The 72,089-nt window shown below is 46.5% G+C and overlaps 3 protein-coding genes across 3 annotated transcripts in view; all 3 read right to left on the bottom strand.

Moving 5' to 3' along the window:
• Positions 1-1,054, bottom strand: part of LOC306926487 (serine/threonine-protein kinase STK11-like) — a gene marked incomplete at its 3' end in the record, with an annotated part of 40,057 nt that extends 39,003 nt beyond the window's left edge. The window contains exon 1 of the mRNA XM_079505797.1: positions 850-1,054. The remainder of the gene's footprint in view (positions 1-849) is intronic.
• Positions 1,055-19,277: 18,223 nt separating this feature from the next.
• On the bottom strand, positions 19,278-45,423 carry LOC306926478 (hydroxysteroid 11-beta-dehydrogenase 1-like protein; the record flags this gene model as incomplete). The annotated part of the gene is made up of 9 exons (XM_079505787.1): positions 19,278-19,397; positions 20,578-20,728; positions 30,355-30,520; positions 31,477-31,570; positions 32,181-32,272; positions 33,799-33,910; positions 35,530-35,660; positions 38,832-38,971; positions 45,410-45,423. The coding sequence occupies 9 exons, from the start codon at positions 45,421-45,423 to the stop codon at positions 19,278-19,280; spliced, it is 1,020 nt and encodes a 339-aa protein (XP_079361913.1).
• Positions 45,424-58,917: 13,494 nt separating this feature from the next.
• The window catches only part of LOC306922062 (spindlin-1-like), a 22,526-nt gene continuing 9,354 nt past the window's right edge, over positions 58,918-72,089 (bottom strand). The window contains exons 4-6 of the mRNA XM_079499449.1: positions 63,733-63,868; positions 61,794-62,027; positions 58,918-60,403 (exon numbers count right to left, since the gene is read on the bottom strand). Coding sequence (XP_079355575.1) covers positions 60,198-60,403; positions 61,794-62,027; positions 63,733-63,868 — 576 coding nt within the window. The 3' untranslated portion in view covers positions 58,918-60,197. The remainder of the gene's footprint in view (positions 60,404-61,793; positions 62,028-63,732; positions 63,869-72,089) is intronic.

The raw sequence follows: 72,089 nt of genomic DNA, 5'->3' as shown, positions 1-72,089 counted from the left end.
CTCTCTGTGTATCTCTCTCTCTCTCTGTATGTCTCTCTCTCTGTGTGTATGTCTCTCTCTCTCTGTGTATCTCTCTCTCTCTCTCTCTGTATGTCTCTCTCTCTCTGTGTATCTCTCTCTCTCTCTCTCTCTCTCTCTCTCTGTATGTCTCTCTCTCTCTGTGTATCTCTCTCTCTCTCTCTCTCTCTCTCTCTCTCTCTCTCTGTATGTCTCTCTCTGTGTATCTCTCTCTCTCTCTCTGTATGTCTCTCTCTCTCTGTGTATCTCTCTCTCTCTCTCTCTCTCTCTCTCTGTATGTCTCTCTCTCTCTCTGTATCTCTCTCTCTGTATGTCTCTCTCTCTCTCTCTCTGTGTATCTCTCTCTCTGTGTATATCTCTCTGTGTGTGTGTGTGTGTGTGTGTGTGTGTGTGTGTGTGTGTGTGTGTGTGTGTCTCTCTCTCTCTCTCTCTCTCTCTGTGTCTCTCTCTCTCTGTATCTCTCTCTCTCTCAATTTCAAAGGGCTTTATTGGCATGATAAATATGTTCTACATTGCCAAAGCATTCTCTCTCTCTCTGCTAGCATGTGTTAGCTGTGATGCTAACACACACACACACACACACACACACACACACACACACACACACACACACACACTTCTGTTTGAATGAAGTGAAACAGTCAGTTTAAAAACCTTTATGGACACATTCATCAATTCATCATAACACTGTCCAGTAACACCTAGACCTATCATTATCTAATTATGAACGTTTTCCGTTGTGTGTGTGTGTGTGTGTGTGTGTGTGTGTGTGTGTGTGTGTGTGTGTGTGTGTGTGTGTGCCATTAGTGTAGATGTATAAATCGTCCTCACCACTCTGCAGCATCACAGCAGACGTCCCATGTGTTTTGTAGATCAGATGTGTGATCCAGCCAGTGTCCGTTAGATCCGTGTCTGTTTCAGATCTTAATGTTTAATCATTTAATGTGAGTTTTGTTCATATTTCTCTACATGCTCCTGTGTGTGTGTGTGAGTGTGTGTGTTTCCTTCACACGGCCGCCATCTTGTTTACCTCCCTCCCTTCGGGGTTGCCACGTCGCGTGACAGAAACAAGCCAACCCGGTTCTATGAAAACAATATTGATCACACTATCTATGGGCCATGATTTGGAAATAGCAGATCTACAAGCTCACAAGATATATAAATGGAAGATCTACAAGCTCACAAGATATATAAATGGCAGATCTACAAGCTCAGAAGATATATAAATGGCAGATCTACAAGCTCACAACGAGAGAATACTTGATTGATTGATTGATTGATTGATTGATTGATTGATTGATTGATTAAGTATTTATTAACAGTTTGCAGAATTACAGTAGGCCTACATTTCAAGCACAACTAAGACTGTTAACTGTGAGTGGACGACACCATAATAAAGCCTTACACTTGTTTACAAGAGGGTCCACCTTGTTCAATTCATCAAAACATGTAGAGACGTACAAATAGACACTTCTATATAGTCAAAGAACAGAACAGGAATTCATCATAAAGGAGGTAAAAAGGGAAAATAAACATATACAGTGAGGGGGAAAGGGGTGGGGGGATTCAGATTTTACGGGGGCCAGTTTGGAATTGCAGCCGTCCGTAGATGCCCTTTGAGAGCGGCTTTGAAGGAGTCAAGGGATTCACATGTCTTAAAGACTGTTGGTAGGGCGTTCCACATTTTGGTGGCATATGAGCGAAAAGGAAAGCGAAAAGACAAACAATAATCTTGGGGGGAAAAGTGACAAAATGTAATATGTGGATATTTGTTTTAAATGTATTAACATGGTGTTATAATGGGGGTCCTCTATGTATTAACATGGTGTTATAATGGGGGTCCCTCTATGTATTAACATGGTGTTATAATGGGGGTCCCTCTATGTATTAACATGGTGTTATAATGGGGGTCCCTCTATGTATTAACATGGTGTTATAATGGGGGTCCCTCTATGTATTAACATGGTGTTATAATGGGGGTCCCTCTATGTATTAACATGGTGTTATAATGGGGGTCCCTCTATGTATTAACATGGTGTTATAATGGGGGTCCCTCTATGTATTAACATGGTGTTATAATGGGGGTCCCTCTATGTATTAACATGGTGTTATAATGGGGGTCCCTCTATGTAATAACATGGTGTTATAATGGGGGTCCCTCTATGTATTAACATGGTGTTATAATGGGGGTCCCTCTATGTATTAACATGGTGTTATAATGGGGGTCCCTCTATGTATTAACATGGTGTTATAATGGGGGTCCCTCTATGTATTAACATGGTGTTATAATGGGGGTCCCTCTATGTATTAACATGGTGTTATAATGGGGGTCCCTCTATGTATTAACATGGTGTTATAATGGGGGTCCCTCTATGTATTAACATGGTGTTATAATGGGGGTCCCTCTATGTATTAACATGGTGTTATAATGGGGGTCCCTCTATGTATTAACATGGTGTTATAATGGGGGTCCCTCTATGTATTAACATGGTGTTATAATGGGGGTCCCTCTATGTATTAACATGGTGTTATAATGGGGGTCCCTCTATGTATTAACATGGTGTTATAATGGGGGTCCCTCTATGTAATAACATGGTGTTATAATGGGGGTCCCTCTATGTATTAACATGGTGTTATAATGGGGGTCCCTCTATGTATTAACATGGTGTTATAATGGGGGTCCCTCTATGTATTAACATGGTGTTATAATGGGGGTCCCTCTATGTATTAACATGGTGTTATAATGGGGGTCCCTCTATGTATTAACATGGTGTTATAATGGGGGTCCCTCTATGTATTAACATGGTGTTATAATGGGGGTCCCTCTATGTATTAACATGGTGTTATAATGGGGGTCCCTCTATGTAATAACATGGTGTTATAATGGGGGTCCCTCTATGTATTAACATGGTGTTATAATGGGGGTCCCTCTATGTATTAACATGGTGTTATAATGGGGGTCCCTCTATGTATTAACATGGTGTTATAATGGGGGTCCCTCTATGTATTAACATGGTGTTATAATGGGGGTCCCTCTATGTATTAACATGGTGTTATAATGGGGGTCCCTCTATGTATTAACATGGTGTTATAATGGGGGTCCCTCTATGTATTAACATGGTGTTATAATGGGGGTCCCTCTATGTATTAACATGGTGTTATAATGGGGGTCCCTCTGTGTATTAACATGGTGTTATAATGGGGGTCCCTCTATGTATTAACATGGTGTTATAATGGGGGTCCCTCTATGTATTAACATGGTGTTATAATGGGGGTCCCTCTGTGTATTAACATGGTGTTATAATGGGGGTCCCTCTATGTATTAACATGGTGTTATAATGGGGGTCCCTCTATGTATTAACATGGTGTTATAATGGGGGTCCCTCTATGTATTAACATGGTGTTATAATGGGGGTCCCTCTATGTATTAACATGGTGTTATAATGGGGGTCCCTCTATGTATTAACATGGTGTTATAATGGGGGTCCCTCTATGTATTAACATGGTGTTATAATGGGGGTCCCTCTATGTATTAACATGGTGTTATAATGGGGGTCCTCTATGTATTAACATGGTGTTATAATGGGGGTCCCTCTATGTATTAACATGGTGTTATAATGGGGGTCCCTCTATGTATTAACATGGTGTTATAATGGGGGTCCCTCTATGTATTAACATGGTGTTATAATGGGGGTCCCTCTATGTATTAACATGGTGTTATAATGGGGGCCCCTCTATGTATTAACATGGTGTTATAATGGGGGTCCCTCTATGTATTAACATGGTGTTATAATGGGGGTCCCTCTATGTATTAACATGGTGTTATAATGGGGGTCCCTCTGTGTATTAACATGGTGTTATAATGGGGGTCCCTCTATGTATTAACATGGTGTTATAATGGGGGTCCTCTATGTATTAACATGGTGTTATAATGGGGGTCCCTCTATGTAATAACATGGTGTTATAATGGGGGTCCCTCTATGTATTAACATGGTGTTATAATGGGGGTCCCTCTATGTATTAGAGCTAGTTTTAGGGGTCCTTGTTGAGATACATACATCATTTAAACACTTTAGAAACAAGTAAGAAATAATTTGATTTTGTCATAAGATTTTAGTCGACTAAATCTACAGTTGATTTAGTCGACTAAAATGTCTTTCCGTCGTAATGACTGATTTTTTCCATTTTCTTTCCCCAAAATAGCAGATCTACAAGCCCACAACGCTGTGGGCTTGTAGAACGGCTATTTTCAGCATGCAACTAATTGTAAAATGACTTCCCTATAACATTTTAGTCTAGTTTTTTTATTTCTTTTCGGTACATTTAGTCTTAGTTTTAGTCACCATAGCTTAGTTTTTATTTAGTTTCCGTTTAGTTTTCCTCAGTGAATAAAGTTCAACACTGGGTCCATCTGGGGGTCCCTGGTTTAATCTGGGGGTCCCTGGTTTAAACAGCATTAATCTGGGGGTCCCTGGTTTAAACAGCATTAATCTGGGGGTCCCTGGTTTAAACAGCATTAATCTGGGGGTCCCTGGTTTAAACAGTATTCATCTGGGGGTCCCTGGTTTAAACAGTATTAATCTGGGGGTCCCTGGTTTAAACAGCATTAATCTGGGGGTCCCTGGTTTAAACAGTATTAATCTGGGGGTCCCTGGTTTAAACAGCATTAATCTGGGGGTCCCTGGTTTAAACAGTATTAATCTGGGGGTCCCTGGTTTAAACAGTATTAATCTGGGGGTCCCTGGTTTAAACAGTATTAATCTGGGGGTCCCTGGTTTAAACAGTATTAATCTGGGGGTCCCTGGTTTAAACAGCATTAATCTGGGGGTCCCTGGTTTAAACAGTATTAATCTGGGGGTCCCTGGTTTAAACAGCATTAATCTGGGGGTCCCTGGTTTAAACAGCATTAATCTGGGGGTCCCTGGTTTAAACAGTATTAATCTGGGGGTCCCTGGTTTAAACAGTATTAATCTGGGGGTCCCTGGTTTAAACAGCATTAATCTGGGGGTCCCTGGTTTAAACAGCATTAATCTGGGGGTCCCTGGTTTAAACAGCATTAATCTGGGGGTCCCTGGTTTAAACAGTATTAATCTGGGGGTCCCTGGTTTAAACAGCATTAATCTGGGGGTCCCTGGTTTAAACAGCATTAATCTGGGGGTCCCTGGTTTAAACAGTATTAATCTGGGGGTCCCTGGTTTAAACAGTATTAATCTGGGGGTCCCTGGTTTAAACAGCATTAATCTGGGGGTCCCTGGTTTAAACAGCATTAATCTGGGGGTCCCTGGTTTAAACAGCATTAATCTGGGGGTCCCTGGTTTAAACAGCATTAATCTGGGGGTCCCTGGTTTAAACAGTATTAATCTGGGGGTCCCTGGTTTAAACAGTATTAATCTGGGGGTCCCTGGTTTAAACAGTATTAATCTGGGGGTCCCTGGTTTAAACAGCATTAATCTGGGGGTCCCTGGTTTAAACAGCATTAATCTGGGGGTCCCTGGTTTAAACAGTATTAATCTGGGGGTCCCTGGTTTAAACAGTATTAATCTGGGGGTCCCTGGTTTAAACAGTATTAATCTGGGGGTCCCTGGTTTAAACAGCATTAATCTGGGGGTCCCTGGTTTAAACAGCATTAATCTGGGGGTCCCTGGTTTAAACAGTATTAATCTGGGGGTCCCTGGTTTAAACAGCATTAATCTGGGGGTCCCTGGTTTAAACAGCATTAATCTGGGGGTCCCTGGTTTAAAACAGGAAACAACAAGCACAAATAAGCAACTACACTTTAGAAACAAGTAAGAAATAAGACAAAAAAAACCCACAACTACAAGCAATTTTATAGAATAAATAAACCTAACGTCGCTTATAAAAGGCAGACATGGCAACACTTCTCTCCCCCCTTAGCCCCTCCCCCCACCCACTCACATTGACTGCCCGGCAGCCCCCCCCCCCCCCCACGCCCCGCCCCCCCGTTAGTCATCATCAACATCCATGTCACACACACACACACGCACGCACGCACGCACGCACGCACGCACGCACGCACACACACACACACACACACACACACACACACACACACACACACACACACACACACACACACACACACACACACACACACACACACACACACACACACACACACAGCAAAATAATAATGTATGCAGTAATTCAGTGGTTGTCCACATTTTTCATATCCAAGTCGATTATTTATTTATTCAGCATTTGAGCCACAGACCCAAAAGTAAAGAATATTGAATCAGATTTAGTCTAATTCCATCCATGCTGTAGGGCTACTGATTAGGGAGAGATAACATGATGTTGGCAGAGATGGGCAAAATACATTGAAAATGTGTTTTGATACAAAATACAGATACTGGGTCAAAAAATGTATCTAAATACAAAATATAAATACTGGTCTGAGAAATGTATTTGAGATACAAATACATATTTGTATTTTGAAAATACATGAAAATAAATAAATAAGTAAATTCACAATTATTCATAAATATTAAATGAATGACCTGTCAGAATGTCTAATACATTGAAGGTTATTAAGAATGATAGGAGGGTAGTGCTGTCGCCTCACAGCTAGAAGGTCCTGGGTTCGATTCCCACAGTCGGTAGTGCTGTCGCCTCACAGCTAGAAGGGTCCTGGGGTTCCATTCCCACAGTCGGTAGTGCTGTCGCCTCACAGCTAGAAGGTCCTGGGTTCCATTCCACAGTCGGTAGTGCTGTCGCCTCACAGCTAGAAGGTCCTGGGTTCGATGGTCGCTGGGCACTGGGGGCGTGTTCTCTCCTCCGTGTCATCAGTGCCCATACCTGAGGGTTGGCGAATGGGCCTTTCTGTGTGGAGTTTGCATGTTCTCCCCGTGTCCCCTATAGGGTAGGTACTGGTGGTCCCCGGACCACCAGCTGGAACCCCCTCGAGGACCACTGGTGGTCCCCGGACCACCTGGAACCACCTCGAGGACGGTGGTCCCTGAACATTCTTCTGGAACCCAGGGAGAAACATCAAATATCACCATGTTTATTTAGACCACGCACGCACGCACACACGCACACGCACGCACGCACGCACACTAACAGTCCTACAACACCGTCGCTCCCCGACATGCGTGGCAGATTCAAACAAACCTGTGGCAGGTTTTGGCGTTAGGTTGTCTGACTCATGACTTCAGGACTGTGAGTACGTCGACCAAACACATGCCCTCCTACGTCGGACCCCCCCTCCTAAACATATGCCCCCCACCCCACCCCGCCTCCTAAACATATGCCCCCCCACCCCACCCCCCTCCTAAACACATGCCCCCCAACCTCTTCTCTCCTCTCCGGGTCAGAAGGGTCAGCGTACCCCCGCCCCCCCCACCGACCCCCGTCACCCCCCCCACAACCCCCTACCCCACCAGAGCTGACAGAGAACACCTACACCCCCTGGGTTTCTGGGTTATATTTAACCTACGTTAACACCCCCCCCTACCCCCTGGAAGCTCTCGTTTCATCTGTTACTTTCACTCAGGGACTCTCCTCTCCCCTCCCTCCCCTCCCCTCCCCTCCCCTCCCCTCCCCTCCCCTCCCCTCTCCCTCCTCCTCTCCTCTCCTCTCCCTCCCCTCCCCTCCCCTCCCTCCCCTCCTCTCCTCTCCTCTCCTCTCCTCTCCCCTCCCCTCCCCTCCTCCTCCTCTCCTCTCCTCTCCTCTCCCTCTCCCCTCCCTCCCCTCCCTCCTTCCTCCCCTCCCCTCCCTCCTCTCCTCCCCTCCCTCCTCTCCTCTCCTCTCCTCTCCTCTCCTCTCCTCTGCCCTATGCACACAGGGGCCAACATGGCCGCCGTGTGCACAGGGGCCAACATGGCCAACACACGGCGGCCATGTTGGCCCTGTGCACACGGCCCTGTGCACACGGCCCTGTGCACACGGCGGCCATGTTGGCCCTGTTGCACACGGCGGCCATGTTGGCTCTGTGCACACGGCGGCTCCAACATGGCCGCCGTGTGCACAGGGCCAACATGGCCGCCGTGTGCACACGGCCCTGTGCACACCTTCACGCGCGTTACCAACGACGCTAATTAAGGAATATGTTCCATTTAGTTGGACTGCATACGTTGGTTAGACATCCTAACAGACACACAGGCATTAGTCCCAAAACACTGTGGCAGGTTAAAACTAGCATGTGGCAGGTTAAAACTAAACTAGTCCGTGGCAGGTTAAAACTAAACTAGCCTGTGGCAGGTTAAAACTAGACTAGCCTGTGGCAGGTTAAAACTAAACTAGCCTGTGGCAGGTTAAAACTAAACTAGCCTGTGGCAGGTTAAAACTAAACTAGCCTGTGGCAGGTTAAAACTAAACTAGCCTGTGGCAGGTTAAAACTAAACTAGCCCGTGGCAGGTTAAAACTAAACTAGCCTGTGGCAGGTTAAAACTAAACTAGCCTGTGGCAGGTTAAAACTAAACTAGTCCGTGGCAGGTTAAAACTAAACTAGCCTGTGGCAGGTTAAAACTAGACTAGCCTGTGGCAGGTTAAAACTAAACTAGCCTGTGGCAGGTTAAAACTAAACTAGCCCGTGGCAGGTTAAAACTAAACTAGCCCGTGGCAGGTTAAAACTAAACTAGCCTGTGGCAGGTTAAAACTAAACTAGCCTGTGGCAGGTTAAAACTAAACTAGTCCGTGGCAGGTTAAAACTAAACTAGCCCGTGGCAGGTTAAAACTAAACTAGCCTGTGGCAGGTTAAAACTAAACTAGCCTGTGGCAGGTTAAAACTAAACTAGCCTGTGGCAGGTTAAAACTAAACTAGCCTGTGGCAGGTTAAAACTAAACTAGTCCGTGGCAGGTTAAAACTAAACTAGTCCGTGGCAGGTTAAAACTAAACTAGCCCGTGGCAGGTTAAAACTAAACTAGCCTGTGGCAGGTTAAAACTAAACTAGCCTGTGGCAGGTTAAAACTAAACTAGCCTGTGGCAGGTTAAAACTAAACTAGCCTGTGGCAGGTTAAAACTAAACTAACCTGTGGCAGGTTAAAACTAAACTAGCCTGTGGCAGGTTAAAACTAAACTAGCCTGTGGCAGGTTAAAACTAAACTAGCCTGTGGCAGGTTAAAACTAAACTAGTCCGTGGCAGGTTAAAACTAAACTAGCCCGTGGCAGGTTAAAACTAAACTAACCTGTGGCAGGTTAAAACTAGACTAGCCTGTGGCAGGTTAAAACTAAACTAGCCTGTGGCAGGTTAAAACTAAACTAGCCTGTGGCAGGTCAAAACTAAACTAGCCCGTGGCAGGTTAAAACTAAACTAACCCGTGGCAGGTTAAAACTAGACTAGCCTGTGGCAGGTTAAAACTAAACTAGCCTGTGGCAGGTTAAAACTAAACTAGCCCGTGGCAGGTTAAAACTAAACTAGCCCGTGGCAGGTTAAAACTAAACTAGCCTGTGGCAGGTTAAAACTAAACTAGCCTGTGGCAGGTTAAAACTAAACTAGCCTGTGGCAGGTCAAAACTAGACTAGCCTGTGGCAGGTTAAAACTAAACTAGCCTGTGGCAGGTTAAAACTAAACTAGCCTGTGGCAGGTTAAAACTAAACTAGCCTGTGGCAGGTTAAAACTAGACTAGCCTGTGGCAGGTTAAAACTAAACTAGCCTGTGGCAGGTTAAAACTAAACTAGCCTGTGGCAGGTTAAAACTAAACTAGCCCGTGGCAGGTTAAAACTAAACTAGCCTGTGGCAGGTTAAAACTAGACTAGCCTGTGGCAGGTTAAAACTAAACTAGCCTGTGGCAGGTTAAAACTAAACTAGCCTGTGGCAGGTTAAAACTAAACTAGCCTGTGGCAGGTTAAAACTAAACTAGCCCGTGGCAGGTTAAAACTAAACTAGCCTGTGGCAGGTTAAAACTAAACTAGCCCGTGGCAGGTTAAAACTAAACTAGCCCGTGGCAGGTTAAAACTAAACTAACCCGTGGCAGGTTAAAACTAGACTAGCCTGTGGCAGGTTAAAACTAAACTAGCCTGTGGCAGGTTAAAACTAAACTAGTCCGTGGCAGGTTAAAACTAAACTAGCCTGTGGCAGGTTAAAACTAAACTAGCCTGTGGCAGGTTAAAACTAAACTAGCCTGTGGCAGGTTAAAACTAAACTAGTCCGTGGCAGGTTAAAACTAAACTAGCCTGTGGCAGGTTAAAACTAAACTAGCCTGTGGCAGGTTAAAACTAAACTAGTCCGTGGCAGGTTAAAACTAAACTAGCCTGTGGCAGGTTAAAACTAAACTAGCCTGTGGCAGGTTAAAACTAAACTAGCCTGTGGCAGGTTAAAACTAAACTAGCCTGTGGCAGGTTAAAACTAAACTAGCCTGTGGCAGGTTAAAACTAAACTAGCCCGTGGCAGGTTAAAACTAAACTAGCCTGTGGCAGGTTAAAACTAAACTAGCCTGTGGCAGGTTAAAACTAAACTAGCCTGTGGCAGGTTAAAACTAAACTAGCCTGTGGCAGGTTAAAACTAAACTAGCCCGTGGCAGATCATTTTGGGTGTATATAGTATCATTTTGGATGTATATAGTATCATTTTGGGTGTATATAGTATCATTTTGTGTGTATATAGGATCATTTTGGGTGTATATAGGATCATTTTGGATGTATATAGTATCATTTTGGGTGTATATAGGATCATTTTGGGTGTATATAGGATCATTTTGGGTGTATATAGGATCATTTTGGGTGTATATAGGATCATTTTGGGTGTATATAGGATCATTGTGGGTGTATATAGGATCATTTTGGGTGTATATAGGATCATTTTGGGTGTATATAGTATCATTTTGGGTGTATATAGGATCATTTTGGGTGTATATAGGATCATTTTGGGTGTATATAGGATCATTTAACACGTGCATGTGAAGGAAGTAATGATTGTAAACAACTGAGGTTTTAATCTTACATGGCAGCACATCCACTAACGTCCACAAGGTGGCACTGTTGGCCACGTATAGAGAGGTGCAAACACCATGTGGACTTGAGAGCTACTTTCAAAAAAACAAGATCTACAAGATCTACAAGATGTACCACCGGAAGAAAAAATAACGTTATTGCATGGTTTCGGCCGACATCGGTGTGTGAATGGGTGAATGTAATGCGGTGTGTGTGTGTGTGTGTGTGTGTGTGTGTGTGTGTGTGTGTGTGTGTGTGTGTGTGTGTGTGTGTGTGTAAAATGGTAAATTTATATAGCGCCTTTATCCAAGGCGCGTTACATAGATTGTGCATTACATTCACCCATTCACACACACATTCATACACCGATTGCGGCGGAAGCCATGCAAGGTACCAACCAGCACATCGGGAGCAATTTGGGGTTCAGTGTCTTGCCCAAGGACACTTCGACATGTAGCCAGGAGGAGCCGGGATTCGAACCGCCGACCCATGGATCATTGGACGACCTGCTCTACCTCCTGAGCCACAGTCGCCCTGTGTGTGTGTGTGTGTGTGTGTGTGTGTGTGTGTGTGTGTGTGTGTGTGTGTGTGTGTGTGTGTGTGTGTGTGTGTGTGTGTGTGTGTGTGTGTGTAACACATGGAACCAAATGGACCCTTTTGAATTTCGAATTTAATACCCTATTAAATTTCGAATTTAATAGGGTAATAGGCTATTTAATAGCCTATTTAATAGCCTATTAATAGGCTATTAAATTCGAAATTTAATAGGCTATTAAATTCGAAATATCTGTTAAAGATGGAGTTCCACCCTAAAACATGATCATCAGGTCTTATTGTTATATAAGGAGGTGTCGTATCTGGTAGACACGAGACACTAGTTCTACTTAACCAAAATACTGGAGAGCATGAGAGAATTGAGACGGCACGACAGCAGACAGAGTGATGTTCCTTGATGATGTTGGTTTATTTCCGCAACACAACATACAGCATACACCTCCTCAGCCTGACGGCCTCGGATCGACTGAACAAATGACATAGAAATCTAATGGTTTAAGTACATTTACAATACACATAGCACCAGACTGGCATTTGACCACTCCCTGGAACTTTGGAAGGTAGATCACTGTAGCCTTTTGATCCACTGTTTAGCATGTAATTGCCCTAGGTGTGACTCAGGAACTCAACTCAAACCATCGACACCCCTGTCCCCAGGTGGTCCCTGGTGGTCCCTGGTGGTCCCAGGTGGTCCCAGGTGGTCCCTGTCCCCAGGTGGTCCTTGAATATCAAAGACAGACCTTGCAGACGAATTGGCTAGTGGCTTGCATAATTAAGTCAGCCAACTATGGTCTGTCCTACTAAGCAACAGGATCAGCATATGCCCAAGATATTGTAAGGATTATTGGTTCCAGATTCCACAGAGGTATCATTTTTTGTGTGCTGGGTGTTGGGTGGAAGACTAGTGATTGTGTTGTGTGCAACGATCAGAGAACAACAACAAGTCTCAGTCTGCCTCTCAACGCCATGCTGAGGTCTTCAGTCGGCCTCTCAACGCCATGCTGAGGTCTTCAGTCTGCCTCTCAACACCATGCTGAGGTCTTCAGTCTACCTCTCAACACCATGCTGAGGTCTTCAGTCTACCTCTCAACACCATGCTGAGGTCTTCAGTCTGCCTCTCAACACCATGCTGAGGTCTTCAGTCTGCCTCTCAACGCCATGCTGAGGTCTTCAGTCTGCCTCTCAACACCATGCTGAGGTCTTCAGTCTCTCAACACCATGCTGAGGTCTTCAGTCTGCCTCTCAACACCATGCTGAGGTCTTCAGTCTACCTCTCAACGCCATGCTGAGGTCTTCAGTCTCTCAACACCATGCTGAGGTCTTCAGTCTACCTCTCAACACCATGCTGAGGTCTTCAGTCTCTCAACACCATGCTGAGGTCTTCAGTCTGCCTCTCAACGCCATGCTGAGGTCTTCAGTCTACCTCTCAACACCATGCTGAGGTCTTCAGCCTCTCAACGCCATGCTGAGGTCTTCAGTCTACCTCTCAACACCATGCTGAGGTCTTCAGTCTACCTCTCAACGCCATGCTGAGGTCTTCAGTCTACCTCTCAACACCATGCTGAGGTCTTCAGTCTACCTCTCAACGCCATGCTGAGGTCTTCAGTCTACCTCTCAACACCATGCTGAGGTCTTCAGTCTACCTCTCAACACCATGCTGAGGTCTTCAGTCTACCTCTCAACACCATGCTGAGGTCTTCAGTCTGCCTCTCAACACCATGCTGAGGTCTTCAGCCTCTCAACGCCATGCTGAGGTCTTCAGTCTGCCTCTCAACACCATGCTGAGGTCTTCAGTCTGCCTCTCAACACCATGCTGAGGTCTTCAGTCTGCCTCTCAACACCATGCTGAGGTCTTCAGTCTACCTCTCAACACCATGCTGAGGTCTTCAGTCTACCTCTCAACACCATGCTGAGGTCTTCAGTCTACCTCTCAACACCATGCTGAGGTCTTCAGTCTCTCAACGCCATGCTGAGGTCTTCAGTCTGCCTCTCAACACCATGCTGAGGTCTTCAGTCTACCTCTCAACACCATGCTGAGGTCTTCAGTCTCTCAACACCATGCTGAGGTCTTCAGTCTGCCTCTCAACACCATGCTGAGGTCTTCAGTCTGCCTCTCCTCTCAAGGCCATGCTGAGGTCTTCAGTCTGCCTCTCAACGCCATGCTGAGGTCTTCAGTCTACCTCTCAACACCATGCTGAGGTCTTCAGTCTGCCTCTCCTCTCAAGGCCATGCTGAGGTCTTCAGTCTGCCTCTCAACGCCATGCTGAGGTCTTCAGTCTACCTCTCAACACCATGCTGAGGTCTTCAGTCTGCCTCTCAACACCATGCTGAGGTCTTCAGTCTGCCTCTCAACACCATGCTGAGGTCTTCAGTCTGCGTCTCAACACCATGCTGAGGTCTTCAGTCTACCTCTCAACACCATGCTGAGGTCTTCAGTCTACCTCTCAACACCATGCTGAGGTCTTCAGTCTGCGTCTCAACACCATGCTGAGGTCTTCAGTCTGCCTCTACCATGCTGAGGTCTTCAGTCTGCCTCTCAACACCATGCTGAGGTCTTCAGTCTGCTGAGGTCTTCAGACGGAACTACAATGTATACTCCTGCTCCTTGGCTTCGGGCGGAGTGGTTGTGCGTGTGCGCGTGACAATTTAAATCACAACTTGAATCGTGATGAAAGCAGCAGAGATGAAAATACAGGATGTTTATTTAAATGAGAATTGATTAAATATAGTTTTCAGTCATTTAATACAGCATTGAAAAGAGTTTAAGAGAAGACAATTAAAAGAGAAAGAACTTATGTGAGATGAGAGAAATAATTAAAACAAAATATACTGTATATTTAGTCTGGAAAATAATTCATATAAATGGTTAAAATGTGTTCCGTGAACCAAGGATTATATGGTGAGTTGAGTGAATATGTACATGTGTACTCCATAGTGCCGGGGGTCCACGGAGGGGGTCCGCGGAGGGGGTCCGCGGAGGGGGTCCGCGGACCCCCGGCCCTACTCCTACTGGACCTCTATTACTTGAAGTACCCTCACTAAAAACGCCGGGCCAACGCTCCACACGTCCCAAACTCTTCTCCCTTCTGGCCCCAAAACTGTGGAATGCACTCCCCGTTGCAGTCAGAACTGCGGCATCACTCCCAATCTTCCGCCGTAGTCTGAAGACCCACCTTTTCAGACTCCATCATGGACCATAGCACTTATCCTACCCCCTTAGATAGCACTTTTTAGACTTAGATAGCATTTGAAACAGACTTATAGCATGTCATGTAGACAGCACAATAATTGCATTGTATATAGTCATAGCACATCATAGTAGCCTACATAATGTATAGCATAGTATAGTATATATGTATAGTTAATATGTATAGTGTCATTATATAGATATGTTCTAGTTACGTTCTTAGCTTACGCATGTTTCTTGATAAATGCATTTTATATATGTGATGTATTCCCATACTTTTGTTCCTGCCTAATGTAAGTCGCTCTGGATTAAGAGCGTCTGCTAAATGCCTAAATTGTAAATTGTAAATTGGAATCAATGCAAGTATTTGATTTAATACTTTATTAACAGTTTGCAGTACAATTATAACAGAGGTACAATTATAACAGAGGTACAATTATAACAGAGGTACAATTACACAACACTGCCGCTGCATGCGTGGCCCACGGGCCAAATGCGACCCTGTTTTCACTGTTTAGTCGGAGCGGCAGTGGATCAGGGGACGGGGAAACGTGAGGTTCCCCGGGTTCGATCCCTGTGCCCCCCCCCCCCCCCCCCACACACACACACAGTTAGTGTGGAAGTGTCCTCTCTGAACCCATTTCCCCCCTCCCCCTCCCCCTCCCCCCTCCTAGCACGTGTCAAGATAAGACAGAACCCTATAGCCCCCCCTCCCCCCCCCCCCCCCTCCTAAAGATAAGCTACAACCACAGATAAGACAGCGGATCATAAAGGTACCAAATAACAACCTTTGAAAGCAATAATGTTGAATTATTTAACGTAAAACTTCTCTTCTGGGGTGTGTGTGTGTGTGTGTGTGTGTGTGTGTGTGTGTGTGTGTGGAGGGCCCACAAACCCACATTTAAAGACGGAGGGGGGGGGGGGGGGGGGGACCAGGAGAACCATGGGATTTAGCAGACGAACGGGTCTTAACCCATTTAGGCCTGACGTCGACATTTTAAAAAATGTCTTCTAAATCCTGACAATTTTCTGAAATACCTCATGTTTCTATATCAGTGGTGCTCAATATTTCATGTCAAGGATCCCAAAAATTACATACGTATTACGTAATATGCCTATATCCTATATCTACAAGCTCTCGTAGCGCAGCACTCGGTGCTGCGCTACGAGCTTGTAGATCTGCTATTTTTCAACAGCTAAAGTATAACATAATGCTTAGTTAAAACACCAAAAGGAGTTTCCGTCCAGAATGGGTCTTAAGGGTTAAATGTCTTATCGATGTCAGCGTGGCCGATAGTGAGCAGAGATACAGCAGTTTTAAGGGTTAATAATAGATTACGTGCTGTACACCAACGGTGCTTCAGAGCTACCTTCAGAATGCCAAACGTTTTCTTTAATGCTAATAACGATTATTAACAACGTTAACGCTGCTAAACGAGGTCTATACCCACCAAAATAAAAAAAATGTTATGCGCTGAAAATGTTTTGCTATTTGTTTTTCTTTTGGAATAGTGGCGCTGATGTTACATAATTATAATAGAAGGGTGAAAATGGAATTGGTTGTTTATTCGGTATAACATATTTATAATATATTTATTTGGTATATATAACTTTGTAATGCTACTGACGTTTGTGCGCGACACTCTTTGAAAACAAAGAAGACATTGCATTTTGGGTTTGAGCCGACAGGAACCTTTTGAATGTCAATCAATCAAGTCAAGTCGCCTTAATTCAATCGCAGAGTATCATTGAGGCATCATGTGGTCTCCCTGCACAGCCTTTGTGATCATGAGGCATCATGTGGTCTCCCTGCACAGCCTTTGTGGTCATGAGGCATCATGTGGTCTCCCTGCACAGCCTTTGTGATCATGAGGCATCATGTGGTCTCCCTGCACAGCCTTTGTGATCATGAGGCATCATGTGGTCTCCCTGCACAGCCTTTGTGATCATGAGGCATCATGTGGTCTCCCTGCACAGCCTGTGTGATCATGAGGCATCATGTGGTCTCCCTGCGCAGCCTTTGTGATCATGAGGCATCATGTGGTCTCCCTGCACAGCCTTTGTGATCATGAGGCATCATGTGGTCTCCCTGCACAGCCTGTGTGATCATTGAGGCATCATGTGGTCTCCCTGAGCAGCCTTTGTGATCAGGAGGCATCATGTGGTCTCCCTGCACAGCCTTTGTGATCAGGAGGCATCATGTGGTCTCCCTGCACAGCCTTTGTGATCATGAGGCATCATGTGGTCTCCCTGCACAGCCTGTGTGATCATGAGGCATCATGTGGTCTCCCTGCACAGCCTGTGTGATCATGAGGCATCATGTGGTCTCCCTGCACAGCCTGTGTGATCATGAGGCATCATGTGGTCTCCCTGCACAGCCTTTGTGATCTGCTGGTAGATCACGATCTACCTTTTGGGCACCGCTGATGTACGCACTTTGTATCTAGTGCTGCACAATTAATCTAATCTAGATTCACAACACCTTCATTTACTAAAGAAAGTGTCAGAAGAGGCTGAAAACAGCCACACACATAAAGGGGATAGTTCAGATTTCTTAACCCATTTTTACCTGACATCAGACTCTAGTCGTTCTTCGATTTTTCAAAAAAAGCAGACCTACAAGCTCGTAGCGCGCCACTCGGTGCCGCGCTATGAGCTTGTAGATCTGCTATTTTTCAATAGCAAAAGGGGTTCCCGCCCAGAATGGGTTAAGCTGTATGAAGCTGTCAAAAATTAACGAAAGTTAATTGCAGTAATAATTTAAAAAACAATACAAATTATGTTAGTTTTGTGGATTAATTTACTTTTAATGCATGGCCCCGCCTGTGCCCTCCCACAAAATGACCGGAACTACTTAATATTTCACCAAAACCAGAGCAGAACTCCCAATACGGGCTCAGGCAATCAATTAATACAGTTGCAACCACTATATTAATTGCAAGTATTTCATACAGCTTAACTTAAAAAATCTGAACTATCCCTTTAAGAGTATAAAGATATATCGATGTGCGGACTCTAATACATTATACATATAGATATAGAATAATTAGACTCTTATAATGCTGGAATTTACAAAAAAATAAACTCAAAAAAAGTTAAATGATGGACATAAGAGTTTTCTGATATCTATCTCTCTGATTGGCCAGGTCTCTGTAGAAGACAGATGATTGGCCAGGTCTCTGTAGAAGACAGATGATTGGCCAGGTCTCTGTAGAAGACAGATCTATCTCTGATTGGCCAGGTCTCTGAAGAAGACAGATCTATCTCTGAATGGCCAGGTCTCTGTAGAAGACAGATGATTGGCCAGGTCTCTGTAGAAGACAGATCTATCTCTGATTGGCCAGGTCTCTGTAGAAGACAGATCTATCTCTGATTGGCCAGGTCTCTGTAGAAGACAGATCTATCTCTGATTGGCCAGGTCTGTGTAGATATATGATATATCTCTATGTTCACTCATTATGTGTAGGAGGAGTTATGAATGACCAGGTCCGAATGACCAGGTCAGTGTAGGAGGAGTTCTGGATGACCAGGTGGTCAGTAGGAGTTCTGGATGACCAGGTGGTCAGTAGGAGTTCTGGATGACCAGGTGGTCAGTAGTTCTGGATGACCAGGTGGTCAGTAGGAGTTCTGGATGACCATGCAGGTCAGTATGTGTAGGAGTTCTGGATGACCAGGTCAGTACGTGTAGGAGTTCTGGATGACCAGGTCAGTATGTGTAGGAGTTCTGGATGACCAGGTGGTCAGTAGGAGTTCTGGATGACCAGGTGGTCAGTAGGAGTTCTGGATGACCAGGTGGTCAGTAGTTCTGGATGACCAGGTGGTCAGTAGGAGTTCTGGATGACCAGGTCAGTATGTGTAGGAGTTCTGGATGACCAGGTCTCTGAAGAAAGGGAACCAGTCTCTGAACAGACAGGCCCAGTAGGTGTAGTGAGGATAGTAGGACTCTTTCTGACGCGTGGCTCCGGCCTTGAGGAGGTGGAGAGCTGCGTCGCTGGCAGGGTAGGCTGTCATGGAGGTGAAGCCCCTGGAATGAGACAATACACCTTTATTAACCTAACAGGGTAGGCTGTCATGGAGGTGAAGCCCCTGGAATGAGACAATACACCTTTATTAACCTAACAGGGTAGGCTGTCATGGAGGTGAAGCCCCTGGAATGAGACAATACACCTTTATTAACCTAACAGGGTAGGCTGTCATGGAGGTGAAGCCCCTGGAATGAGACAATACACCTTTATTAACCTAACAGGGTAGGCTGTCATGGAGGTGAAGCCCCTGGAATGAGACAATACACCTTTATTAACCTAACAGGGTAGGCTGTCATGGAGGTGAAGCCCCTGGAAGAGACAATACACCTTTATTAACCTAACAGGGTAGGCTGTCATGGAGGTGAAGCCCCTGGAATGAGACAATACACCTTTATTAACCTAACAGGGTAGGCTGTCATGGAGGTGAAGCCCCTGGAATGAGACAATACACCTTTATTAACCTAACAGGGTAGGCTGTCATGGAGGTGAAGCCCCTGGAATGAGACAATACACCTTTATTAACCTAACAGGGTAGGCTGTCATGGAGGTGAAGCCCCTGGAATGAGACAATACACCTTTATTAACCTAACAGGGTAGGCTGTCAGTATGTGTAGGAGTTCTGGATGACCAGGTCTCTGAAGAAAGGGAACCAGTCTCTGAACAGACAGGCCCAGTAGGTGTAGTGAGGATAGTAGGACTCTTTCTGACGCGTGGCTCCGGCCTTGAGGAGGTGGAGAGCTGCGTCGCTGGCAGGGTAGGCTGTCATGGAGGTGAAGCCCCTGGAATGAGACAATACACCTTTATTAACCTAACAGGGTAGGCTGTCATGGAGGTGAAGCCCCTGGAATGAGACAATACACCTTTATTAACCTAACAGGGTAGGCTGTCATGGAGGTGAAGCCCCTGGAATGAGACAATACACCTTTATTAACCTAACAGGGTAGGCTGTCATGGAGGTGAAGCCCCTGGAATGAGACAATACACCTTTATTAACCTAACAGGGTAGGCTGTCATGGAGGTGAAGCCCCTGGAATGAGACAATACACCTTTATTAACCTAACAGGGTAGGCTGTCATGGAGGTGAAGCCCCTGGAAGAGACAATACACCTTTATTAACCTAACAGGGTAGGCTGTCATGGAGGTGAAGCCCCTGGAATGAGACAATACACCTTTATTAACCTAACAGGGTAGGCTGTCATGGAGGTGAAGCCCCTGGAATGAGACAATACACCTTTATTAACCTAACAGGGTAGGCTGTCATGGAGGTGAAGCCCCTGGAATGAGACAATACACCTTTATTAACCTAACAGGGTAGGCTGTCATGGAGGTGAAGCCCCTGGAATGAGACAATACACCTTTATTAACCTAACAGGGTAGGCTGTCATGGAGGTGAAGCCCCTGGAATGAGACAATACACCTTTATTAACCTAACAGGGTAGGTTGTCATGGAGGTGAAGCCCCTGGAAGAGACAATACACCTTTATTAACCTAACAGGGTAGGCTGTCATGGAGGTGAAGCCCCTGGAAGAGACAATACACCTTTATTAACCTAACAGGGTAGGTTGTCATGGAGGTGAAGCCCCTGGAAGAGACAATACACATTTATTAACCTAACAGGGTAGGTTGTCATGGAGGTGAAGCCCCTGGAATGAGACAATACACCTTTATTAACCTAACAGGGTAGGTTGTCATGGAGGTGAAGCCCCTGGAATGAGACAATACACCTTTATTAACCTAACAGGGTAGGTTGTCATGGAGGTGAAGCCCCTGGAATGAGACAATACACCTTTATTAACCTAACAGGGTAGGTTGTCATGGAGGTGAAGCCCCTGGAATGAGACAATACACCTTTATTAACCTAACAGGGTAGGCTGTCAGTATGTGTAGGAGTTCTGGATGACCAGGTCTCTGAAGAAAGGGAACCAGTCTCTGAACAGACAGGCCCAGTAGGTGTAGTGAGGATAGTAGGACTCTTTCTGACGCGTGGCTCCGGCCTTGAGGAGGTGGAGAGCTGCGTCGCTGGCAGGGTAGGCTGTCATGGAGGTGAAGCCCCTGGAATGAGACAATACACCTTTATTAACCTAACAGGGTAGGCTGTCATGGAGGTGAAGCCCCTGGAATGAGACAATACACCTTTATTAACCTAACAGGGTAGGCTGTCATGGAGGTGAAGCCCCTGGAATGAGACAATACACCTTTATTAACCTAACAGGGTAGGCTGTCATGGAGGTGAAGCCCCTGGAATGAGACAATACACCTTTATTAACCTAACAGGGTAGGCTGTCATGGAGGTGAAGCCCCTGGAATGAGACAATACACCTTTATTAACCTAACAGGGTAGGTTGTCATGGAGGTGAAGCCCCTGGAAGAGACAATACACCTTTATTAACCTAACAGGGTAGGCTGTCATGGAGGTGAAGCCCCTGGAAGAGACAATACACCTTTATTAACCTAACAGGGTAGGCTGTCATGGAGGTGAAGCCCCTGGAAGAGACAATACACCTTTATTAACCTAACAGGGTAGGCTGTCATGGAGGTGAAGCCCCTGGAATGAGACAATACACCTTTATTAACCTAACAGGGTAGGCTGTCATGGAGGTGAAGCCCCTGGAATGAGACAATACACCTTTATTAACCTAACAGGGTAGGCTGTCATGGAGGTGAAGCCCCTGGAATGAGACAATACACCTTTATTAACCTAACAGGGTAGGCTGTCATGGAGGTGAAGCCCCTGGAATGAGACAATACACCTTTATTAACCTAACAGGGTAGGCTGTCATGGAGGTGAAGCCCCTGGAATGAGACAATACACCTTTATTAACCTAACAGGGTAGGTTGTCATGGAGGTGAAGCCCCTGGAAGAGACAATACACCTTTATTAACCTAACAGGGTAGGCTGTCATGGAGGTGAAGCCCCTGGAAGAGACAATACACCTTTATTAACCTAACAGGGTAGGTTGTCATGGAGGTGAAGCCCCTGGAAGAGACAATACACATTTATTAACCTAACAGGGTAGGTTGTCATGGAGGTGAAGCCCCTGGAATGAGACAATACACCTTTATTAACCTAACAGGGTAGGTTGTCATGGAGGTGAAGCCCCTGGAATGAGACAATACACCTTTATTAACCTAACAGGGTAGGTTGTCATGGAGGTGAAGCCCCTGGAATGAGACAATACACCTTTATTAACCTAACAGGGTAGGTTGTCATGGAGGTGAAGCCCCTGGAAGAGACAATACACCTTTATTAACCTAACAGGGTAGGTTGTCATGGAGGTGAAGCCCCTGGAATGAGACAATACACCTTTATTAACCTAACAGGGTAGGTTGTCATGGAGGTGAAGCCCCTGGAATGAGACAATACACCTTTATTAACCTAACAGGGTAGGCTGTCATGGAGGTGAAGCCCCTGGAATGAGACAATACACCTTTATTAACCTAACAGGGTAGGCTGTCATGGAGGTGAAGCCCCTGGAATGAGACAATACACCTTTATTAACCTAACAGGGTAGGCTGTCATGGAGGTGAAGCCCCTGGAATGAGACAATACACCTTTATTAACCTAACAGGGTAGGCTGTCATGGAGGTGAAGCCCCTGGAAGAGACAATACACCTTTATAAACCTAACAGGGTAGGTTGTCATGGAGGTGAAGCCCCTGGAATGAGACAATACACCTTTATTAACCTAACAGGGTAGGTTGTCATGGAGGTGAAGCCCCTGGAATGAGACAATACACCTTTATTAACCTAACAGGGTAGGTTGTCATGGAGGTGAAGCCCCTGGAATGAGACAATACACCTTTATTAACCTAACACGGTAGGCTGTCATGGAGGTGAAGCCCCTGGAATGAGACAATACACCTTTATTAACCTAACAGGGTAGGTTGTCATGGAGGTGAAGCCCCTGGAAGAGACAATACACCTTTATTAACCTAACAGGGTAGGTTGTCATGGAGGTGAAGCCCCTGGAAGAGACAATACACCTTTATTAACCTAACAGGGTAGGTTGTCATGGAGGTGAAGCCCCTGGAAGAGACAATACACCTTTATTAACCTAACAGGGTAGGTTGTCATGGAGGTGAAGCCCCTGGAAGAGACAATACACCTTTATTAACCTAACAGGGTAGGTTGTCATGGTGGTGAAGCCCCTGGAAGAGACAATACACCTTTATTAACCTAACAGGGTAGGTTGTCATGGTGGTGAAGCCACTGGAAGAGACAATACACCTTTATTAACCTAACAGGGTAGGTTGTCATGGAGGTGAAGCCCCTGGAAGAGACAATACACCTTTATTAACCTAACAGGGTAGGTTGTCATGGAGGTGAAGCCCCTGGAAGAGACAATACACCTTTATTAACCTAACAGGGTAGGTTGTCATGGTGGTGAAGCCCCTGGAAGAGACAATACACCTTTATTAACCTAACAGGGTAGGTTGTCATGGTGGTGAAGCCCCTGGAAGAGACAATACACCTTTATTAACCTAACAGGGTAGGTTGTCATGGAGGTGAAGCCCCTGGAAGAGACAATACACCTTTATTAACCTAACAGGGTATAGGTTGTCATGGAGGTGAAGCCCCTGGAAGAGACAATACACCTTTATTAACCTAACAGGGTAGGTTGTCATGGTGGTGAAGCCCCTGGAAGAGACAATACACCTTTATTAACCTAACAGGGTAGGTTGTCATGGAGGTGAAGCCCCTGGAAGAGACAATACACCTTTATTAACCTAACAGGGTAGGTTGTCATGGTGGTGAAGCCCCTGGAAGAGACAATACACCTTTATTAACCTAACAGGGTAGGTTGTCATGGTGGTGAAGCCCCTGGAAGAGACAATACACCTTTATTAACCTAACAGGGTAGGTTGTCATGGAGGTGAAGCCCCTGGAATGAGACAATACACCTTTATTAACCTAACAGGGTAGGCTGTCATGGAGGTGAAGCCCCTGGAAGAGACAATACACCTTTATTAACCTAACAGGGCAGGTTGTCATGGTGGTGAAGCCCCTGGAAGAGACAATACACCTTTATTAACCTAACAGGGTAGGTTGTCATGGTGGTGAAGCCCCTGGAAGAGACAATACACCTTTATTAACCTAACAGGGTAGGTTGTCATGGAGGTGAAGCCCCTGGAATGAGACAATACACCTTTATTAACCTAACAGGGTAGGTTGTCATGGAGGTGAAGCCCCTGGAAGAGACAATACACCTTTATTAACCTAACAGGGTAGGCTGTCATGGTGGTGAAGCCCCTGGAAGAGACAATACACCTTTACTAACCTAACAGGGTAGGCTGTCATGGTGGTGAAGCCCCTGGAAGAGACAATACACCTTTATTAACCTAACAGGGTAGGCTGTCATGGTGGTGAAGCCCCTGGAAGAGACAATACACCTTTATTAACCTAACAGGGTAGGCTGTCATGGTGGTGAAGCCCCTGGAAGAGACAATACACCTTTATTAACCTAACAGGGTAGGTTGTCATGGTGGTGAAGCCCCTGGAAGAGACAATACACCTTTATTAACCTAACAGGGTAGGTTGTCATGGTGGTGAAGCCCCTGGAAGAGACAATACACCTTTATTAACCTAACAGGGTAGGTTGTCATGGAGGTGAAGCCCCTGGAAGAGACAATACACCTTTATTAACCTAACAGGGTAGGTTGTCATGGAGGTGAAGCCCCTGGAAGAGACAATACACCTTTATTAACCTAACAGGGTAGGCTGTCATGGAGGTGAAGCCCCTGGAATGAGACAATACACCTTTATTAACCTAACAGGGTAGGCTGTCATGGAGGTGAAGCCCCTGGATGAGACAATACACCTTTATTAACCTAACAGGGTAGGTTGTCATGGAGGTGAAGCCCCTGGAAGAGACAATACACCTTTATTAACCTAACAGGGTAGGTTGTCATGGAGGTGAAGCCCCTGGAAGAGACAATACACCTTTATTAACCTAACAGGGTAGGCTGTCATGGTGGTGAAGCCCCTGGAAGAGACAATACACCTTTATTAACCTAACAGGGTAGGTTGTCATGGAGGTGAAGCCCCTGGAAGAGACAATACACCTTTATTAACCTAACAGGGTAGGTTGTCATGGAGGTGAAGCCCCTGGAAGAGACAATACACCTTTATTAACCTAACAGGGTAGGTTGTCATGGAGGTGAAGCCCCTGGAAGAGACAATACACCTTTATTAACCTAACAGGGTAGGTTGTCATGGTGGTGAAGCCCCTGGAAGAGACAATACACCTTTATTAACCTAACAGGGTAGGCTGTCATGGAGGTGAAGCCCCTGGAATGAGACAATACACCTTTATTAACCTAACAGGGTAGGTTGTCATGGAGGTGAAGCCCCTGGAAGAGACAATACACCTTTATTAACCTAACAGGGTAGGTTGTCATGGTGGTGAAGCCCCTGGAAGAGACAATACACCTTTATTAACCTAACAGGGTAGGTTGTCATGGTGGTGAAGCCCCTGGAAGAGACAATACACCTTTATTAACCTAACAGGGTAGGTTGTCATGGTGGTGAAGCCCCTGGAAGAGACAATACACCTTTATTAACCTAACAGGGTAGGTTGTCATGGAGGTGAAGCCCCTGGAATGAGACAATACACCTTTATTAACCTAACAGGGTAGGTTGTCATGGTGGTGAAGCCCCTGGAATGAGACAATACACCTTTATTAACCTAACAGGGTAGGTTGTCATGGAGGTGAAGCCCCTGGAAGAGACAATACACCTTTATTAACCTAACAGGGTAGGCTGTCATGGAGGTGAAGCCCCTGGAATGAGACAATACACCTTTATTAACCTAACAGGGTAGGTTGTCATGGTGGTGAAGCCCCTGGAATGAGACAATACACCTTTATTAACCTAACAGGGTAGGTTGTCATGGTGGTGAAGCCCCTGGAAGAGACAATACACCTTTATTAACCTAACAGGGTAGGTTGTCATGGTGGTGAAGCCCCTGGAAGAGACAATACACCTTTATTAACCTAACAGGGTAGGTTGTCATGGTGGTGAAGCCCCTGGAAGAGACAATACACCTTTATTAACCTAACAGGGTAGGTTGTCATGGAGGTGAAGCCCCTGGAAGAGACAATACACCTTTATTAACCTAACAGGGTAGGTTGTCATGGAGGTGAAGCCCCTGGAAGAGACAATACACCTTTATTAACCTAACAGGGTAGGTTGTCATGGTGGTGAAGCCCCTGGAAGAGACAATACACCTTTATTAACCTAACAGGGTAGGTTGTCATGGAGGTGAAGCCCCTGGAAGAGACAATACACCTTTATTAACCTAACAGGGTAGGTTGTCATGGAGGTGAAGCCCCTGGAAGAGACAATACACCTTTATTAACCTAACAGGGTAGGTTGTCATGGAGGTGAAGCCCCTGGAAGAGACAATACACCTTTATTAACCTAACAGGGTAGGTTGTCATGGTGGTGAAGCCCCTGGAAGAGACAATACACCTTTATTAACCTAACAGGGTAGGTTGTCATGGAGGTGAAGCCCCTGGAAGAGACAATACACCTTTATTAACCTAACAGGGTAGGTTGTCATGGAGGTGAAGCCCCTGGAAGAGACAATACACCTTTATTAACCTAACAGGGTAGGTTGTCATGGAGGTGAAGCCCCTGGAAGAGACAATACACCTTTATTAACCTAACAGGGTAGGTTGTCATGGTGGTGAAGCCCCTGGAAGAGACAATACACCTTTATTAACCTAACAGGGTAGGTTGTCATGGAGGTGAAGCCCCTGGAAGAGACAATACACCTTTATTAACCTAACAGGGTAGGTTGTCATGGAGGTGAAGCCCCTGGAAGAGACAATACACCTTTATTAACCTAACAGGGTAGGTTGTCATGGTGGTGAAGCCCCTGGAAGAGACAATACACCTTTATTAACCTAACAGGGTAGGCTGTCATGGAGGTGAAGCCCCTGGAAGAGACAATACACCTTTATTAACCTAACAGGGTAGGTTGTCATGGAGGTGAAGCCCCTGGAAGAGACAATACACCTTTATTAACCTAACAGGGTAGGTTGTCATGGAGGTGAAGCCCCTGGAAGAGACAATACACCTTTATTAACCTAACAGGGTAGGTTGTCATGGTGGTGAAGCCCCTGGAAGAGACAATACACCTTTATTAACCTAACAGGGTAGGTTGTCATGGTGGTGAAGCCCCTGGAAGAGACAATACACCTTTATTAACCTAACAGGGTAGGTTGTCATGGAGGTGAAGCCCCTGGAAGAGACAATACACCTTTATTAACCTAACAGGGTAGGTTGTCATGGTGGTGAAGCCCCTGGAAGAGACAATACACCTTTATTAACCTAACAGGGTAGGTTGTCATGGTGGTGAAGCCCCTGGAAGAGACAATACACCTTTATTAACCTAACAGGGTAGGTTGTCATGGAGGTGAAGCCCCTGGAAGAGACAATACACCTTTATTAACCTAACAGGGTAGGTTGTCATGGTGGTGAAGCCCCTGGAAGAGACAATACACCTTTATTAACCTAACAGGGTAGGTTGTCATGGTGGTGAAGCCCCTGGAAGAGACAATACACCTTTATTAACCTAACAGGGTAGGTTGTCATGGAGGTGAAGCCCCTGGAAGAGACAATACACCTTTATTAACCTAACAGGGTAGGTTGTCATGGAGGTGAAGCCCCTGGAATGAGACAATACACCTTTATTAACCTAACAGGGTAGGTTGTCATGGAGGTGAAGCCCCTGGAAGAGACAATACACCTTTATTAACCTAACAGGGTAGGTTGTCATGGTGGTGAAGCCCCTGGAAGAGACAATACACCTTTATTAACCTAACAGGGTAGGTTGTCATGGTGGTGAAGCCCCTGGAAGAGACAATACACCTTTATTAACCTAACAGGGTAGGTTGTCATGGTGGTGAAGCCCCTGGAAGAGACAATACACCTTTATTAACCTAACAGGGTAGGTTGTCATGGAGGTGAAGCCCCTGGAAGAGACAATACACCTTTATTAACCTAACAGGGTAGGTTGTCATGGAGGTGAAGCCCCTGGAAGAGACAATACACCTTTATTAACCTAACAGGGTAGGTTGTCATGGTGGTGAAGCCCCTGGAAGAGACAATACACCTTTATTAACCTAACAGGGTAGGTTGTCATGGTGGTGAAGCCCCTGGAAGAGACAATACACCTTTATTAACCTAACAGGGTAGGTTGTCATGGAGGTGAAGCCCCTGGAAGAGACAATACACATTTATTAACCTAACAGGGTAGGTTGTCATGGTGGTGAAGCCCCTGGAAGAGACAATACACCTTTATTAACCTAACAGGGTAGGTTGTCATGGAGGTGAAGCCCCTGGAATGAGACAATACACCTTTATTAACCTAACAGGGTAGGTTGTCATGGAGGTGAAGCCCCTGGAAGAGACAATACACCTTTATTAACCTAACAGGGTAGGTTGTCATGGAGGTGAAGCCCCTGGAAGAGACAATACACCTTTATTAACCTAACAGGGTAGGCTGTCATGGAGGTGAAGCCCCTGGAAGAGACAATACACCTTTATTAACCTAACAGGGTAGGCTGTCATGGAGGTGAAGCCCCTGGAAGAGACAATACACCTTTATTAACCTAACAGGGTAGGTTGTCATGGAGGTGAAGCCCCTGGAAGAGACAATACACCTTTATTAACCTAACAGGGTAGGTTGTCATGGAGGTGAAGCCCCTGGAATGAGACAATACACCTTTATTAACCTAACAGGGTAGGCTGTCATGGTGGTGAAGCCCCTGGAAGAGACAATACACCTTTATTAACCTAACAGGGTAGGTTGTCATGCCTCTGGAAGAGATGGAGAGAAAACAAACATTAATTTAGTCCTGTTTAATAACCCTAAGCCCGGAAGAGATGGGAGAGAAATCACACCTTTAAAAAAAAAGGAAATTTCACTCAGTTTGTTTACACTGGCAGCCAAACCCAGATTGGAATCTGATTTCTTTAAATGAGTCTAAACACAAATAAGTCACATGTGGAATCAGATTTTTACAAATGATTATGATGAGGCCACATTCAGAGGTGGTTTCAAATCTGATCCAAGTCTGATTTCAGGAGATCCCGTCTCAGTCTGAACACAGTAACCTGATCCAAATCCTAACAAATTTAACCCATTTAGGGTTAAACTGACAGAATGTTTGTTCTATCCTAAAAGTTTTCTGGAGAAAAAAAACGGTTTCTATGTCAGTGGTTCTCAAACTATTTCATGTCCAGGACCCCCAGAATTATCTGTATTTGGCCGCCGACCCCCATCTGAAAATATGTTGTTCCAGGGACCCCCCCAGAAGCAAAGATAGGAGTTAAAAACGTTTGCTCTGAAAGAATATATAATTCAAAGATTTGTGCCACATTTTCATGATTTTTCAAAAATAGCAGATCTACAAGCTCGTGAGCTTGTAGATCTGCTATTTTTCAATAGCTAAAGTATAACATAATGCTTAAAACACCAAAAGGGGTTCCCGTCCAGAATGGCAAGAGACACGGCAAAGCTGTCTTTTCCAGCTACGTACCGAGGATGTGGAACTCTCTTCCCTGACAGATCAGACCTGGCAACCTCAGTCGATGAGTAAAAACCCATTTCCATGACCTTGCTTTTAACTGACTTTATTGTAACCGTATCTTAAATTATTTTTTCAATTTTAACAAATTCTACTGACCAGATTTGAACCCATTACGTTTGTCTCTTGTTCAATTCTTTGCATTTATGTGGATGTTTTTACTTTGAACTGCACTTAATTGTGTCTGGAAGGTGCTCTATAATAAAGATTATTATTATTATTATTATTATTATTAGAGTATATATACACGTAAACCTGACTTTCTCCATAGCAGACTGTGGGCAGTATTATGCGTGTCTTAAGTACCAGGTCTTATTACTTAAAGGTGATGTAGACAAGTTTTCAGTGTTTGTACACAGAATTCAAATAGCTCCACCGCGGCGGTGACAAACCGCGACTAATAGGTCTACTCACTTCCACCATTTCAACAAATAAGCACATACAACCCACTCCACATGAACCATCATATTGATGTAACCAGGAGGTTTTATGGGGGGGTCGGGGTCCGACGTTCTGTGACTTCTAGGATCCTCAGAGTTCTGAGGGGTGCTTGCTGCTGGTGTTGTTCACTAGTTCCACACCACCCAACCATGCACTATACATAGCGATTCTCATCATTTCAATAGGCTTACATATTACATCATAAACATACTATTTCACATGAACAATGTTGATGAAACTAAGATATGGGGATAATATTATACATTGCAATGAAATCCCCTCCGACGTCCCGTCTAGTAAACTGTAGTGGATATAAACAGTGCATTCAGCCAGAGGGGGCCAAAGGGGGAGTGTGCTGTTGCAGGAGAACACCTCAGCATCATAATATAGGGAAAGATAGAGGGAAAAAAGGCCCAAAAAATACATTTATATATATTTTAAATTGTGGCTGAAAACTTGTCTATATCACCTTTAACTTAAGACCTGGAGGCGTGGTCAATGCTGTTTGGCCACTCAGAATAGCCAAATGGCATTGATCACGCCTCCAGGTCTTAAGTTAAGTAATAAGACCTGGTACTTAAGACACACATAATACTGCCCTGTGTGTCTATAGACAATAGTAGATCTATAAATGAGTCTGACCTGACTTTCTCCATGGCGGACTGCGTGTCGATCAGTCCCAGGGTGGTGATGGTCAGAGACACGTTGCTCCGCTGCATGGCCAGCTCGTGCTGCAACGTGCCGAAGAACCCGTTCACCGCGAACTTGGTGGCCGAGTACGGCCCTGTGAACGGAGTGGTCATCTTACCTGAGAAACACAGTTATTAGTATTATTATTATTATTATTATTATTAACTTGGTGGCCGAGTACGGCCCTGTGAACGGAGTGGTCATCTTACCTGAGAAACACAGTTATTAGTATTATTATTATTAACTTGGTGGCCGAGTACGGCCCTGTGAACGGAGTGGTCATCTTACCTGAGAAACACAGTTATTAGTATTATTATTATTAACTTGGTGGCCGAGTACGGCCCTGTGAACGGAGTGGTCATCTTACCTGAGAAACACACTTATTATTATTATTATTATTAGGCCATGAGTTCAGACATGAGAAATGATGCGCTGCGACACGTTGTGAGCTTGTAGATCTGCTATTTTCAGCATGCAACCAAGTGTAAAATGACTCATACTGGATCTCTGGTCCACTAGTCCCTTCCTGACATTTTGGTTTAGTTTTTATTTGTTGACAAAATCGACAGTATATTTAGACATTCATTTAGTTTTTATGTCGTGTTCGTTAGTGACAAAAGTTAGTCGACGAACACAACACTGCAACTTACTCAGCCAGCAGAGAGGTCAGAGGTCAACTCACCCAGCAGAGAGGTCAGAGGTCAACTCACCCAGCAGAGAGGTCAGAGGTCAACTCACCCAGCAGAGAGGTCAGAGGTCAACTCACCCAGCAGAGAGGTCAGAGGTCAACTCACCCAGCAGAGAGGTCAGAGGTCAACTCACCCAGCAGAGAGGTCAGAGGTCAACTCACCCAGCAGAGAGGTCAGAGGTCAACTCACCCAGCAGAGAGGTCAGAGGTCAACTCACCCAGCAGAGAGGTCAGAGGTCAACTCACCCAGCAGAGAGGTCAGAGGTCAACTCACCCAGCAGAGAGGTCAGAGGTCAACTCACCCAGCAGAGAGGTCAGAGGTCAACTCACCCAGCAGAGAGGTCAGAGGTCAACTCACCCAGCAGAGAGGTCAGAGGTCAACTCACCCAGCAGAGAGGAGACGACCACGATGCTTCCGGAACTCTCCTCCAATCGCGGCAAGGCAGCCGACACCATGTTCACATAGCTGAGGAAATTGACCTATGAGAGAGCAGCGTGTTCACATAGCTGAGGAAATTGACCTATGAGAGAGCAGCGTGTTCACATAGCTGAGGAAATTGACCTATGAGAGAGCAGCATGTTGACATTATATCTCAGCATACTGTACTGATTTGATCTGATCTCATACTGTACTGAGTTGATCTCATACTGTACTGAGTTGATCTCATACTGTACTGATCTCATACTGTACTGAGTTGATCTGATCTCATACTGTACTGATCTCATACTGTACTGAGTTGATCTCATACTGTACTGAGTTGATCTCATACTGTACTGAGTTGATATCATACTGTACTGATCTGATCTCATACTGTACTGAGTTGATCTCATACTGTACTGAGTTGATATCATACTGTACTGATCTGATCTCATACTGTACTGAGTTGATCTCATACTGTACTGATCTGATCTCATACTGTACTGAGTTGATCTCATACTGTACTGATCTGATCTCATACTGTACTGATCTGATCTCATACTGTACTGAGTTGATCTCATACTGTACTGATCTGATCTCATACTGTACTGATCTGATCTCATACTGTACTGATCTGATCTCATACTGTACTGATCTGATCTCATACTGTACCTGCATCAGTGATCTGACGTGATCTCCATCTCCGTCCCACATGGCGAACGGAGTGGGTCCGATGTGGTTCAGAACCAGGTAGTCCAGCCCACCTGAAGAGAACACGCACGCACGCACGCACGCACGCCACGCACGCACGCACGCACGCACGCACGCACGCACGCACGCACGCACGCACGCACGCACGCACGCACGCACGCACGCACGCACGCAACGCACGCACGCCACGCACGCCACGCACGCACGCACGCACGCCACGCACGCACGCACGCACGCACGCACGCAACGCACGCCACGCACGCCACGCACGCACGCACGCCACGCACGCCACGCACGCACGCACGCCACGCACGCCACGCACGCCACGCACGCACGCACGCCACGCACGCCACGCACGCACGCACGCACGCACGCACGCACGCACGCACGCCACGCACGCACGCACGCACGCAGTCATGAGCCAAAACCAAAACAACAGATTCTTAGATTTAATAAAAACTACATTACAATGTTTTATATATTGTCGCCGTTGAGCTGAAACCTTGCATCTCCTTTCCAAATGAAATCATATTGTGGTTTTATCAGAGCTCTTTTTTAAATCGATATTTTCGGGGTGTTTCCTGACTGTATCAGTACAGTACAGTACAGTACAGTACAGTACAGTACAGTACAGTACAGTACAGTACAGTACAGTACAGTACAGAAGGGGTTCTCAACCTTTTTGGCTGGGGACCCCCGGAAATGCTTTGGCCATGTCTCGCGACCCCCGCCCCGCCCCCCTCCCCACCCCCAATACAAATTGACTGCTACAATAACCTTAATAATAGAGACAATATAGTAAGTTTATGCATGCACTGTGTACTATGTAAACTCTCAATTTACATTTTCCAGCCATTCAGTTGCAAAAAAACCCTGTGGGTCGCGACCGGTTGAGAACCCCTGCAGTACAGTACCGGACCGCAGTGCCAGGTCTGAGAACAACCCCCCCCCCCCCCCCCCGCTGCTCTACAGATTGGCGGCTCCGTTTAGTAGAGCCAGGAATGGGTCTTGTTGCTAAGCAACAGAAAACAAACGTCAGGCGGGCCGTGCTGCTGACGAGCTCTGAAACATTTGACTTGATTATTATTTTTGTCGGTACCGAGAAAACAGCCATGTCCACTGTGTCCATGCATGGAACCAAATGGACCCGGGAATCTGAAAACAGCCATGTCCACTGTGTCCATGCATGGAACCAAATGGACCCGGGAATCTGAGTGTAAGGAAGCTGCCATTTCCATTCACGAATTTTAAATAGGCCTATATTTAAAATTTGTTTTTTTTAGTATGAGATTTTATTTCCATTTCTGCTAAACAGCAAGCTATATATGCTTAGAAGATTTATATTTATATTAGGATACATTTGCGTCTGTAAAGAAGAAACCAAATGGACCCTTACGGGTCTGTGACTCTGAGAGTTTAACACATGGAACCAAATGGACCCTTACAGGTCTGTAACCAAATGGACCCGTACAGGTCTGTAACCAAACGGACCCGTACGGGTCTGTAACCAAATGGACCCGTACGGGTCTGTAACCAAACGGACCCGTACGGGTCTGTAACCAAATGGACCCTAACGTACCCAGGTGGTCCACGGCCAGACGCAGCACTCTCTCGGGGTCAGAGGTCACAGACATGTCTCCTGTCACGTGCACTATCTTCTGAGCCCCCAACGTCTGGCACCTCTCTGCCACCTGCAGGACACAGGCAGAACTGCACATGAATGACATTCAGTACATACATAGTGCGTGTGTGCGTGCGTGCGTAGTCGACTAAATATCATAAGATTTTAGTCGACTAAATCTACAGGTGATTTAGACGAACAAAATGAATTGTGATGCCTGTTTTTACATTTACCACATACCATGTTTTTACACTTGGACATGTGTAAAAACTGTAAAAACATCCACGTGTAAAATGACTGGATCTCTTGTCCACTAGTCCCTTCCTAGTGGATCTCTTGTCCACTAGTCCCTTCCTAGTGGATCTCTTGTCCACTAGTCCCTTCCTAGTGGATCTCTTGTCCACTAGTCCCTTCCTAGTGGATCTCTTGTCCACTAGTCCCTTCCTAACATTTTAGTCTAGTTTTTATTTGTTGACGGAATTGTCAGTATATTTAGTCTTAGTTTTAGTCTTAGTTTTAGTCTTAGTTTTAGTCTTAGTTTTAGTCATCGTGGCTTCGTTTTTATTTAGTTTTTATGTATAGTTTTTGTCAGTGAAAAAAAAGGTAGTCGACGGACATTGTTCGTCTTAGTTTTAGTCGACGAAAACAACACTGGAGCAGGAAGCTTGAAAAAGAGAAGCAGAATAATTGAGATAAATATATATACGTATATAATATTTGATGAAGACTGGGCTGTGAAACTAGAACTAGAACTCATACGATTTAGACCAGAGTACAAAATGTCTTCTAAATCACGGAAAAAAAACATGTTTCTAAGTGGTTCTCAAACTATTTCACGTCCAGGACCCCCAGCATTATCTGTATTCATGGTGTTCCAGGGACCCCCCGCCCCAGAAGGACCCCCAGCATTATCTGTATTCATGGTGTTCCAGGGACCCCCCCCCCCCCGCCCCAGAAGGACCCCCAGCATTATCTGTATTCATGTTGTCCCAGGGACCCCGCCCCAGAAGGACCCCCAGCATTATCTGTATTCATGTTGTTCCAGGGACCCCCCCCCCCCCGCCCCAGAAGGACCCCCAGCATTATCTGTATTCATGTTGTTCCAGGGACCCCCCGCCCCAGAAGGACCCCCAGCATTATCTGTATTCATGTTGTTCCAGGGACCCCCCGCCCCAGAAGGACCCCCAGCATTATCTGTATTCATGTTGTTCCAGGGACCCCCCCCCGCCCCAGAAGGACCCCCAGCATTATCTGTATTCATGTTGTTCCAGGGACCCCCCCCCCCCGCCCCAGAAGGACCCCCAGCATTATCTGTATTCATGTTGTTCCAGGGACCCCCCCCCCCCGCCCCAGAAGGACCCCCAGCATTATCTGTATTCATGTTGTTCCAGGGACCCCCCGCCCCAGAAGCATTATCTGTATTCATGTTGTTCCAGGGACCCCCCGCCCGCCCCAGAAGCAAAGATATGAGTTAAAAACGTTTGCTGTGAAAGAATATAATTATGTTCAAAGATTTCACGATTTTTCTAAAACAGCGCTATCTACGAGCTAAGCTTGTAGATCTGCGATTCTTCAAAAGGTTTAAAAGTAACGGTTTAAAAAAAGTGGTTAAAAGCTACGATGAGACTGATGCAGACAGACAGACAGACAGACAGACAGACAGACAGACAGACAGACAGACAGACAGACCTCCTGCAGTGCCTCCTCCCTCCGTGCTGTGATGACGATCTGGGCACCCAGCCTGGCGTAGTGGTACGCCAGCTGCTCACCGATGCCCGTGCTGGCGCCCGTCACCAGCACCCTGGCACCGCCCACACTGTCTGGGGGGGGGGGGGGGGGGGAGAGGTGGTCAACTGTCAAATCACAAATCATCCTGCCCACCCACCCACACACATAGCTCCGTAAGGGAGTGGGGGGGGGGGGGGCAGCTACCCAGCCACCCACCCACACACATAGCTCCGTAAGGGAGTGGGGGGGGGGGGGGGGGGGCAGCTACCCAGCCACCCACCCACACACATAGCTCCGTAAGGGAGTGGGGGGGGGGGGGCAGCTACCCAGCCACCCACCCACACACATAGCTCCGTAAGGGAGTGGGGGGGGGGGGGGGGGGCAGCTACCCAGCCACCCACCCACACACATAGCTCCGTAAGGGAGTGGGGGGGGGGGGCAGCTACCCAGCCACCCACCCACACACATAGCTCCGTAAGGGAGTGGGGGGGGGGGGCAGCTACCCAGCCACCCACCCACACACATAGCTCCGTAAGGGAGTGGGGGGGGGGGGGGGGGGGGCAGCTACCCAGCCACCCACCCACACACATAGCTCCGTAAGGGAGGGGGGGGGGGGGGGCAGCTAACCAGCCACCCACCCACACACATAGCTCCGTAAGGGAGGGGGGGGGGGGGGGGGGGCAGCTAACCAGCCACCCACCCACACACATAGCTCCGTAAGGGAGTGGGGGGGGGGGGGGGGGGCAGCTACCCAGCCACCCACCCACACACATAGCTCCGTAAGGGAGGGGGGGGGGGGGCAGCTACCCAGCCACCCACCCACACACATAGCTCCGTAAGGGAGGGGGGGGGGGGGGGGCAGCTAACCAGCCACCCACCCACACACATAGCTCCGTAAGGGAGGGGGGGGGGGGGGGGGGGGGCAGCTAACCAGCCACCCACCCACACACATAGCTCCGTAAGGGAGGGGGGGGGGGGGGGGGGGCAGCTAACCAGCCACCCACCCACACACATAGCTCCGTAAGGGAGGGGGGGGGGGGGGGGCAGCTAACCAGCCACCCACCCACACACATAGCTCCGTAAGGGAGTGGGGGGGGGGGGGGGGGGCAGCTACCCAGCCACCCACCCACACACATAGCTCCGTAAGGGAGGGGGGGGGGGGGGGGCAGCTAACCAGCCACCCACCCACACACATAGCTCCGTAAGGGAGTGGGGGGGGGGGGGGGGGGCAGCTAACCAGCCACCCACCCACACACATAGCTCCGTAAGGGAGTGGGGGGGGGGGGGGGGGCAGCTAACCAGCCACCCACCCACACACATAGCTCCGTAAGGGAGTGGGGGGGGGGGGGGGGGGCAGCTAACCAGCCACCCACCCACACACATAGCTCCGTAAGGGAGTGGGGGGGGGGGGGGGGGGCAGCTACCCAGCCACCCACCCACACACATAGCTCCGTAAGGGAGTGGGGGGGGGGGGGGGGGGCAGCTAACCAGCCACCCACCCACACACATAGCTCCGTAAGGGAGTGGGGGGGGGGGGGGGGGGCAGCTAACCAGCCACCCACCCACACACATAGCTCCGTAAGGGAGTGGGGGGGGGGGGGGGGGCAGCTACCCAGCCACCCACCCACACACATAGCTCCGTAAGGGAGTGGGGGGGGGGGGGGGGGCAGCTAACCAGCCACCCACCCACACACATAGCTCCGTAAGGGAGGGGGGGGGGGGGGGGCAGCTAACCAGCCACCCACCCACACACATAGCTCCGTAAGGGAGGGGGGGGGGGGGGGCAGCTAACCAGCCACCCACCCACACACATAGCTCCGTAAGGGAGGGGGGGGGGGGGGGCAGCTAACCAGCCACCCACCCACACACATAGCTCCGTAAGGGAGTGGTTGCACCACTCAAAAATGACTAAAGTGAAAGCCCTATGCTGGATTAGTCTTGATGTCATATTCCACCTTAGGCCTATTATTATTATTATTATTATTATTATGCCTATTATTATTATTATTATTATTATGCCTATTATTATTATTATTATTATGCCTATTATTATTATTATTATGCCTATTATTATTATTATTATTATGCCTATTATTTCCTATAATTTTGTTATTAAACTCGTCTGGTGTCTCACACTTGTAACTAATGTTATTTTAACAGGCTTAAAAATGCATCTTGCAGGAAAAGAGACAATGAGGGAGATTTACAACAGAAATCAAACTAATAGGGCATGTGAACACTGATGCCTGTCGGTCACAATGTGGGACAGACAGGGTCTCAATGTGAACACTGATGCCTGTCGGTCACAATGTGGGACAGACAGGGTCTCAATGTGAACACTGATGCCTGTCGGTCACAATGTGGGACAGACAGGGTCTCAATGTGAACACTGATGCCTGTCGGTCACAATGTGAGACAGACAGGCTCTCAATTTGAACACTGATGCCTGTCGGTCACAATGTGGGACAGACAGGGTCTCAATGTGAACACTGATGCCTGTCGGTCACAATGTGGGACAGACAGGGTCTCAGTTTGAACACTGATGCCTGTCAGTCACAATGTGGGACAGGGTCTCAATGTGAACACTGATGCCTGTCAGTCACAATGTGGGACAGGGTCTCAATGTGAACACTGATGCCTGTCGGTCACAATGTGGGACAGACAGGGTCTCAATTTGAACACTGATGCCTGTCAGTCACAATGTGGGACAGACAGGGTCTCAATGTGAACACTGATGCCTGTCAGTCACAATGTGGGACAGACAGGGTCTCAATGTGAACACTGATGCCTGTCGGTCACAATGTAGGACAGACAGGGTCTCAATGTGAACACTGATGCCTGTCAGTCACAATGTGGGACAGACAGGGTCTCAATGTGAACACTGATGCCTGTCAGTCACAATGTGGGACAGACAGGGTCTCAACGTGAACACTGATGCCTGTCGGTCACAATGTGGGACAGGGTCTCAATGTGAACACTGATGCCTGTCGGTCACAATGTGGGACAGGGTCTCAATGTGAACACTGATGCCTGTCGGGCACAATGTGGGACAGGGTCTCAATGTGAACACTGATGCCTGTCAGTTACAATGTGGGACAGACAGGGTCTCAATGTGAACACTGATGCCTGTCAGTCACAATGTGGGACAGACAGGGTCTCAATGTGAACACTGATGCCTGTCGGTCACAATGTGGGACAGACAGGGTCTCAATATGAACACTGATGCCTGTCAGTCACAATGTGGGACAGGGTAACCTTCTCACCTGGGTCGAAGGTGTCCCGCCAACAGTACGCCCACAAAACCACGGCAGGAACCATGAGCATCTTTCGACCCCCTGGAACCTTCATGACCGCTGTCTGGAGGACCCCCTCTCTGCGGTCTGCCTGGGAGGGACCACCTCTCCTATTCAACAAGACAAGAACAAGGTCACAATCATGACCGCTGTCTGCCTGGGACCACCTCTCCTATTCACCAGACTAGCATCTTATGGACCCCCCAGGACCTTCATGACTGCTGGGACCACCTCTCCTATTCACCAGACTAGCATCTTATGGACCCCCCAGGACCTTCATGACTGCTGGGACCACCTCTCCTATTCACCAGACTAGCATCTTATGGACCCCCCGGGACCTTCATGACTGCTGGGACCACCTCTCCTATTCACCAGACTAGCATCTTATGGACCCCCCGGGACCTTCATGACTGCTGGGACCACCTCTCCTATTCACCAGACTAGCATCTTATGGACCCCCCGGGACCTTCATGACTGCTGGGACCACCTCTCCTATTCAAAAACAACAAGTCACAGTGGTGGAAAATGTACTCAAATGTTGTACTTGTTTTTAGGATTGATTTTAAAATAATTTTACTTCAAATCAACTCAAAACACGGTGAAGCAGCTTTCTGCTTCTAGGGGCCGACGGCATGGAACAAACTCCCACTGTACCTTCCACAGGCAGCCTCTGTAGTTTAATAAACTACCTTCCACAGGCAGCCTCTGTAGTTTAATAAACTACCTTCCACAGGCAGCCTCTGTAGTTTAATAAACTACCTTCCACAGGCAGCCTCTGTAGTTTAATAAACTACCTTCCACAGGCAGCCTCTGTAGTTTAATAAACTACCTTCCACAGGCAGCCTCTGTAGTTTAATAAACTACCTTCCACAGGCAGCCTCTGTAGTTTAATAAACTACCTTCCACAGGCAGCCTCTGTAGTTTAATAAACTACCTTCCACAGACAGCCTCTGTAGTTTAATAAACTACCTTCCACAGGCAGCCTCTGTAGTTTAATAAACTACCTTCCACAGGCAGCCTCTGTAGTTTAATAAACTACCTTCGACACACACACACACACACACACACACACACACACACACACACACACACACACACACACACACACACACACACACACACACACACACACACACACACACACACACACACACACACACACACACACACACACACAACTACCTACTACCCATACCTCCAAAATTGTACTTAGGTTGCTTTCCCCGACTGCCAGAAGGGTCTCCTCAGGATTCTGGTCCGAAGCAGAGCTGTAGAGGGTCCTACGGGTCGATGGTCCAGCTGTAGAGGGTCCTACGGGTCGATGGTCCAGCTGTAGAGGGTCCTACAGGTCGATGGTCCAGCTGTAGAGGGTCCTACGGGTCGATGGTCCAGGTCCAGACGTAGTCGTGTTATCTTGAAGCCACAACGTGTCGTATGATCTTCACACTCGTATTATCCCAGACTTTGCGTCGACGTACAGCTGTAGATAGATAGTAGATAGATCGTAGATAGTAGCTATACTCCTTTATTCATTTCTTTTTGTTATTGCTTAATGTAAGTCACTCTGGATTAAGAGCGTCTGCTAAATGCCTAAATTGTAATTGATCCTCTTCTGAAGCACAATGCTCCGTTTATGAAGGACAACACCGCTGCAGAACTGTCTGTCTGTCTCTGTGAATGCACTATACACCTGCCCTGCCTCGACTCTGTGGGCGGAGCCTATGACTCTATGGGCGGAGCCTATGACTCTATAGGCCCAGAGCCACAGAGTGAGACAGAGTTAGGACATTGAGGGGTCAGGAAACTGAGCGCTGTCCATGCAGCCTGGATGGAGAGAGACAAGCTGTCCATGAAGCCTGGATGGAAAGAGACAAGCTGTTCATGCAGCCTGGATGGAGAGAGACAAGCTGTCCATGCAGCCTGGATGGAGAGAGACAAGCTGTCCATGCACCCTGGATGGAGAGAGACAAGCTGTCCATGCAGCCTGGATGGAGAGAGACAAGCTGTCCATGCACCCTGGATGGAGAGGGACAAGCTGTTCATGCAGCCTGGATGGAGAGGGACAAGCTGTCCATGCACCCTGGATGGAGAGGGACAAGCTGTTCATGCAGCCTGAATGGAGAGGGCAAATAATAATAATAAATAATAGCGCAAATAAGAGCAATTTTAGTCATGTGTGCAACATGACAACTGTTTTAAAGTATTGCTCACAACGCGTTGCGCTGCGACGCGTTGTGAGCTTGTAGATCTGCTATTTTCAGCAGGTGTAACATCAACCATTAGGACGGCATCAAGGCCCGCCGGAATACATTTTAGTCGACTAAATCAACCGTATTTAGTCGACTAAAATCTTATGACATTCGGTCGACTAAAACTAAAACATTTTGGGTGACTAAAATGTGACTAAAACTAAACGAAGACTATTCAAGAGACTGACTGAAACTAAATGAAGACTATTCAACACACTATGACTGAAACTAAATGAAGACTATTCAACAGACTATGACTGAAACTAAATGAAGACTATTCAACAGACTGACTGAAACTAAATGAAGACTATTCAACAGACTATGACTGAAACTAAACGAAGACTATTCAACAGACTGACTGAAACTAAATGAAGACTATTCAACAGACTATGACTGAAACTAAATGAAGACTATTCAACAGACTGACTGAAACTAAATGAAGACTATTCAACAGACTGACTGAAACTAAATGAAGACTATTCAACAGACTATGACTGAAACTAAATGAAGACTATTCAACAGACTGACTGAAACTAAATGAAGACTATTCAACAGACTGACTGAAACTAAACGAAGACTATTCAACAGACTATGACTGAAACTAAATGAAGACTATTCAACAGACTATTCAACAGACTATGACTGAAACTAAATGAAGACTATTCAACAGACTATTCAACAGACTATGACTGAAACTAAACGAAGACTATTCAACAGACTATGACTGAAACTAAATGAAGACTATTCAACAGACTATTCAACAGACTATGACTGAAACTAAATGAAGACTATTCAACAGACTATTCAACAGACTATTCAACAGACTATTCAACAGACTATGACTGAAACTAAACGAAAAACTACACTGTGTGCCATAAATAGAGAGAGCACATAAATTATAATACTATCGCTAGTAGTGAGATTAGAGCGCGCACACACACACACACACACACACACACACACACACACACACACACACACACACACACACACACACACACACACACACACACACACACACACACACACACACACACACACACACACACACACACACACACACACACACACCTTATCTAAATGACATTGTATAGATAGCAGAGAGAGGATATATTACGACCCAAAGGTCGTCCTGATCATTGTGTCATCAGTGACGAGAGAAAACAGAAACGGTTCTTACAATTCATGCCATAATTAATGTTCATTCATGTCTGTTTCATCCATTTAACGACAACACCAAATCTACGTCATCAGATAATAATCTGCTCGGCAACAAACAGGCTTGTATAAATAATGTTCTGCACTGTTTTTTTTTTTACTACACAAACAATTAACCCTGTAAAACCCTGGCAATGCTTTTTGGCAACATTTTTATTTTAATTAATTACTTAATTATTATATATTTTTTTCTGTTCTTTTTTCACCATCATTGATGTTCATTGTTTAGTCCTGCAATGCCATTGGTCATGATGATTGCATATAAATACCCCTCCCCCTCCCCACAGAGGCACAAGTTCACACAACTTCAAAATATCTGGACTCTGTCTGTGCAATTTTATTGAATTTTAACCTTTGACCTTTAACCCTGATAAAAGTAAGTAACATGCCTGTAATATATATATTTTTGTGATCATTAGAATGTCTAGAACACGGATAGTTCTGTCTCAATGTAAGGATGGTGGTCAGTTGGACTGACCAGCCTATTGTCTCAATGTAAGGATGGTGGTCAGTTGGGCTGACCAGTCTATTGTCTCAATGTAAGGATGGTGGTCAGTTGGACTGACCAGTCTATTGTCTCAATGTAAGGATGGTGGTCAGTTGGACTGACCAGTCTATTGTCTCAATGTAAGGATGGTGGTCAGTTGGGCTGACCAGCCTATTGTCTCAATGTAAGGATGGTGGTCAGTTGGACTGACCAGCCTATTGTCTCAATGTAAGGATGGTGGTCAGTTGGACTGACCAGCCTATATATTGAGTCTCAATGTAAGTGGTCAGCCATCCAGTGGTCAGCCATCCAGCCATCCAGTGGTCAGCCATCCAGTGGTCAGCCATCCAGCCATCCAGTGGTCAGCCATCCAGCCATCCAGTGGTCAGCCATCCAGCCATCCAGTGGTCAGCCATCCAGTGGTCAGCCATCCAGCCATCCAGTGGTCAGCCATCCAGCCATCCAGTGGTCAGCCATCCAGTGGTCAGCCATCCAGCCATCCAGTGGTCAGCCATCCAGTGGTCAGCCATCCAGCCATCCAGTGGTCAGCCATCCAGCCATCCAGTGGTCAGCCATCCAGCCATCCAGTGGTCAGCCATCCAGTGGTCAGCCATCCAGCCATCCAGTGGTCAGCCATCCAGTGGTCAGCCATCCAGCCATCCAGTGGTCAGCCATCCAGTGGTCAGCCATCCAGTGGTCAGCCATCCAGCCATCCAGTGGTCAGCCATCTTGTCTTCTGCTGTATTCTGCAAATAAAACCCAACTCAGAAACATCTCTCTGCCTTCATCGGTCTGCCTCAGAACTTATTAGTCTTAAGTATTTTCAAGTCTTTATGTGGTGGAGAGAATGCACTCTCTTTAGACAATATACCACATTATGTTACAGCAGGGGGGCAGCGGTGGCCGAACGGTTTGAGGAGCGGTCTTGTTATCGGAAGGTCGCCAGTTCGAATCCCCGGACCGGCACGTTAAAATTACCACTGCTGAAGTGCCCTTGAGCAAGGCATTGAACCCCTACCATGAAATGTTCTATGAGCAGGGCGTGGCTGTAAACAAGCATCTCGAGCTTAGTCCACTTCCCTGGGTAAACAAAGAACTTTGCTTTGCTTTAGCCTGCCAGGACTATATTCAATGGCATTATGTTACAGCCTATATTCAATGGCATTATGTTACAGCCTATATACAACGGCATTATGTTACAGCCTATATTCAATGGCATTATGTTACAGCCTATATTCAATGGCATTATGTTACAGCCTATATTCAATGGCATTATGTTACAGCCTATATTCAATGGCATTTTGTTACAGCTTGTCAGCTTTATTTCGTCATTGGCTTTGTAAGCTTTGCGTGACATCTGTTCCACTGAAGTAATATAAGCGATAATGTACACATTAGGACTACAGATTACAATAATAATAATAATACAGACTTCTTGTAAATTAACTGATGCAGATGTTTAACAATAATGTAACTCTTGAGACCCGCAAGGGTCCATTTGGTTTCATTTCACGTCTCAAGACTTAAAGGTCCTTAAAGGTCCATGTGCTTCATTTAGAGGTCCATGTGCTTAAAGGTCCATGTGCTTCATTTAGAGGTCCATGTGCTTAAAGGTCCATGTGCTTAAAGGTCCATGAGCTTACCAACTGTCCATTTAGACTTAAAGGTCCATGAGCTTACCAACTGTCCATCATTTAGACTTAAAGGTCCATGAGCTTACCAACTGTCCATCATTTAGACTTAAAGGTCCATGTGCTTACCAACTGTCCATCATTTAGACTTAAAGGTCCATGAGCTTACCAACTGTCCATCATTTAGACTTAAAGGTCCATGTGCTTACCAACTGTCCATTTAGACTTAAAGGTCCATGTGCTTACCAACTGTCCATCATTTAGACTTAAAGGTCCATGTGCTTACCAACTGTCCATCATTTAGACTTAAAGGTCCATGTGCTTACCAACTGTCCATCATTTAGACTTAAAGGTCCATGTGCTTACCAACTGTCCATCATTTAGACTTAAAGGTCCATGTGCTTACCAACTGTCCATCATTTAGACTTAAAGGTCCATGTGCTTACCAACTGTCCATCATTTAGACTTAAAGGTCCATGTGCTTACCAACTGTCCATCATTTAGACTTAAAGGTCCATGTGCTTACCAACTGTCCATCATTTAGACTTAAAGGTCCATGAGCTTACCAACTGTCCATCATTTAGACTTAAAGGTCCATGAGCTTACCAACTGTCCATCATTTAGACTTAAAGGTCCATGAGCTTACCAACTGTCCATCATTTAGACTTAAAGGTCCATGTGCTTACCAACTGTCCATCATTTAGACTTAAAGGTCCATGAGCTTACCAACTGTCCATCATTTAGACTTAAAGGTCCATGTGCTTACCAACTGTCCATTTAGACTTAAAGGTCCATGTGCTTACCAACTGTCCATCATTTAGACTTAAAGGTCCATGTGCTTACCAACTGTCCATCATTTAGACTTAAAGGTCCATGTGCTTACCAACTGTCCATCATTTAGACTTAAAGGTCCATGTGCTTACCAACTGTCCATCATTTAGACTTAAAGGTCCATGTGCTTACCAACTGTCCATCATTTAGCCTTAAAGGTCCATGTGCTTACCAACTGTCCATCATTTAGACTTAAAGGTCCATGTGCTTACCTACTGTCCATCATTTAGCCTTAAAGGTCCATGTGTTTACCAACTGTCCATCATTTAGCCTTAAAGGTCCATGTGCTTACCAACTGTCCATCATTTAGCCTGGGGCGCTTGGTTGGCTGGAAGCAGGAGTGGGAGGAGTCAGCCTGGCCCTCCCTCCCCATCCATCACTACATCTTGGGAGCCAGGAGAGGGAGGAGTCAGCCTGGCCCTCACTCCCCATCCATCACTACATCTTGGGAGCCAGGAGAGGAGCCAGGAGAGGGCGCCACAGGAGAGGAGCCAGGAGAGGGCGCCACAGGAGAGGAGCCAGGAGAGGGCGCCACAGGAGAGGAGCCAGGAGAGGGCGCCACAGGAGAGGAGCCAGGAGAGGGCGCCACAGGAGAGGAGCCAGGAGAGGAGCCAGGAGAGGGCGCCACAGGAGGAAACGACGCCGCTCAACGGGCGTTATGCATTAGGGTTATACTTTAGCCATTGAAAACGAGCAGATCTACAAGCTGGTAGCGCGGGGGGGGGGGGGGGGGGGGTCCCTGGAACAACATATTTTCAGATGGGGGCCGGCGGCCAATTACATATAATTCTGGGGCTCCTTGACGTGAAATAGTTTGAGAACCACTGATAAACATTTTAAACGTTTTTTTCAGAAAACTGTCAGGATTTAGAAGCCATTTTGGAGAATCGACCTCAGGTCAAAATGGGTTAAAACAATCAATGGCTGGGGACCCCCTGGAATCCCCTCATTTAGCTATAAAAAAAATACAAAATTGTGGGATAAAAATGATTAAAAAAATAGAATAAGGACTACAAACTATATTTTGGCGGGCCTTGATGACGTCGTCATGACAGATTTTACACGTGGTTGCACGCTGAAAATAGACCATCTAAAATAAAGGGTTATTAAAACACCCAAACAGAGGTAATTACGCCCAGAACGGAGATTCATCAAAAGACTGAACATTACATTTAGACCTGAGCTCGATTCTCCAAAATGTCTAAATCATGACAATTTTCATGTTTTAGAAGAAAACCCCTGTTTCTATGTCAGTGGTGCTCAACCTTTTTCATGTCAAGGACCCCCAGAATTATATGTAATTGGCCGCCGACCCCCATCTGAAAATATGTAGTTCCAGGGGACCCCCCCTCCCTCCTCCAGAAGCAAAGATTTGAGTTAAAAACGTTTGCTCTGAAAGAATATATATATTCAAAGATTTGTGCCACATTTTCACGATTTAAAAAAAATAGCAGACCTACAAGCTTGTAGAGTGCCGCGCTACAAGCTTGTAGATCTGCTATTTTTCAATAGCTAAAGTATAAAATAATGCTTAAAACACCAAAAGGGGTTCCCGCCCAGAATGGATTAACAACACAGCGCACCAGGCTACAGCCTGGGAGCATCTATTGGGCACCAGGCTACAGCCTGGGAGCATCTATTGGGCACCAGGCTACAGCCTGGGAGCATCTGTTGAGCACCAGGCTACAGCCTGGGAGCATCTATTGAGCACCAGGCTACAGCCTGGGAGCATCTATTGAGCACCAGGCTACAGCCTGGGAGCATCTATTGGGCACCAGGCTACAGCCTGGGAGCATCTATTGGGCACCAGGCTACAGCCTGGGAGCATCTATTGAGCACCAGGCTACAGCCTGGGAGCATCTATTGGGCACCAGGCTACAGCCTGGGAGCATCTATTGGGCACCAGGCTACAGCCTGGGAGCATCTATTGGGCACCAGGCTACAGCCTGGGAGCATCTATTGGGCACCAGGCTACAGCCTGGGAGCATCTATTGGGCACCAGGCTACAGCCTGGGAGCATCTATTGAGCACCAGGCTACAGCCTGGGAGCATCTATTGGGCTAATTCCATGTACATTCCGGTTGGGACGTCATCCAAAGTGTTCCCTCTCCATTTTAATGGATGGGATCAAAAATCTTAAAATGTGAATAACTTTTAATCTAAATCAATGATTCCAATTCTAAGCAAAGATTGTGTTTGACGGCCCATCGCGGTCCCGCCGCTAGTCGCGTTAGAAGTAATCATACCTCCTGTTGGTTGTCGATACCCTCAGGGGTGTTTTGGCTACATGCTATGCTATCTAGCACAAACCCGAGTGGAATAGAAAGAGAGTGGCGACACCAACATTAGGAAAGAAGTCGGCCGACGTGCTTTCAAATACAAAGCTCCGGATGACTGGAACAATCTCCCCAGTTCTCTTAGATCAATCAACTCCTTCAATATCTTTAAAGTCTCTATCCTCACCTCCCTGCTCCTGCTCCTGATATGCCTTAGTTTGTTTCTAACATACTAATCTGCAAATATACTGTAATTTGACATCTATGCATCTATGCATGTGTTTGTAATTATATATCTATCTCGTTAAAGCATTTTACTGCATGTGCATACAGTATCTGTAACGGTTTGTTTTAGATTTTTCATTTCTGATTCTTGATCCACTATATGAGTACCATGATGATCTATGTCCACTATATGAGTACCATGATGATCTATGTCCACTATATGAGTACCATGATGATCTATGTCCACTATATGAGGACCATGATGATCTATGTCCACTATATGAGGACCATGATGCATTAAGTGATCTATGTCCACTATATGAGTACCATGATGCATTAAGTGATCTATGTCCACTATATGAGTACCATGATGCATTAAGTGTCCACTATATGAGTACCATGATGCATTAAGTGATCTATGTCCACTATATGAGTACCATGATGCATTAAGTGTCCACTATATGAGTACCATGATGCATTAAGTGATCTATGTCCACTATATGAGTACCATGATGCATTGATCTATGTCCACTATATGAGGACCATGATGCATTAAGTGTCCACTATATGAGTACCATGATGCATTAAGTGATCTATGTCCACTATATGAGGACCATGATGCATTAAGTGTCCACTATATGAGTACCATGATGCATTAAGTGATCTATGTCCACTATATGAGGACCATGATGCATTAAGTGTCCACTATATGAGTACCATGATGCATTAAGTGATCTATGTCCACTATATGAGGACCATGATGCATTAAGTGTCCACTATATGAGTACCATGATGCATTAAGTGATCTATGTCCACTATATGAGTACCATGATGCATTAAGTGTCCACTATATGAGTACCATGATGCATTAAGTGATCTATGTCCACTATATGAGTACCATGATGCATTAAGTGATCTATGTCCACTATATGAGTACCATGATGCATTAATCTATGTCCACTATATGAGTACCATGATGCATTAAGTGATCTATGTCCACTATATGAGTACCATGATGCATTAAGTGTCCACTATATGAGTACCATGATGCATTAAGTGTCCACTATATGAGTACCATGATGCATTAAGTGATCTATGTCCACTATATGAGTACCATGATGCATTAAGTGATCTATGTCCACTATATGAGTACCATGATGCATTAAGTGATCTATGTCCACTATAGGAGTACCATGATGCATTAAGTGCTTTATTTTCAGGGTGATAAGGTGGGGTGGGAGCGGCCAGCTTGGGAGAGCTTTCTGTTTTGTTTTGTAATGTATGCATGGATGTATTTGTTGTAACGTTTCTGTCTATTGTATTGCTCTGTATTTGCTGTATGTTGTTGGACCCCCTCGAAAACGAGATGTGACATCTCAAGGAGATGTGACATCTCAAGGAGATGTGACATCTCAACGAGATGTGACATCTCCTTGAGATGTCACATCTCAAGGAGATGTGACATCTCAAGGGGATGTGACATCTCAACGGGATGTGACATCTCAACGAGATGTGACATCTCAACGAGATGTGACATCTCAAGGGGATGTGACATCTCAACGAGATGTGACATCTCAAGGAGATGTGACATCTCAAGGGGATGTGACATCTCAACGAGATGTGACATCTCAACGAGATGTGACATCTCAAGGGGATATCCTTTCTCAATAAAGGTTCATATACTAGCGTTGACTCCAATTGTAACAGTGGAATGCGGAATGGGATAGTTCCAATGTGTGGAACTATAGCCCATACTGTAGCACCCCGCTTTGTCTCAATGGGATAGTTCCAATGGGCCTCATGCGCCAACCGTTCTTAAGAAGTTCTTAAGAGGAAATTTGTTCTTAGACCCACTTAGGAAGTTTTTAAGAAGGTTTTGGGATCCCTCAATGTTTTCTTAGCTGTGATTTGTTCGTAGGTAAGAACAGAATCTATGCACACGGTGGAGCACTCTTAGGGTGCCTTTTTTGTTCTTAAGTGCAATCTGAAAACATAAAGGAAAAACAGCGCCCTCTGCATGATGCTCAAAGTTTGGTCTGAGGACCTCAAAGGGTCCTTGAGGAAGTTCCAGGCAGTCCACAGCAAAATATGGAACATTTTACCACTTTAATCCCATTTTATACTTTGAAAATAGCCAATCTACAAGCTCACAAACGTGTCCCATTACTGCCCATTTTGAGCTTGTAGATCGGCTATTTTCTAAACATTTTGATAAATCTTCAAAACATTTCCCTAGCAGAAAATATTTTCATATGGGGGTCCTTGACATGAAAATGTTTGAGAACCACTGGTTTAGAGTTTACAACCCAACCCAAACAAACGCACCATACCCACATAACCCCCACCCCACCCGCCATCATCCCCCCCCCGATACACCCCCACCCCGTATACCAACAGCTACCACCTCCATTTTCCTGTAAGCTTCCTACCTGCAAGCCACCCTATCCCACCCCTTGCACCACGATATCACCCTCAACACCCATATTTCCTCACCATATACCAGTACATACCAAGCAGTTGCTGCCTTAAAGCCCGTCCATATCCATGCACCCTCCAGTGCTAAAATGTTTTATATCCACTACTATCCACTACTTCTGAACATGACATATGGATAATATGATAATTTCAGCAAATTTACATTGATGTCTAGTGGTGAAAGTTGACTATTGTGAGATAAATAATAAAATACATTCATGAATATTGAAATATTGAAAATATGAACATTTCTGTTCACTTCAGTACCTCCACACCACAGTACTATTGCTTTTTAATGTTTGGAGTCTGGTGTTCCACCATATTTAGACTTTAGTTTAGGTATTCTTGACTTCACTCAAGTTTATTTCTGTGTATGAGGTCCTGTGATTTCTGTGTACTGAAATCACACACAGGTGTGACTGCAGGCAAGGCCATGGAGTCATGCAAAACCACACCCACCTGGGTGAACACAGGTAGGAAAGTGAATTCCCAATGCCTTATATGGGATTGGTGGGGCGGTTCCCTATGGTAATTAGGATGCTAATTAGGATATTTGGGGCGTCTACCTATGATAATTTGAATGAACTGGCACACCCCTTCAAGTTACGAGGATTTGGATTCATCATCATAAGAACATGCTTACGAACAATTCTGCCTACTTAAGAACGTTTCATGAATCTGACTGGACTTCTCTTAGGAATTCACTTAGGAAGAAATGTAAGAGGAAAAGTTAGGAACTTATTGGCGCATGAGGCCCAATGTGTGGAACTATAGCCCATACTGTAGCACCCCGCTTTGTCTCAATGGGATAGTTCCAATGTGTGGAACTATAGCCCATAGCACCCCGCTTTGTCTCAATGGGATAGTTCCAATGTGTGGAACTATAGCCCATAGCACCCCGCTTTGTCTCAATGGGATAGTTCCAATGTGTGGAACTATAGCCCATAGAGGCACCCCGCTTTGTCTCAATGGGATAGTTCCAATGTGTGGAACTATAGCCCATAGCACCCCGCTTTGTCTCAATGGGATAGTTCCAATGTGTGGAACTATAGCCCATAGCACCCCGCTTTGTCTCAATGGGATAGTTCCAATGTGTGGAACTATAGCCCATAGAGGCACCCCGCTTTGTCTCAATGGGATAGTTCCAATGTGTGGAACTATAGCCCATAGAGGCACCCTGCTTTGTCTCAATGGGATAGTTCCAATGTGTGGAACTATAGCCCATAGAGGCACCCCGCTTTGTCTCAATGGGATAGTTCCAATGTGTGGAACTATAGCCCATAGCACCCTGCTTTGTCTCAATGGGATAGTTCCAATGTGTGGAACTATAGCCCATAGAGGCACCCCACTTTGTCTCAATGGGATAGTTCCAATGTGTGGAACTATAGCCCATAGCACCCTGCTTTGTCTCAATGGGATAGTTCCAATGTGTGGAACTATAGCCCATAGGCACCCCGCTTTGTCTCAATGGGATAGTTCCAATGTGTGGAACTATAGCCCATAGACCCCGCTTTGTCTCAATGGGATAGTTCCAATGTGTGGAACTATAGCCCATAGCACCCTGCGGCGAGATCAAAGCATGTCGCCACTCTCTTACTAGATTACTCTGGCACAAACCAAGATGGTGTCTGTGTCACCTTGAAATGGGCTCTGAAGCTACAAATCGCTGGGCGTGCTGATTTAATGGTTCCAACTGACCCTGGACGATAAGAGTGTTAAGTCGGACTCGTTAGGCTAATCAACACCCTTGGAAAACGTTGGAAAATGTTCGACACCTGGAACATGAAATAAATAAATAACTCATACACTTGGATTCAAGTTCTTACAAATGTTTCACATTAAATTTACAAGTTACACCTGTACTCGGTAACACCTGTACTCGGTAACACCTGTACACGGTCACACCTGTACTCGGTAACACCTGTACACGGTCACACCTGTACTCGGTAACACCTGTACACGGTCACACCTGTACTCAGTAACACCTGTACACGGTCACACCTGTACTCGGTAACACCTGTACACGGTCACACCTGTGCTCGGTAACACCTGTACTCGGTAACACCTGTACTCGGTACACAATATGCACGACGACAACAATGTGAGGTCTGAATATGTTGCATGAACAGTTTTGGCAAAGTGTGTACAGAGAGACAGACTTACAAAGTGTGTCCAGAGAGACAGACTTACAAAGTGTGTCCAGAGAGACAGACTTACAAAGTGTGTACAGAGAGACAGACTTACAGTAGCTATTTCGACTGGTATCAACCGACAAGACCGCAGTTATCAGTTAGGATCAGCACGACTTTTTCGGATGAGTATGGGCATGCTCTGCCGACCCAACGGCTCAGTCGGTAGTTCTCCGTGATTATTTTGCTTGATAATCACTGATGTCCTGGTCAAGGTTTCCCCCTGGTGGACGTGTCATTTCCAACTGTTGTCGGTGCATGGAAACTAGGAGCTACTAATATATACTATTCTCTGCCTATCGGGACGTAACTCGGACGGCGCTGAGTCGGGTCTGGTGGCCTTCGCAACGCTCGGCACGGCGACTCGCTCGGCTAGCGTGCTCAAGGCCACCAGACACGGCGCGCCTCCGTCAGGACATCAGTGATTATCAAGCGAAATAATCACGGAGAACTACCGACTGAGCGTTGGGTCGACAGAGCATGCCCATACTCGTCTGAAAAAGTGGCGCTGATCCTAACTGATAACTGCGGTCTTGTCGGTTGATACCAGTCCAAACGGGTTCTTACAGCAAACCCAAAATAAAACATGAAAACAATGTGAGAAACAAATCAGACGAGACGTGATATCATAATTATTAATAAAGCTTATAATAATGTACAAAAGGTTTTTGTAACAGAAACCCAGCTGGTTCTGCTCTCTGTAACAGAAACCCAGCTGGTTCTGCTCTCTTGACGTGATTATTAAACTAAGTTGTTCGTACTCATATAAAGTCTTTCTCAGACCAATAATAATAATAAAAAAAAAAAACATCAATCTAATTCTCAGAGTGACGAATTAAGACATGTGACATGATTCAAACAATGCCTATAATCTCTTTCATCTTTAATTGTCGGTTAATTTTTAATAATGATTAAATTAATAGTCCTCAACTCCAGACAAGACGTTTTATTACATTAATGTGATGTCATTATAGAACAGTGGTCCGGGGACCCCCTGGGGTCCTTGAGGTAGTTCCAGGGGGTCCGGGGACCCCCAGGGGTCCTTGAGGTAATTCCAGGGGGTCCGGGGACCCCCAGGGGTCCTTGAGGTAGTTCCAGGGGGTCCCCAGCTAAATTATAGTTGGGAACCAAATGGACCCTTATGATTCTGTAACTCTGAGTGTACAAATGGAACCAAATGGACCCGAATTAACATAGATTTGTATAATATAAATTGGGGTCCCAGAGATAGAAATGCCATTAATTGGGGGTACGTAGACTAATGCAGGTCAAACTGGGGGTCCTTGAAATAAAACAGGTTGAGAATCACTGCTAGAGCCGTGAAAATCTTCTCTAATGGGGGTCCCTGGCATATCTCCTCTTATGGGGGTCCCTGGCATGTCTTCTCTTATGGGGGTCCCTGGCATATCTTCTCTAATGGGGGTCCCTGGCATGTCTTCTCTAATGGGGGTCCCTGGCATATCTCCTCTTATGGGGGTCCCTGGCATATCTCCTCTTATGGGGGTCCCTGGCATGTCTTCTCTTATGGGGGTCCCTGGCATATCTCCTCTTATGGGGGTCCCTGGCATGTCTTCTCTTATGGGGGTCCCTGGCATATCTTCTCTAATGGGGGTCCCTGGCATGTCTTCTCTAATGGGGGTCCCTGGCATATCTCCTCTTATGGGGGTCCCTGGCATATCTCCTCTTATGGGGGTCCCTGGCATATCTCCTCTTATGGGGGTCCCTGGCGTATCTCCTCTTATGGGGGTCCCTGGCGTATCTTCTCTTATGGAGGTCCCTGGCGTATCTTCTCTAATGGGGGTCCCTGGCATGTCTTCTCTAATGGGGGTCCCTGGCATATCTTCTCTAATGGGGGTCCCTGGCATGTCTTCTCTAATGGGGGTCCCTGGCATATCTCCTCTTATGGGGGTCCCTGGCATATCTTCTCTAATGGGGGTCCCTGGCAGGTCTTCTCTAATGGGGGTCCGCGGCCCCCATTAGTTATCTAATCTTTCACCTGCACCACTTTGTTGATATAACATCAGATTATGGTAAAAGATAAAACGGCTTGTCTGGAATTCTCCTTTTAGCTCTACACTTGAGACCGGTTCATTCAACCAGTTGAGACCGGTTCATTCAACTTGAGACCGGTTCATTCAACCGGTTGAGACCGGTTCATTCAACCGGTTGAGACCGGTTCATTCAACTTGAGACCGGTTGAGACCGGTTCATTCAACTTGAGACCGGTTCATTCAACCGGTTGAGACGGGTTCATTCAACTTGAGACCGGTTCATTCAACCGGTTGAGACGGGTTCATTCAACTTGAGACCGGTTCATTCAACCGGTTGAGACGGGTTCATTCAACTTGAGACCGGTTCATTCAACCAGTTGAGACCGGTTCATTCAACTTGAGACCGGTTCATTCAACCGGTTGAGACGGGTTCATTCAACTTGAGACCGGTTCATCCAACCAGTTGAGACCGGTTCATTCAACTTGAGACCGGTTCATTCAACTTGAGACCGGTTCATTCAACCAGTTGAGACCGGTTCATTCAACTTGAGACCGGTTCATTCAACTTGAGACCGGTTCATTCAACTTGAGACCGGTTCATTTTAACACATTGTGACATTTATCATCTCAACTAAACAGGATATTTTCACCAAAGCTCCAGCAGCAACAAAATATCAGAGATTCCAGATAAATAGTGTATAAAAGATTACAAAAAAAACGAAAAAAAAAACAGAGAGGTATAATAAGTCTGTACGCATCGTTGAAAACTCTCGTTCGATGGTAACTTAGATATATCGACATTTTGGGCTCCGACGTTGCACTTAAACACGAGTGTTGATAATTACACACACACACAAAAATAATGAAAATAAAAGACTAAAGCTTTCTCGCCGAGCTCCGCTTCGGTCGCAGAGTCCTTCCAAATAGAGCGTCACAGTCGACCCCGCCCCCCTTTCATGACCACGAGGTTCAGCCCCGCCCCCTTCCACCAGCGTCCCGGGGGAGAATTCCCCAATTAATCTTTCCTCAGACGATTCAGAAAGTATTTATTTAAAGACCTGTAAGTCTCGGACAACTCGGATGGGGACGAATCATGACAATAAACACAATCTTTTGGAAAAAACAAGAAAAACAATTTGTTCGACCCAATTTTTTGGGGTTTAACTTTATTGTCATGATTTGTCAGCATCCGAGGTGTCTTTGTCCACCTCGGAGGACAGGTCATCCGAGGTGTCTTTGTCCACCTCGGAGGACAGGTCATCCGAGGTGTCTTTGTCCACCTCGGAGGACAGGTCATCCGAGGTGTCTTTGTCCACCTCGGAGGACAGGTCATCCAGGTGTCTTTGTCCACGGTCATCCGAGGTGTCTTTGTCCACCTCGGAGGACAGGTCATCCAGGTGTCTTTGTCAACCTCGGAGGACAGGTCATCCAGGTGTCTTTGTCCACCTCGGAGGACAGGTCATCCAGGTGTCTTTGTCCACCTCGGAGGACAGGTCATCCAGATGTCTTTGTCCACCTCGGAGGACAGGTCATCCAGGTCATCCGAGGCTTTAAAGGTCTTTCAAATAAATATTCTCTGAAACGTCTACGAGGAAACGTTCATTGGGGAATTCTCTTCCGGGCGGCTCGTCTTCTGCAGCTCTACCCATACACATGCTTTCCTTCTGCAGGCCAGTCCACCTCTGACCTCAGGCCAGTCCACCTCTGACCTCAGACCAGTCGATCTCTGACCTCAGACCAGTCGACCTCTGACCTCAGGCCAGTCCACCTCTGACCTCAGGCCAGTCCACCTCTGACCTCAGGCCAGTCCACCTCTGACCTCAGGCCAGTCGACCTCTGACCTCAGACCAGTCGACCTCTGACCTCAGACCAGTCGACCTCTGACCTCAGGCCAGTCAACCTCACAGCTCGAATACACAGTCGGGAAAAAAAAATGAAAAAAAAAAAATATAGGAGTGACAAAAACCAATAACAAGGAAAACATATTAGCCCATTCCCCCCTCCCCCCGACTGACTACGAAAGAAAACGGAGCTGTCAGGGTCCCAAAAAAGGTGTTCTTTGCGGGGGGTGGGGTGGGGGGTCTTCTCCCGTTGTAGAGAAACAAAACACTATAGCAGGCAACGCTTAATGGCAACACTGCGAAAAGTCCTGAGTGTCAATTTAAAGCAAAGGTTCTCAGAGTGTACACGTGGAACCAGATGGACCGTTACGGGGGGTCCGTTGGTTGAGGGTCCATTTGGAACCCCCGGGGAGGGTCCCGGTGGTGGACCACCACTTTGAGACCCCCAGGGAGGGTCCCTGGGTGGACCACCACTTTGAGACCCCCAGGGAGGGTCCCTGGGTGGACCACCACTTTGAGACCCCCAGGGAGGGTCCCTGGGTGGACTACCACTTTGAGACCCCCAGGGAGGGTCCCTGGGTGGACCACCACTTTGAGAAGAACCGATTTAAAGTGAAATGACCTTAGTGGTGGAGGTTTGGGTTGTGTTTTGGTGGAGGTTTGGGTTGTGTTTTGGTAGGCCTCATTCACACATAAAGAACATGTGTTCTGTGCTCTGCCTGTGTTTGGTGGCCGCCTCAATGCTTTTCCCATGGGAGTCACATGGTTTGACCAAACATTTGTGTTTGATGGCTGTGTTCTGTCCCCCTCCCCCCCCGGTGTGTTTTGGTAGAGAATTGGGGTGTGTTTTGGTAGAGAATTGGGTTGTGTTTTGGTAGAGAATTGGGTTGTGTTTTGGTAGAGGTTTGGGTTGTGTTTTGGTAGAGAATTGGGTTGTGATTTGGTAGATAATTGGGGTGTGTTTTGGTAGAGAATTGGGGTGTGTTTTGGTAGAGAATTGGGTTGTGTCTTGGTAGAGAATTGGGTTGTGTTTTGGTAGATAATTGGGTTGTGTTTTGGTAGATAATTGGGGTGTGTTTTGGTAGATAATTGGGGTGTGTTTTGGTAGAGAATTGGGGTGTGTTTTGGTAGAGAATTGGGTTGTGTTTTGGTAGAGAATTGGGTTGTGTTTTGGTAGAGGTTTGGGTTGTGTTTTGGTAGAGAATTGGGTTGTGATTTGGTAGAGGTTTGGGTTGTGTTTTGGTAGAGAATTGGGCTGTGTTTTGGTAGATAATTGGGGTGTGTTTTGGTAGAGAATTGGGCTGTGTTTTGGTAGAGGTTTGGGTTGTGATTTGGTAGATAATTGGGTTGTGATTTGGTAGAGGTTTGGGTTGTGTTTTGGTAGAGAATTGGGTTGTGATTTGGTAGAGGTTTGGGTTGTGTTTTGGTAGAGGTTTGGGTTGTGTTTTGGTAGAGGTTTGGGTTGTGTTTTGGTAGAGGTTTGGGTTGTGTTTTGGTAGAGGTTTGGGTTGTGTTTTGGTAGAGGTTTGGGTTGTGTTTTGGTAGATAATTGGGTTGTGATTTGGTAGAGGTTTGGGTTGTGTTTTGGTAGAGGTAGAGGAAGTGAACCACTGGTTTAGAAGGCATGCATTCATAAAACCGACCTCAGGTCTCAAAGGGTTAAGTTAGTTCAACGGAGCAACTCTGGAAGACACGACCTCACCAAAATGTGGAGTTACATCACGGCAAGAGAACTACATTACCCAAACTTCTACCAAGAGAACTACATTTCACAAACCTCTACCAAGAGAACTACATTACCCAAACCTCTACCAAGAGAACTACATTACCCAAACCTCTACCAAGAGAACTACATTACCCAAACCTCTACCAAGAGAACTACATTTCCCAAACCGCTACCAAGAGAACTACATTTCCCAAACCGCTACCAAGAGAACTACATTTCCCAAACCCTCTACCAAGAGAACTACATTTCCCAAACCTCTACATCTGCTTAGATGATTTTGATTTATATTAACTTTGCACAACTGTAAAGACGAAAGTTGGGGAGGAGGCTTCACTTTGCTCATGATCAGAGCTTCCGTTGCTCCAGACTGTACGACGGAAGCATTTATATTTGACTCGTGATCAGAGCTTCCGTTGCTCCAGACTGTACGACGGAAGCATTTATATTTGACTCGTGATCAGAGCTTCCGTTGCTCCAGACTGTACGACGGAAGCATTTATATTTGACTCGTGATCAGAGCTTCCGTTGCTCCAGACTGTACGACGGAAGCATTTATATTTTACTCGTGATCAGAGCTTCCGTTGCTCCAGACTGTACGACGGAAGCATTTATATTTTACTCGTGATCAGAGCTTCCGTTGCTCCAGACTGTACGACGGAAGCATTTATATTTTACTCGTGATCAGAGCTTCCGTTGCTCCAGACTGTATAACGGAAGCATACAAGCTGTAAAGGGGCGTACACATCTTTTCGAATGGGGGTCCGGTCCGTTCCACGGGCTAATAATCATCCTCGACATGGAAAAAAAAGTTTTGAGAAGGTCTTGACCAGGTCAGTCTTTATGAAGCCCACTGCATCAGGAGGTCTTGACCAGGTCAGTCTTTATGAAGCCCACAGCATCAGGAGGTCTTGACCAGGTCAGTCTTTATGAAGCCCACTGCACCAGGAGGTCTTGACCAGGTCAGTCTTTATGAAGCCCACTGCACCAGGAGGTCTTGACCAGGTGTCTTTATGAAGCCCACTGCACCAGGAGGTCTTGACCAGGCCAGTCTTTATGAAGCCGACTGCACCAGGAGGTCTTGACCAGGTGTCTTTATGAAGCCCACTGCACCAGGAGGTCTTGACCAGGTGTCTTTATGAAGCCCACTGCACCAGGAGGTCTTGACCAGGTGTCTTTATGAAGCCCACTTCACCAGGAGGTCTTGACCAGGCCAGTCTTTATGAAGCCGACTGCACCAGGAGGTCTTGACCAGGTGTCTTTATGAAGCCCACTGCACCAGGAGGTCTTGACCAGGTGTCTTTATGAAGCCCACTGCACCAGGAGGTCTTGACCAGGTGTCTTTATGAAGCCCACAGCATCAGGAGGTCTTGACCAGGTCAGTCTTTATGAAGCCCACTGCACTTGGACCCCTTTTTCCACCGGTCGGGAACCGGTTCAGTTCAGAACCAGTTCTTAGTCCATGAGCCAGAGCTCCAAAATTGGACCGTTATTATGAATTGAGTGGAGCAAAACCATACCTATATTAAATTGTTTATAGCATCAATATAAGTAAATTAATACATGATAACCCTTCCACAGTAGTAGCTTTTTCACATTTTAATTATTTTGCATATTTTCCTACATAATGCCTAATTTAACCCATTTTGGGCGGGAACCCCTTTTGGTGTTAGCATTATGTTATAATATAGCTATTTTTGGAAAACGACTGACATAGAAACATAGCTTTTTCAGAAAACTGTCAGGATTTAGAAGACAATTTGATCTCAGGTCAAAATGGGTTAAAATTGTAATACAATACATCGTTGTCTCCATGTAAGTAATCAACTGGGGAAGTTTCATGGTGATAACAATCTAATATAGGTGTGGTTTTGCTACTCAATTCATAATTAACGTTCCAATGTTGGAGCTCTGGCTCATGGACTAAGAACCAGTTTTAAGCTCTGGCTCATGGACTAAGAACCAGTTCAGAGGTCTGGCTCATGGTCTAAGAACCAGTCTGGAGCTCTGGCTCATGGACTAAGAACCACAAAGAACTGAACCGGTTCCCATCGGGAACCAAACGGTGGAGAAGGGGGCCTGGGTGGTCCTGACCAGGCCGGTCCTCTCCTGGGTGGTCCTGACCAGGCCGGTCCTCTCCTGGGTGGTCCTGACCAGGCCAGTCCTCTCCTGGGTGGTCCTGACCAGGCCGGTCCCTCCACTAGGTGGTCTTGACCAGGTCGTAGACGTGGACGTGGTAGTCGTCGTGGTACTTGATGTAGTAGACGGTGGGCTTGGCGGGGACCTGGTAGATGACCAGGCCGGTCCTCTTCAGGCCCGTGTCCGTCACGTACTCCACCTGCTTCCCCACCAGGCTCTCCGTCTCCTCGCCAGGCTTCCTGTCGGCCGGGAGCAGGTGCTTGTTCTCTGGAGGGGGGGGGGGGGGGGGGGGGGGGGGACGCACTTTGATTACTACAGAGACTATGCACATGCATCACTGATACAGAGATTAAAACAGGGTGCATTCTGCATCCCAAAACGCAGTTTATAGTTAAAGGACGCAATAAAACAACGACCTCTGCATCTACTACTTTACTACTTCTAGTTGATTTTGCTAGCTTTAGTTATAATAATTATTTCTTATTCTGTTTTCTACATGAATAATATAACCTAATATAACCTAGTTATAATATAACATTATAACCATATCAAATTAAATGGGAGTTAAATGCCGCAATTTGTAAAAAAAAAAAGGCAAAAATATGACTCTTAACGTTGTTGAAGTGGGACTTCAACCACGTTCCCCAGGTTCTATGTTCCTCAGGTTCTATGTTCCTCAGGTTCTATGTTCCCCAGGTTCTATGTTCCCCAGGTTCTATGTTCCTCAGGTTCTATGTTCCTCAGGTTCTATGTTCCTCAGGTTCTATGTTCCCCAAGTTCTATGTTCCTCAGGTTCTATGTTCCCCAGGTTCTATGTTCCCCAGGTTCTATGTTCCTCAGGTTCTATGTTCCTCAGGTTCTATGTTCCCCAGGTTCTATGTTCCTCAGGTTCTATGTTCCTCAGGTTCTATGTTCTCCAGGTTCTATGTTCCTCAGGTTCTATGTTCCCCAGGTTCTATGTTCCCCAGGTTCTATGTTCCTCAGGTTCTATGTTCTCCAGGTTCTATGTTCCCCAGGTTCTATGTTGGTACATTTTGTAAAGCGTCCTTGGGTTCATGAAAGGCGCTATATAAATTCAAGCTATTATTATTATTATTATTATTATCATCACAATGTCCAGACAGAGGGACCATCAAGTTCAACGAGCCGGTGGAGGGGGAGTTCACAGTGTCAGAGGTCAGTACCTGACTCGGGCAGCACCCTGAGGTCTCCGTCTCTGTAGTCGTTAGGGTCAGGGGTCAGAGGTCAGTACCTGACTCGGGCAGCACCCTGAGGTCTCTGTAGTCGTTAGGGTCAGGGGTCAGAGGTCAGTACCTGACTCGGGCAGCACCCTCAGGTCTCCGTCCCCGTATTCGTTAGGGATAGAGGTCAGGGGGTCAGAGGTCAGTACCTGACTCGGGCAGCACCCTGAGGTCTCCGTCTCTGTAGTCGTTAGGGATAGAGGTCAGAGGTCAGTACCTGACTCGGGCAGCACCCTGAGGTCTCTGTAGTCGTTAGGGTCAGGGGTCAGAGGTCAGTACCTGACTCGGGCAGCACCCTGAGGTCTCCGTCTCTGTAGTCGTTAGGGATAGAGGTCAGAGGTCAGTACCTGACTCGGGCAGCACCCTGAGGTCTCCGTCCCGGTAGTCGTTAGGGTCAGGGGGTCAGAGGTCAGTACCTGACTCGGGCAGCACCCTGAGGTCTCCGTCCCGGTAGTCGTCCCACAGCTGGTACATGTAGAGAACCGGGTCCTTCTCATAGGTGATGTAGTACCAGTGTGTCATCACCGGGGCGCGGGACAGAACCATGCCCCGCCACTCGTTCTTCTCTCCGTCCTCCTTCTCAAACAGGTGCTCGACCGCCCGACCCACCAGCTCCTCAGCACCGGGGGGGGCGCGGATCTTGTTGTTCACTGTTTGGGGGAGGGGGAGAGGAGGGGAGGAGGGGGCAGGGGGAGAGGGAGAACGCGACTGCTTAGAGATGTACCGATGCCATTTTCGAGGACCCCCCCTCTAAAACGAGATGATGCATCTCAAGGGGCGATCCACTAAATTAAATTAAATTTCTATATATATATATATATATATATATATATATATATATATGTTTAAACCCGTCAAGAAATACCTTGCAGATGATTATTTTTCTAAGTATCAGTAAAGCAACATCCTGCATTATGTGCACATTCTAAACAGACGGTACACCCGACGGCCCCTAGGGGGCAGACAGGGGACCAGGGGCTGTTGAGTGATAGTCAACGAGCGCTTCCAAACTCCAGTACCGACCACTTGCAAAATCATCTGCAAGGAATGTCTTGACATATAGTAGCTCATAACATTTTTTTTTTTTAATTTTATGAAACAAACACTTTGCAGATTGAAAGAATATAATTCAAGTTTTCCGTACAGCTGCAATGTTAGTGAGTTTGAATTAAATGTGACTTTTCTGTGTGAATGAATGGGCTGTCAATGGAAGTTGCACCTAGTTAGCACCTTGCTGGCAAGATGGCTGCGGTCTGAATATTGTCAATAGTCAATTTACTTGCCTCTAGTTCTGGGTGCCTGACCAGGGCCAGCCTCTAGTTCTGGGTGCCTGACACAGTGCCAGCCTCTAGTTCTGGGTGCCTGACACAGTGCCCTGCCAGCCTCTAGTTCTGGGTGCCTGACGCAGTGCCCTGCCAGCCTCTAGTTCTGGGTGCCTGACACAGTGCCAGCCTCTAGTTCTGGGTGCCTGACGCAGTGCCCTGCCAGCCTCTAGTTCTGGGTGCCAGCCTCTAGTTCTGGGTGCCTGACACAGTGCCCTGCCAGCCTCTAGTTCTGGGTGCCTGACACAGTGCCAGCCTCTAGTTCTGGGTGCCTGACACAGTGCCAGCCTCTAGTTCTGGGTGCCTGACACAGTGCCAGCCTCTAGTTCTGGGTGCCTGACACAGTGCCAGCCTCTAGTTCTGGGTGCCTGACACAGTGCCAGCCTCTAGTTCTGGGTGCCTGACGCAGTGCCAGCCTCTAGTTCTATGTGCCAGCCTCTAGTTCTGGGTGCCAGCCTCTAGTTCTGGGTGCCAGCCTCTAGTTCTGGGTGCCTGACGCAGTGCCAGCCTCTAGTTCTGGGTGCCAGCCTCTAGTTCTGGGTGCCAGCCTCTAGTTCTGGGTGCCAGCCTCTAGTTCTGGTTGCCAGCCTCTAGTTCTGGGTGCCAGCCTCTAGTTCTGGGTGCCAGCCTCTAGTTCTGGGTGCCAGCCTCTAGTTCTGGGTGCCAGCCTCTAGTTCTGGGTGCCTGACGCAGTGCCAGCCTCTAGTTCTGGGTGCCTGACGCAGTGCCAGCCTCTAGTTCTGGGTGCCAGCCTCTAGTTCTGGGTGCCAGCCTCTAGTTCTGGGTGCCAGCCTCTAGTTCTGGGTGCCTGACACAGTGCCAGCCTCTAGTTCTGGGTGCCAGCCTCTAGTCCCCTGCCAGCCTCATCTTTCTCTCTCTGACTTAGTTCTGGGTGCCAGCCTCTAGTCCCCTGCCAGCCTCATCTTTCTCTCTCTGACTTTTTCAACAAAGTTTTCAAACTAAACGGCCCGTCAGTCCGTCAGTCCGTCCGTCCGTCCGTCCGTCAGTCACGCGGGACGTCGTGGCGACTCACCGACTTTCTCGCTGAGCACGGTGAGGTTGGAGACGCGGTCGTCCTGGAACAGCTCGATGCCGTAGACGCAGTCGAAGCCGTCATACTTCACCATGTAGAGGCAGCGGTTGACGGTGAGGCGCTCCAACACGGTGCCCTGAGGATGACAATGGCATGTTATTAGCATGTTATTACCGACATGGTGCCCTGCGAGGAAGACATCACATGTTCTTAGCATGTTACCAACACGGTGCCCCTGTGAGGAAGACATCACATGGTATTAGCATGTTACCAACACTGTGCCCTGTGAGGAAGACATCACATGGTATTAGCATGTTACCAACACTGTGCCCTGAGGAAGACATCACATGGTATTAGCATGTTACCAACACTGTGCCCTGTGAGGAAGACATCACATGGTATTAGCATGTTACCAACACTGTGCCCTGTGAGGAAGACAGCACATGGTATTAGCATGTTACCAACACTGTGCCCTGAGGAAGACATCACATGGTATTAGCATGTTACCAACACTGTGCCCTGAGAGGAAGACATCACATGGTATTAGCATGTTACCAACACTGTGCCCTGAGGAAGACATCACATGGTATTAGCATGTTACCAACACTGTGCCCTGTGAGGAAGACAGCACATGGTATTAGCATGTTACCAACACTGTGCCCTGAGGAAGACATCACATGGTATTAGCATGTTACCAACACTGTGCCCTGAGAGGAAGACATCACATGGTATTAGCATGTTACCAACACTGTGCCCTGAGGAAGACATCACATGGTATTAGCATGTTACCAACACTGTGCCCTGAGGAAGACATCACATGGTATTAGCATGTTACCAACACTGTGCCCTGTGAGGAAGACATCACATGGTATTAGCATGTTACCAACATGGTGCCCTGTGAGGAAGACATCACATGGTATTAGCATGTTACCAACACTGTGCCCTGCGAGGAAGACATCACATGTTATTAGCATGTTACCAACACTGTGCCCTGAGGAAGACATCACATGGTATTAGCATGTTACCAACACTGTGCCCTGAGAGGAAGACATCACATGGTATTAGCATGTTACCAACACTGTGCCCTGAGGAAGACATCACATGGTATTAGCATGTTACCAACACTGTGCCCTGTGAGGAAGACATCACATGGTATTAGCATGTTACCAACACTGTGCCCTGAGGAAGACATCACATGGTATTAGCATGTTACCAACACTGTGCCCTGTGAGGAAGACATCACATGGTATTAGCATGTTACCAACACTGTGCCCTGTGAGGAAGACATCACATGGTATTAGCATGTTACCAACACTGTGCCCTGAGGAAGACATCACATGGTATTAGCATGTTACCAACACTGTGCCCTGTGAGGAAGACATCACATGGTATTAGCATGTTACCAACACTGTGCCCTGAGGAAGACATCACATGGTATTAGCATGTTACCAACACTGTGCCCTGAGGAAGACATCACATGGTATTAGCATGTTACCAACACTGTGCCCTGTGAGGAAGACATCACATGGTATTAGCATGTTACCAACACTGTGCCCTGAGGAAGACATCACATGGTATTAGCATGTTACCAACACTGTGCCCTGAGGAAGACATCACATGGTATTAACATGTTACCAACACTGTGCCCTGTGAGGAAGACATCACATGGTATTAGCATGTTACCAACACTGTGCCCTGTGAGGAAGACATCACATGGTATTAGCATGTTACCAACACTGTGCCCTGAGAGGAAGACATCACATGGTATTAGCATGTTACCAACACTGTGCCCTGAGGAAGACATCACATGGTATTAGCATGTTACCAACACTGTGCCCTGTGAGGAAGACATCACATGGTATTAGCATGTTACCAACACTGTGCCCTGAGGAAGACATCACATGGTATTAGCATGTTACCAACACTGTGCCCTGTGAGGAAGACATCACATGGTATTAGCATGTTACCAACACTGTGCCCTGTGAGGAAGACATCACATGGTATTAGCATGTTACCAACACTGTGCCCTGAGAGGAAGACAACACATGGTATTAGCATGTTACCAACACTGTGCCCTGTGAGGAAGACATCACATGGTATTAGCATGTTACCAACACTGTGCCCTGAGAGGAAGACATCACATGGTATTAGCATGTTACCAACACGGTGCCCTGTGAGGAAGACATCACATGGTATTAGCATGTTACCAACACTGTGCCCTGAGGAAGACATCACATGGTATTAGCATGTTACCAATACTGTGCCCTGCGAGGAAGACATCACATGGTATTAGCATGTTACCAACACTGTGCCCTGTGAGGAAGACATCACATGGTATTAGCATGTTACCAACACTGTGCCCTGAGGAAGACATCACATGGTATTAGCATGTTACCAACACTGTGCCCTGAGGAAGACATCACATGGTATTAGCATGTTACCAACACTGTGCCCTGTGAGGAAGACATCACATGGTATTAGCATGTTACCAACACTGTGCCCTGAGGAAGACATCACATGGTATTAGCATGTTACCAACACTGTGCCCTGAGGAAGACATCACATGGTATTAGCATGTTACCAACACTGTGCCCTGTGAGGAAGACATCACATGGTATTAGCATGTTACCAACACTGTGCCCTGTGAGGAAGACATCACATGGTATTAGCATGTTACCAACACTGTGCCCTGTGAGGAAGACAGCACATGGTATTAGCATGTTACCAACACTGTGCCCTGAGGAAGACATCACATGGTATTAGCATGTTACCAACACTGTGCCCTGTGAGGAAGACATCACATGGTATTAGCATGTTACCAACACTGTGCCCTGAGGAAGACATCACATGGTATTAGCATGTTACCAACACTGTGCCCTGAGGAAGACATCACATGGTATTAGCATGTTACCAACACTGTGCCCTGTGAGGAAGACATCACATGGTATTAGCATGTTACCAACACTGTGCCCTGAGGAAGACATCACATGGTATTAGCATGTTACCAACACTGTGCCCTGCGAGGAAGACATCACATGGTATTAGCATGTTACCAACACTGTGCCCTGAGGAAGACATCACATGGTATTAGCATGTTACCAACACTGTGCCCTGTGAGGAAGACAGCACATGGTATTAGCATGTTACCAACACTGTGCCCTGAGAGGAAGACATCACATGGTATTAGCATGTTACCAACACTGTGCCCTGAGGAAGACATCACATGGTATTAGCATGTTACCAACACTGTGCCCTGTGAGGAAGACATCACATGGTATTAGCATGTTACCAACACTGTGCCCTGAGGAAGACATCACATGGTATTAGCATGTTACCAACACTGTGCCCTGAGGAAGACATCACATGGTATTAGCATGTTACCAACACTGTGCCCTGTGAGGAAGACATCACATGGTATTAGCATGTTACCAACACTGTGCCCTGTGAGGAAGACATCACATGGTATTAGCATGTTACCAACACTGTGCCCTGTGAGGAAGACAGCACATGGTATTAGCATGTTACCAACACTGTGCCCTGAGGAAGACATCACATGGTATTAGCATGTTACCAACACTGTGCCCTGAGGAAGACATCACATGGTATTAGCATGTTACCAACACTGTGCCCTGAGAGGAAGACATCACATGGTATTAGCATGTTACCAACACTGTGCCCTGAGAGGAAGACATCACATGGTATTAGCATGTTACCAACACTGTGCCCTGTGAGGAAGACATCACATGGTATTAGCATGTTACCAACACTGTGCCCTGAGAGGAAGACATCACATGGTATTAGCATGTTACCAACACTGTGCCCTGAGGAAGACATCACATGGTATTAGCATGTTACCAACACTGTGCCCTGAGAGGAAGACATCACATGGTATTAGCATGTTACCAACACTGTGCCCTGTGAGGAAGACATCACATGGTATTAGCATGTTACCAACACTGTGCCCTGAGAGGAAGACATCACATGTTCTTAGCATGTTACCAACACTGTGCCCTGTGAGGAAGGGCTGTTGAGTGACATTTCAACGAGCGCTCCCAAACTCTGAAAGAAATCACCTGCACGGAATTTCTTGACAGGAATTATCTCATAACATGACAGGAAGTAGCTCATAACATGACAGGAAGTAGCTCATAACATGACAGGAAGTAGCTCATAACATGACAGGAAGTAGCTCATAACATGTCTAAGGTGGATTTCTTTGCAGATTGAAAGCGGATAATTCAAGTTTTTCTTACAGCTGCAATTATTTAATACAATCCGAGAGAGAGAGAGAGAGAGAGAGAGAGAGAGAGAGAGAGAGAGAGGCAGGGGAAGAGGGGAGTTGCACCACTCAGTTCACACGGGTGTGATTTTTATTTCCAGGGAGAAAACAAAAGTCGAATAATGGCGAAAGCCACAAAAAAGAAAACATTTTAAAAAAAAACAATAATGTAACTATTGAGAGAGTAAAATGGAACCAAATGGACCTGTACGGGTCCATTTGGTTCCATTTTACTCTCTCAAAAGTTAACGATCATCCTAAGGGTCCATTTGGTTACCAACTCTCCATCATTTAGCTGTATGGGGACCACCTGGAACCCCCCTGTGAGGACCACTGTATTGGATCAGGGGTTCTCAACGTTTTTGAACCGGGGACCCCCGGAAATGCTTTGGCAATGTCCTCAAGGACCCCAACAATTATACGTAATTGGCCACCGACCCCCATCTGCAAATATGTTGTTCGAGGGACCCCCCAGAGGGACCCCCCAGAGGGACCCCCCAGAGGCAAACATTTGAGTTAAAAACTGAAACTCTGAAAGAATATATATTCAAAGATTTGAGGCACATTTTCACGATTTTTCAAAAATAGCAGACCTACAAGCTCATAGCGCGGCACTCTGTGCCACGCTATGAGCTTGTAGATCTGCTATTTTCCAATAGCTAAAGTATAACATAATGCTTGAAACACCAAAAGGGGTTCCCGCCCAAAATGGATTAAAAGAGAAATTTGACCTTGGAAATTATGGTACATTGTGGAAATATTTACTGTCAGTGGCAGTACTCTTGATACTGTTGACAATATATCACTAGTTGAATGATCTAAAATTACCACATGAAGCTCATACTGCCTCTGTTTATTACAACATGTCAAAAGAACTGCTGGGAGGAACACGGTGACAGTCTCAAACTGACTTGGCAGAATGATTTGGGGCTTGACTTTGAAAATGAGCATTGGACGAGAATTATAGCAAATGCAAGGACTGTCTAAAGAGGACGAGACACGAAGACCGTACGGGCGACGCCATGTTGCTCCATGGAAGGAAAGAAACATGCGCAGTTGAGACCAGGAAGTTGTACATGCACAAATTTGTGCACATGTTTCTTTCCTTCCATGGAGCAACATGGCGTCGCCCGTACGGTCTTCGCGTCTCGTCCTCTTTAGACAGTCCTTGAGCAAATGTAGGAAGTGGAATTGGAGAAGCCAGAGGGACATTTATTCAGTATAAGATAATTCATAGATATTATTTGACTAGATTAATTAAAATGGGAATAGCGGATGACAACGTGTTGGAAATGCAAAGAAGAAATTGAGTAATTGAGTAATATGAGTTCAGCAGTGCCTCTGACCAGCTATTGTTGACCAGCAGGGGGAGTGGTTTCACCAGGCTACCTCTGACCTGAGCTATATTTAGCATTATTAACCCATTCTGGTGTTTTAAAGCATTATGTTATACTTTAAGCTATTGAAAAATAGCAGTCGTGAAAGTGGTGGCACAAGTCTTTGAATATATATTGTTTCAGAGCGAACGTTTTTAACTCAAATCTTTGCTTCTGGGGGGTCCCTGGAACAACATATTTTCAGGTGGGGGTCGGCGGCCAAATACAGATATTTTTGTGGGTCCTTGACATGAAACTGTCTGAGAACCACTGACATAGAAACATGAGGTTTTTCAGAAAACTGTCGTATTGTGAGCTTGTAGAACTGCTATTTTATGATTTAGAAGACATTCCTTCTCTCTCCCAGTGTTGTTTTCGTCGACTAAAACTAAGACGAAAAATGTTCGCCGACTACCTTTTTCCACTGACAAAAACTAAATGAAAGCTAAGCTACGATGACTAAAACTAAGACTAAATATAGTGACAACTTTGTCAACAGATAAAAACTAGACTAAAATGTCAGGAAGGGACTAGTGGACAAGAGATCCAGTATAAGTCATTTTACACTTGGTTGCATGCTGAAAATAGCAGATCTACAAGCTCGCAGTGCGACGCGTTGTGAGCTTGTAGATCGGCTATTTTCAGCAAGTGAATAAAACAGTCACTAAGACAACATCAAGGCACCGCCAAAATACATTTTGTTCGACTAAATCACCTGTAGATTTAGTCGACTAAAATCTTATGTCACAGCCTGGCCAATCAGCAGCAGCTAGAGGCGGGATAGCTGCTGCTGATTGGCCAGGCCGTTTTGTGGCCGGGCATCAAGTCTGCCTGAGAGTTCCCAGATGGGAGCAGGAGGGGGGAACCCAGTGCACTCTCTGCTGCCCCATCTGGCGGAGTCAGGTTACTCCTACCTTCCACTTGGTCACACTGCCCTTCTCTCCTACCTTCCACTTGGTCAGACTGTCCTTCTCTCCTACCTTCCACTTGGTCAGACTGTCCTTCTCTCCTACCTTCCACTTGGTCAGACTGTCCTTCTCTCCTACCTTCCACTTGGTCAGACTGCCCTTCTCTCCTACCTTCCACTTGGTCAGACTGTCCTTCTCTCCTACCTTCCACTTGGTCAGACTGTCCTTCTCTCCTACCTTCCACTTGGTCAGACTGTCCTTCTCTCCTACCTTCCACTTGGTCAGACTGTCCTTCTCTCCTACCTTCCACTTGGTCAAACTGTCCTTCTCTCCTACCTTCCACTTGGTCAGACTGTCCTCTCCTACCTTCCACTTGGTCAGACTGCCCTTCTCTCCTACCTTCCACTTGGTCAGACTGTGCTCCTCTCCTACCTTCCACTTGGTCAGACTGCCCTCCTCTCCTACCTTCCACTTGGTCAGACTGCCCTCCTCTCCTACCTTCCACTTGGTCAGACTGTCCTTCTCTCCTACCTTCCACTTGGTCAGACTGCCCTCCTACCTTCCACTTGGTCAGACTGTCCTTCTCTCCTACCTTCCACTTGGTCAGACTGTCCTCCTCTCCTACCTTCCACTTGGTCAGACTGCCCTCCTCTCCTACCTTCCACTTGGTCAGACTGTCCTTCTCTCCTACCTTCCACCTGGTCAGACTGTCCTTCTCTCCTACCTTCCACTTGGTCAGACTGCCCTCCTAACTTCCACTTGGTCAGACTGCCCTCCTACCTTCCACTTGGTCAGACTGTCCTTCTCTCCTACCTTCCACTTGGTCAGACTGTCCTTCTCTCCTACCTTCCACTTGGTCAGACTGTCCTTCTCTCCTACCTTCCACTTGGTCAGACTGCCCTTCTCTCCTACCTTCCACTTGGTCAGACTGTCCTTCTCTCCTACATTCCACTTGGTCAGACTGCCCTCCTATCCTACCTTCCACTTGGTCAGACTGTCCTTCTCTCCTACCTTCCACTTGGTCAGACTGTCCTTCTCTCCTACCTTCCACTTGGTCAGACTGTCCTTCTCTCCTACCTTCCACTTGGTCAGACTGTCCTTCTCTCCTACCTTCCACTTGGTCAGACTGTCCTTCTCTCCTACCTTCCACTTGGTCAGACTGTCCTTCTCTCCTACCTTCCACTTGGTCAGACTGTCCTTCTCTCCTACCTTCCACTTGGTCACACTGCCCTTCTCTCCTACCTTCCACTTGGTCAGACTGTCCTTCTCTCCTACCTTCCACTTGGTCAGACTGTCCTTCTCTCCTACCTTCCACTTGGTCAGACTGTCCTTCTCTCCTACCTTCCACTTGGTCAGACTGCCCTTCTCTCCTACCTTCCACTTGGTCAGACTGCCCTTCTCTCCTACCTTCCACTTGGTCAGACTGTCCTTCTCTCCTACCTTCCACTTGGTCAGACTGTCCTCCTACCTTCCACTTGGTCACACTGTCCTTCTCTCCTACCTTCCACTTGGTCAGACTGTCCTTCTCTCCTACCTTCCACTTGGTCAGACTGTCCTTCTCTCCTACCTTCCACTTGGTCAGACTGTCCTTCTCTCCTACCTTCCACTTGGTCAGACTGTCCTCCTACCTTCCACTTGGTCAGACTGTCCTTCTCTCCTACCTTCCACTTGGTCAGACTGTCCTCTCCTACCTTCCACTTGGTCAGACTGTCCTTCTCTCCTACCTTCCACTTGGTCAGACTGTCCTTCTCTCCTACCTTCCACTTGGTCAGACTGTCCTCTCCTACCTTCCAC

The sequence above is a fragment of the Electrona antarctica genome (genome assembly GCF_951216825.1).
Source record: "Electrona antarctica genome assembly, chromosome: 1".
NCBI classification, from domain to species: Eukaryota; Metazoa; Chordata; class Actinopteri; order Myctophiformes; family Myctophidae; genus Electrona; species Electrona antarctica.
This window is presented reverse-complemented; position numbering and strand designations above follow the sequence as displayed.